This window comes from Trachurus trachurus, assembly GCF_905171665.1.
Source record: "Trachurus trachurus genome assembly, chromosome: 5".
Lineage (NCBI taxonomy): Eukaryota > Metazoa > Chordata > Actinopteri > Carangiformes > Carangidae > Trachurus > Trachurus trachurus.
In genome coordinates this window covers 11,036,480-11,088,573 of record NC_139896.1, presented here as the reverse complement: position 1 = coordinate 11,088,573, position 52,094 = coordinate 11,036,480, and the positions used below count along the sequence as shown (strand labels likewise).

At 41.2% G+C, this 52,094-nt stretch overlaps 2 protein-coding genes across 2 annotated transcripts; both read right to left on the bottom strand.

Annotated features, from left to right (window-relative positions):
• Window positions 1-16,824: 16,824 nt before the first annotated feature.
• Window positions 16,825-35,143, bottom strand: LOC310985965 (monocarboxylate transporter 2-like). Its single transcript, XM_083971650.1, has 5 exons — window positions 35,093-35,143; window positions 34,041-34,264; window positions 28,267-28,410; window positions 24,726-25,541; window positions 16,825-19,523 (listed from the first exon to the last, which is right to left on the bottom strand). The coding sequence occupies exons 2-5, from the start codon at window positions 34,255-34,257 to the stop codon at window positions 19,243-19,245; spliced, it is 1,458 nt and encodes a 485-aa protein (XP_083827776.1). The 5' UTR covers window positions 34,258-34,264; window positions 35,093-35,143; the 3' UTR covers window positions 16,825-19,242.
• Window positions 35,144-35,458: 315 nt separating this feature from the next.
• kbtbd8 (kelch repeat and BTB (POZ) domain containing 8) lies at window positions 35,459-42,003 on the bottom strand. Its single transcript, XM_083972800.1, has 5 exons — window positions 41,979-42,003; window positions 40,284-40,491; window positions 39,780-40,086; window positions 38,769-39,588; window positions 35,459-38,591 (listed from the first exon to the last, which is right to left on the bottom strand). Exons 1-5 carry the CDS (start codon window positions 41,992-41,994, stop codon window positions 38,128-38,130), a joined length of 1,815 nt encoding a protein of 604 aa, XP_083828926.1. The 5' UTR covers window positions 41,995-42,003; the 3' UTR covers window positions 35,459-38,127.
• Between the last annotated feature and the right edge of the window lie 10,091 nt (window positions 42,004-52,094).

The following is a 52,094-nucleotide window of genomic DNA, read 5'->3' as shown; positions in this document are numbered from 1 at the left end:
GCCAAGATTTTGCTTCCATGTTGAATAAAATTAAAGGTGACGGTCACTGCAGAAGAGAATTTGAAAACCTGTTATTAACAGACAGTCTCTTTAAAATGTTGGCTTTGTTATTCAAATACGGACTGGCTCTAGAAGCATTTAATATGCGTTGTTCTTAAAACAAAACTACCTTCATACGCACCCACACATTAAATGACAGAGCATGTCCTGCTTCCCCTATCTGCTGCCAACTGTTCCAACTTCATTCCAACTACATATTCATACTTTACATTCACTGAATGAATATTTCAATCTTTACCATTTCTGTCTAATTATGGTGTTTTAAATTTTGAGAAACCAGATGTAAACTGACAAAACGCAACAAATTCAGAAAGCGTCTTTATTGATTTGACAACACAGTGTGCAGCAACACAACAAAAGTGTTTCCAAGGGACAATGGAAAGACTTTGCTCTGTTGCGAGCATTTGGAGCATATGTGTTGCCAATTCACTTAGTTTTTTTTCCTGAATTTTTTTGTCTGTTTGCATGTGTTGTCTTAGGCTGCAGTTCTTTAAGCTCTCAGTAAATTACAAGTTCTTCATCTTCCAGAGTTCATAGATCAACATTGACAACATTTCTGTTCCTCTATAGTTTGATCCATTACTGCAACTTCAGTGAGTGGATGTCCATAAGCCCCAGTCCCACCACAGAGTTAGACAGCTGTTGGATGCAACACTCAAAGGGAAAAGGTGCTTGAACATGTTGTTCACAACAGGCTCACGTCCACTGCTGACAAAGGGAGAAAGTGAGAATCCAATTGGCGAGATGTGATTATAACGACAAGACATGTCAGGAACTTTGAGCAGAGGTAGTATTAGGTGTGTTTCTCCCCTCTGGACCAAATACCACCAGCACAACTCCCCCTTCGCTGCATGCTGCATGCTGCATGTTGGTCCTGCTTGCTGCTGCCAGTGGGTAGCAGGTGATCACATGACCTGTCCAGCAGCTTTATGAATTATGCAGCCTGAACAAACAGACAAGCCACTGGGTCACTCGAGGAGAAGGACGTGTTTTTTTTTTTGTTTTTTTTTCCCCTCAGTCCTGCAGATTTTCATTCTAACCTTTGGAAAGATAGGCTCTAGACTGGAAGGATGAAAGAATGAAAGGTGGAGAAGAGGAATAACAGAGTGACAAGATATCAGCTGGCTGTCCACTGCTGAGGCCCATAGAGACATGAAGCTGCCCCAAGTCTTCCTTTTCTTCTACCTCCATGCACACTCACACCGTGCCCCCAACCCCGATCACCTCCCGGCGGCCCAGCAGGGGTGAGCTCAGATCACTGTGACAGGACAGCAGGAGCCCCGAGGTGGGGGGTCAGAGGGACAACAAAGGTTAGTGAATGGTGGGGCATGATGAAAGCGTGCGTGTATGTACTGTATGTGTGTGTGTGTGTGTGTGTGTGTGTGTGTATGTGGACTGAGCGTGGTGTGAAGCTGCTGCGTCCATTTACAGTGGCCAGGCCTCAAGATCAAGCCAAGGGCGCTCCAGCCAGCCACTCCTCTAGCCAGCGTTGTCTCTTGTGGCTCAGTGTGTGTGTGTGTGTGTGTGTGTGTGTGTGTGTGTGTGAGTGGGGGGTGGTGGTGGTGGTGGGGAGGGAAGGGGGTCACCACACATGGTTCTGTCTCTGTATCTGTGTGTATCTAATGATGTGTGTGTGACTCACCTATGACTAGCTCTGCTTGCTCGGAGGCAGCTCTTTGTCTTTGTGCTGACAGGGTGAAGATGATCGAACGCTCTGCTCCTCCAGTTTTACGCCATAGAGACACAGAGGGCTTTACACAGGCTTTACACAGAGCTAGGAACTATGTGCTGAAACCACTCTGTGTTTTCACATTTCATCTTTTTTTTTTTTTTTTTTTTTAAATACTATGCAAATAGGAAAATGTAGAAAATATTCCGACTGTCCAACAGGGGATTTGCAAATAAATGTCCTGTCTGTTTGAATGATGCTCTTAGCTCAGAGGGAGTTTTATTACCTTATATAACGTTACACTTCCACGGCTTTCATTCATTGACCAGACCTCTGAGAAATGTAAGATATCTATGTCTGTGAGAGTTCATCCTTCAGCTCTTTATCCACCTTTTCTTTGGCTGAGATAAAACTGAATGGTACAAGCTCCAGTGTAGGATATGCCATGAATGCGTGATTGTTAGCTGCACTGATGTCGACAAAACTGTGATGTGTTGAAAAAATATACTTGATTTAAGATGAGTAAGTGTTTTTAACGGTGCAAAGAGAAAATGTTCATCGTGTGATTTGTCTTAATGAAGAAAATTACTGCTAAGGCTTAGCGTGTTATGTTTGAACAGTGACTGCACACAGAAACAAAGATTAATTAGGTACAATAAACAAATAAAAGAGAAGAAGGGAAAACAGCAGTAAAAAGGCAGCCTTGTGCATTGATCTTTAGAGTTGTTTTATTTGCAATTATTAGACTAATGATCCTACATACCTTTGTCAAACCATTCAAACCTCATTCCCTCATTCTCCAAGAGCTGTCTGCAGCGGTGGAAAGCAACACCAATGTTAAATCCTGTCTCTATCATAACTTTCCTTCTACTGAGGGAGTAGTGACTCACTGAAGCCTTTAATCTGCCCTGAGGACGTAGCGCTGCTCAGAGGCCGTACTGTAACCTCTTGTCTTGTACATATACAACGATGACCAAAGATCTTGTCAAACGTCAATCATCACCACCTGCTCCCGGCAAGAAATCACATTCAGCAGCAGAGAAAACTTCCAAGTAGCATTTTTTAAAGATTAGATTAAACTATAAATCTACAACTGAACAAAATTAGTCATCAACAATCTCAGACAGAATTTGATGATGAATACATTTAGTTGTGAGCATTTGCTATGTTTTTTTCACAATCCATGACAGTGAACTGAGCATCTTTGGCTTTTAGACTGTTGAAAAACAATTCCAGTATGTCACATCAGGCTTTAAGGAAACTGTGACAGGGATTTCTTTCTGTGATGTTTCAGAGCTCAACCAATTAATCAGTGAATTGGAGCGATAATACAATTTTACAATGATGGAGTGAAATGTTACACTTTTGTTATTCTCTGCAGATGCAGGAGATGATGACACGCATCAGACTGCAGTTTTTATTCTCCTCTCATGTAATATCATTTTCTGAGACTGCTGATACCGTAATGTTGACAAGTGTGTGCTGAAATATGGAGTTTGGCTTTTGTCCCTGGAGAGTGTGTGTTGTTGGAATGATTAGTAAAGCATGTAACCAGCCTGTATCTTGTTGAGCCAGACAGACAGGGAACATATGTATGTGAGCCAGGCCTTGTAATCAACACATGGGCTGTGAAGCTGCTGCTGCTACAACCGGCGAATGAAGGCACATCTCTCCATGGTTCAAGGAAAATAAGGTAAACCGTGCCACGAGTGTGTCGAAATTACACACACGTGCGCAAACAAGCTCGGATACAGAAGCCAAGAAGCAATAAAAAGCAGGTTCATGGTTCTTTCTTCACTGAAAGAGATAAACAAAATCAGATTTACAGTGTGTGAACAGATGGGATTATCCATTCAGGTTTTCCAGCTCCACACACTTGCATTTACAAACAAATCCACACTCTTTCTCATTTGAATACTACTGACCTAAACAGCCTTATGAAGCTGACAGGGGCTATTTAATTTAATCTGCGGCTCCATTTTCTCACTCTCTCCCTCCGGTGAGCCTCCGGTGTGAGAGATGTGATCAGTATTCATCTCTGGTTGTCAGTAAACTGGGAGCGGTGTGGCAGTGACCCTCTGGGTGCACACAGACCCCACTGCCTGCTCACCGCGCCTGCCGTCACTCCCGTCCCGCCCAGGGCTGCCTGTAATTAAGAGCCGCACTCTGGAGGAGCGTGTGCGCGTGTGCATCCACCAGTGGAGCCATGCAATGAGTGAGTGACTATTATCCCTGAAAATACACTGGAAAATCTTCTTTCTTTTTTCATTATAGAGCCATATCCCATTCCTTTGTGACATGGAGCCACGGTGTTGTTTTATAACGTATCAACAAGCCACACCATTGCACTGAGTGATATGATGAACACAGGCAGTGGAGTTTATTTTGAGTCAATCTCACACACACACACACACACACACACACACACACACACACACACACACACACACACACACCATCACAACTGGCTGGGTGTCAGTAGGAATAACCCTCATCACACAGAAACCCTTCATACCACCTCTACAGTACAAAGCCCCTCTGGCCAGGTCAAAGATATTCAAAAACCAGCTGACATTAACATGATGAACAGGCAGTGAAGGACTTACTCCAACAACATGTTCATGACATGTCCAGTCATACTGTTCTGAGGACCCCCCCCCCACACACACACACACACTGGGTGTGTGTGCATTTCTGTAACTGCTTTCTCATGAAAGACAATTTTCTGCTGCCTTGTGATGGACACACAGTTTTGTTTTTTCTACATCTTGACTCTGAGGAGGCTCCAGTGCCTGTGCAGGGGGTCTCTTCATGTGGTGAATTGGCAAGATAAGAGTATGGAGATCAACCAAGGTGTAATACAGTTGACTAAACATAATCCATCCCTCACCACAACCGGGCCTTTTATTCTGTAGTGGTTGAAATTTAACAACCATCACCAGTAGAATTAACCACATCAAAGTTACCAGACGCAGGTTGTGGTGGAGGTTTGAGAATTGTTATCAATTCATTGACTTCTTCATTGAACATCATCCAAGGAGTTTTAGCTTCCTCCCTCCAACTAATATCAACACATTATCTCCACAATATTGGTGTGTTAATCATTCACAACTGAAAATAGTATGCAGCACGTTCATTATCTAATCCTGTTTAATCCCATTTGCTAAAAACCACAGTGTCCTGCTGTTTTAGGAAATCATTTATGATTAATTAAAATTGGAACTATGCACAGCATTTTGTTTGTTTGTTAAAATGTATTGAGAGATGGATTCATTCTTGGATTGTTTTTTTTTTCAAGAAAAATGCAGCATATGCCATCCTTATCCTTTTAATAATGGCCAATACTATAACAACTGCTCACTAACAATCCTCTATGTCACAATCACAGAGATGAATAGAGCCATAATACCAGAACAATGGTCATATAAGACTTAAGTGCTCTGTTATAATGCAATTTAGCACCGTTAACACGCTGTGAGAGTAAATGAATACTCACCATGCTTACTATGCATGTTCTTAATATATCAGCTGAAGTAAATTAAGGTTCGATGGGTGTCAGAGGTGAGCTGAGAGCACCTCATGCCCCCCACTCCCCACCCCCATCTTCCCTTTGCATTTTCCTTCCCCGTCTCTTGACTCCACTTCCCCGGTGTGGATGTCAGGTGAGGTGAGAGAGGAAGATGATGGGCTTCACTTCCTGCAAACACTCTCATCAGTGTGTTGCATCGATTGCATTAGTATCTCCTCCGCGATCAATGACTCTCAGTGCCGTCCTGGCCTGTGCTCAACATGCAGGATATTTCACCTTACATCATCACATCATCACGTCTCCCCGGACTCTTTTCTGTCTCGCTGCCGTTTAGTCTCCGTCATTAAGGTGATGTTTTTCTCTCCCTTTAACTGATAAGGAATGCACAGACTATCTGGCATTTATAAAGACAACAACACAAGCTGTTGTTTTGATTATTTAAAAAATCTGTTGTGTTATATATATACAGTATTTGCATTTTTGGGGCCTTTTTCCTGTTTGTCTTGATGCCTAAGTTACATATCTGCATAGCGCAATAATTTGACCCCCGCCTGCAGGATGAGCTCTCGTTCTCTGATGCGCTCTCCATCTCTGTGACAGGGAGGCAGGTGTTAGATGAAACAGAGAAGATGAGCTCAGTGGAAAGACCCATTAGACGCCAGCAGCAGGGGCTCAATTGAACAAATAGAAACACTGCTGTCATCTGGGTTTTCTGTAGCCAACTGAATGCAACACTATCAAAAGGATAAATAGGAACATGCAAACATGTACAGGTGCGGGAAAGGGGATTCATATCAATATAATTAGCCTGGCTCGGCTGCAAGAATCACAGAATTAAAATTGTACATTGTAATGCAAAACCTACACCGTGTGTGAGGTTTTATTTAGATTTTAAGTGGCAAAACCAACAGTTTTTCTTTTTTTCGCTCCAAAACTTGAGAGGATTCTACACCCTAATTGTTTTTTTTTTCTTACACCAAATGTATTGTATCTGCCCTGTTATCCATCAGTTGGCTTCAGCTTTATTGTTTCACCTGTGAAATCACTGACCACAACAATCTCTACCTGCAGGTTATTGTAAATCATTTTTATCCTGACCTCCTTTTGCTCTCTATCTCTAGCACCAGCACAATAGTTACTGGACCGTACCGTATGCCTCCTCCTTCTCCTCCTCCTCCTTCTTCATCTGTCGACTTACTGTCACTGTCCTGCTCACCTTCTGGTGCTGGCATGTGTGCTGGAACCCTCAGAGCGACCCCTCCCTCCTCCCCCCTACCCCACCTAACTCCTGCAAATTTATTAATATGATTTACATAAAGTTAAAGTTCTCCCAGCAGCCAAGGAGGCCGCTCTAAAATAAGCTGTGGCGGTGACAGAGCCAATGTGTTATGTGTGTCGTAGGCCTGGGGGGCTCTGGGGGCTGCTGAGGGAACATTGTGGAGGGTCCCTGGGGGCCCGCTGGCCTGGAAATGACATGGAGTGAGGGAAGAGCCCCCATACCCTAGAATCAGTCATCTCATCTGCAGGGGGGAGAGGGGGAAGGACAAAGACGCATCACCCCACTGCCGGGCACACACACAAACACACACACACATGCACACTCCTACACATTCACCATGGGAAATGCATGCATGCCATTTCTCTTCCACACACAGGCAAATATAATATTTTATGTCTGATTTTTAAATATGGCTTTAGAGAAGGATTATGCCGGGGATGATGCAGGCCGATTATGGTTTCAGGACATTAGGGACACTTGATCTCTTCAGCGGTGCCCGGTACAGGAATGTGTTTATTCATACAGCACACAAGCACAGATTTAAAAACAGATGTCAAAATTTCAGCTTTTTTAAAGGGGTTGTTCACCTATAAAAAAAACAAACAATAAAAAAAAACATGTAAATGTACTGACATGTTTTTTTCCACTCACTCTCACAGTGTTTGGTCATACACCCAGCTTTGGGTTTTAGCGTTGACAGTGAAGTGAAAAAAAAAAAAAGCTAATCAAAATTCAAATCAAAATTTCTCCGGCTGCTACATGTTTGAGTTACAGGGATCATAATCATGTTTCAGCTACGGCCGTGTTCAGGCCCCTGACACGGGATTGCAACAAAATCAATGGTTAACATGGCCCGATAATCACCACATCTACCCATGATGGGCTGGAAATAGCTGTGTGTGGTGTAGCTTACCTACCACAAGGTCAATATCTGCCCTCACCTGATGACAGCCGCCTGATCTCAAACTACACTGACAGCTTTTTGATGGGATGATTTTTGAGAAACCACCATTCCTGCCCTGGAGGTTTGGGCCAATAGCACACGGGAAATACAATCCAGTGTCAAATGGGACAGAGAAGGTTTTTAAAAAAAACAAAAAAAAAACAACCTAAATCCCCCTTGAGGGACACACAACACTTCAGGCCATGTGAAGGGAGCTGAAACATGTGAAAATCAAGAGCTGTGAAAAGCATTTTATGACAACCTGAACCTACCGTAAAGAGAGAGGATTTTTTTTTTCTGAGGAGAAATAAGTATGACTGCTAGAAATAACTCCGTGGCCTGTGTTACTCCTCGCCATTACCAGGCACAGCTGTGAAATTACCCCAGTGTGTTTTCTCCGAGGTGCATGACGACGAAAGGCAAAATGTCAACACCTCGTTTTCCCTGCAAATATTTAAGAAAACTGTGACTAAGGGAGAAGTCCTCCGAGAGAGAGAAAGAAACACAGAGAGGGGAGGGAATTAGCTGAAACATTCATGTAACATTTTCCCTGATGCTTCATCTTAATTACCGCCGTGCAAGCCATGCAAATCCGATTGGCCGTTTATGCCAGGAAATTCATAACCACAGTGAGATATTAATTACTCCGGTAGGATTCGTGCTATATTTGATATGCACAAGGCATCGTGGCCATTACCAGCCTTGTGTTTCAGCCTCAGCCCTGCGTGTCAGCGGTAATCAAATCTAAACGTTGACAACAACACATTCACCAATCAATAGGAGATGGGAAGGATCCTTTGATGGTGGAATTTTAATCTCTTTTCTCTCATGTGTGTGTCTTAATCTGTGTCAATATCCTGTTAGCATCTCTCACACACCACTCTATTAATTTCTCGCCAAGATGCTCATTGGGTTTCCTCATTTAAAGCACGTCTTTAATGTTGCATTGTTCGCAAAAGCCATTAGATTAAGTGGAGTCAAATGCAATTACAGCGCACGATTGCTCGGTGAGATCAACTATGTGCCGATTTTAAAGGGAGGGAGAGCATGTATGCCATATTGCATAATGTTCCCAGTACTCCTGAAGCAACCCCAAAGGGTCAGATGAATGCAAAAAGTGAAGTAGAGAAAATAGAATAAGACAGTCAAGAGAAGAAAAAAAAAGGATGGATGGATGGATGGATGACAGACAGAGGAAACCAACCGGCCTTTAACTTCATCAATGGAGCAACACTGACCTCTGCTGGCAAATACACCTTTCTTGTCAGAGTTTGTTCCACACTTAAACTCCCCACCAGTGGCTTTAAAATTGCTTCTTTAAATCATTCGCCGTATGCGTGAGAGGGAACATAGATCAAGCTGAGGAGGAGAAATAATAAGAGAAAAAAAACACAAAGCACTGTGCCAATTACTGGCTCAGGTTCTACATTGCTCTTATAAAAATCTAATCAATCACCCGCAGCAATGTGGGCCACCCACAATGTAGTCCACACAGTTTAACACCCCACAGCTACAGCCACAGAGAAAGGTCACATGGGGGAAAAGGTAAAAGTGCACTGTTGTTCATAAAGTAGCTACAGTGCATACCTTTTAGTGAACTTGGAAACTAAAGCTACATAGAGAAAAGCACAGAAGATGACAGACAATGATGAGAAATGATTTTCCATTTTTTTTTTCTTTTTTAAATCAGACCCTCTGGCATGGCTCCATTCTCCTCTAACAGCTTCAGTTGATTTTCAGCCGGGCACTGAGCATGCCACCTCAAGCTGATAGCAGTTGGAGAGGAGAGGGGATGGAGAGGAGGGTTTCCCCCAGGGGTCCTCGCAAGCCCAGACGTGCTCATTAATATCTCCAGCTATGCACGGTGCCACGGACAACAGAGAGCAAGTGAGACGAGCCAAAACGTGGCGAAACATAAACATCCACGCAAAGTTATGAAGTCATGACGTATACCTTTATTTATATGGACCACTTACTCATATAAGTGCTTAAATGTGCACATAAATACACGTACCCTCACTTTAATTATTGTCCATGTTTGTTCAACAGCACACATGGGAGAAAAAAAACAAAACATCCAGCTCATGTGTAAACAGCTTTTTTAAAATCATACACCTCTCTCTTTCTCCCTCTGAGTGTGTGCGTCTGTGTGCGCGAGTGTGTGTTCCTGTCTCGCAGCATGATGTACTGGCATGCACGATGTAGCTGCGTAGCCATTCACAGGGCTGGCATGTGTTAATGGCCCTGGCACCCCACGCCCACGGTAAAGTGATACATCCAACTGGCTCAGAGGTGCACACACAGTCAGGACTGAACAGATGCCACTCATTTGTGCTGGCCAAAGTGACCAAGCAATCAGCTGGCTAAGCACCTAAAAAAATCTCAGCAAGCTAGAAACGGGAGGAATGAACGCTCCACTGGGTGACAGCACAGCGTGGAGCCTCGCCACAGTGGCCGCCTTTCTCTCTCTCTCTCTCTCTCCTACTTTCTCTTTGTCCTTTTCTTGTTCTTGCCAGTTTTGGGGCTGAACCTTACTTAGCTGATATTTTTGCTGACCCTCACTCAGTCTCTTCATCTTTTTTTCACTTGTTCCCTCCATCTCTGTTCCATATCCCCCTCCTCTCCTCTCATTCTCCCTTTCCCTTTGTCTCATTTTTAAACCACACAAAACTCATTCAATACTTTTATATTTCTGTCCTGCCATCTCTTTGCTGGGCATGTGCTGGTGTGTTGGTGTGTGTACATGCCTGCCTCTGTGTATATGTGTGTGTGTGTGTGTGTGGCTCCATGCACTCTATGAAATATTGAGGTAATAAAAAGCTCCTCCACAGGGATGCCTGTGGCCCACTAATTAAACGCCTCCTATGCGACCTTATTGCAGGAGCCAGTTGCCATAGAAGCCAACTACATCTTCTGGGCCCTGCGTCAAACTGCGTCTCCCATCTCTGAATCACGGGAAAGAGAGGGAGAGAAGTTGCAAGGTCATTACCTCAGAAAACCAAATTACATTGTACACACAGTAATCTGCTTGCATAGAATGGAGGTATTGACTTGCAAGACACAGGCTTATTTTCACAGCTCCATAAAAACATTTAGGCTGACAGCTGTAGAACAATTTACTCATGATTTGTCCATTTACACAGCACAATATTCACACAGGGGGGGGGGGTGTTTCAGTTCTTCCCTCAGTTTAATCAAAAGAAGAAAACAAACTTCTGTGCAGATATTTACCACTGTACAGCGTATGTATGTCATTAATGAGATTACATTAACCTCAAGGACAGTACCTGGAAAGAAAATCCAGCTCCAAGATGAAAAAAAAAATGGTTTCACAAGTCTGGAACCAACCATGTAATAATAGCTATGACGATGGTGGGAGCAGAAGCTTTCTGAGAGCACGGCTGTCACGACACCTCGACATTAGACTACATCATCACAAAATAAAAAAAAAGGAACAGTAGAAAAAAGAAAACTGGTGTAAAGATAAAAAGAGAAAGATCAAGATCAGGAATCATGCACAGACATTTGGAAATAGACAACCCCAAAAAAAAACACACACTAAAGAATATCATTTTCACAGATGTGTGGGAAATATACCCTGAGTTCTTTAATGAGTGAATAAAGCAGGGACTGGTTGGTGGTGTCTCCAATGGCCCGAAGAGACTATTTCTACAGCAATTAGCACGTTCTCCTTCTATTTGTGTTCTTTTGCTCCCACAGTCAACAGACATGCACCTTTGGCTCTAGGTGTGTCTGTATTTGTCTGTCTTTGTGTGTGAGAGGTGTACAGGGTGTTTTCCAGTCTACGTCTGAGAAAATTAAGGAAATTAGCTGTTCCACAGAAGAAAGGATTTAAATCCAAAAAGTAAAATAGCAAATACTGAGTTCATTTAATCTGCAACAAAGACTGAGTTATCACCAAATGTTTCTGTAATTGCAAGCATTGGTGTGAACATGCTCTTCTACCAGCATACATGTAAAGCCAACAATGTTTGTGTGTGTGTGTGTGTGTGTGTGTGTATGTGTGTGTGTGTGTGTGTGTGTGTGTCTTATGTTAGGGTCAGGCCTGTTGAATGAAGGTGTCCTCTGATTCGGTCCGTTGTGGGGCCGGGGTCAGCGCGGCAGACGACTCAGCACCTGTCACCGGCGGAGTCCTTCTCATCAGTCACAACCTCCATATGCTGCCCATTAAAATCAGACATGTGGGCACCGGGCTGGCAAAGTCCACACACCTAGTGACCCCCTCCACATCTGTTGACAAAGCCTTAAACACATGCAGCACAGAGAGCGGGGGAGGAGGCGAGGCGGCAGGGGAAGGAGAGCAAACAGAAACAGCAGCTACATTTATAAGCTGAGAATTCACTTTACTGGTTATTAAACTAAAATGAATCTTGTTTTACTGTCATCACTCAGACACAACATGCTGCAATGTAAAACATTAAGACATGGAAAAGGTTGGCAGAGAACTTTTTTGTTGAGAGATTTTTCCCTTTTCACCTTTAAAACAGAAAGATGCTGTTAGTCAATATTTTTTTTCTCTATTCTTAGAGTCAACAAATCAAATGAAACAACCAGAACACAACTTCCTGACTTTCCTCAGTCTGCAGCACTCAATCTATTCAAGCCTACTGAAGACATCATTCTTTCTTCTTTTATATTGAAAAGACAACAACAGTTTTTTAATTTCCACAGCTGGGCGTTGCAGTTTTCAACAAACATTTATGGAGCAAGAGTAAATAGATTATTACCTTGGCACTACAGTGGATAAATATGTGCTAGTGAGTATTTCTGCTGTATGGGATCAACATGTTTGTCATTATGAAGGACCATATCACACAGTGCAACAGTGTGTCTCAATGGTGTGTTTTTATTTTGTTAGCAGAGGTCTTGGGCAGCAAGAAACAACCAAGAAAACTATGAAATAGCACCACAGAAATATTTCCACCAACACAATGGAGGTAATTGGTGTATTGATCGTGATGCTCGCGGCACTAAAACATTTCATCTAAAAAAATGCAACAGGTGTGTGTGTGTGTGTTCCTTACACCTCACACTGAACAGGGGGACTAGTGCTTCTGCAGTTACAGTACAGTTTTCAATAGACAGTAGTGCATTCTCCTGAGGTTCACACTTTTTGAATTGTGCCCCCTTTTTTTGAACACTTTCAAAACACATTGTTTTTGGTTCCCTATATTTTTTGTGCTGGTGGATGTTCAAAAATGTTTATAATGTTTTAGGTTTAAACTGGTTATTGAACATTTTCAAGAGACTTATCTGGACATGTGCTCTTATTTCTTTGCTGTTGTGACACTTACGCAGCTCCTTGTGATCAGTGTTATACTTTCAACAAAACACACTGTTTTTTTCAAGGATGATTCAGAGTCATGGTAACACTGTCTCTCGAAAGACGTGTTCCTGGACAAATAAAGTTAAAACCATATCTGCAGGGCTCAGCACACCACGAAGCAGAGAGAGAAAAACCTCTCCATTGTAATTTTGAGTGATCCAACCCTTTAGCTACTTTATCCAAAGCAACAACACGAATACTCAGTTGTAGTGAATAAAAGATTCATGTAAGTAGTTTAACCTGAATTAGACCTTTACTGCAAAATGGCCACTAGCCACTAGAGCGAGGCCATGCATGTAAGTATAGCCTAAGAGAGAAAGAGCAAGATGAAATGAGGGAGTTTAAAGTGGAAGAGAAATTCTCTCTTCATACCAATGACACTGCTGGAATTTGGTCCACAAGGTAAGTGCGCATGCATGTGTATTGGGGGTGCACGTCAGTGTGTGAATGTGCACAATTGTGGGCATATTTCTAGATAAGGCTAATGTGCCGGTGTGTTTTGTGTATGTGTGTGAATCCAAGGGAGAGTGCACGAGTGCTTGAGTGACTGTGTAAAAGAAATGCAGAGGGCATTCTCTTCAAACGGACGGTATTCAAAGAGCAGGGAGTTTCAAAAGGAGACAGCACTGAGGGCAGTCGGGTTTGAACTGTGTTTGTGCAAAGCAGGCAGCCTTTTAAGAAAAAGAGGGAAAGAAAAAAAAGGAATTCCTGAAGTGCATTTGCGAGTTTTCTTGGAGAAGGAGGAGGAGGAGGAGAGAATATTAGGAGAAGTGAAGAGAAAGTGGTGGAGCAAAACAGACAGGGAGAAAGAGAGTTTTATCAACCAATCAGAGAGCAATAAGAGAGGAGGGTGGCGAAAGAAAGAAAGACAAGGAGAGAGAGGGAGAGAGAAAGAGCAGGACACATCGAGCAAGAACATTGGCCCTGGGCGCTGCTACGTGCTGTGCCTCCTTTCTCCCCTTTCTTCAGGAGAGTCAGAGAGAGGGAAAGAAAATGAGAGGAGACGAAAAAGAACAAAAACCCACTTTCCACCTGTACCTATGGGAGCGCAGAAGCTGACGGTGCCCCATATACCTGCACCAGGCTGACCCCTGTGCTGCAGGAGTGATGGCTAGTGAATTACCATGTCAGTGGCCTGGTGCCCCATCATGCCAGCTCCCTCACACACACATAATAAACACACTCCATCACTCGTTCGGCTCAACCACACCGCCCAAAGAGAGCATATTAATTATAGATGTACGTTAAATTACTTTCATTACCTCCCCTGCTCAGTGGACAGAACAGAGACAGGGATGATGGATGGAAAGGAGTTCACTATACCTCCCTAAGTAGTAAACGCCCCCGCTCTTACTTTCTCTAACCGTTTGCCCGATCTTTCTGTCTTCATTTTGCACCAATTCCCTCCACATTTTGTGCTTCTCTGTCTCCATTCGGTTTCTTCTATCCCCATGCAAACGTTCCTCCTGTCCTCGCATGATCCCAGCATGAACACTGAAACAAACAAGTGACTGTTTTTTCCTGCTGTGACAAAGACCAAACAGTGGGAGAGAAGTGGGTTGGTGGTGTTACGATAATACACTCCAGATACAGTTCAAGAAATTCCTCATCTGTTGGTGTGACATACCCACCATAGGGCAGATCAAGATGCTTCTACAAAGGCCACAAGATTTTCAAAGTTATTCAGGACCTGGCCGTGAATTGTATTCCCTCCCTGAGCAGTGTGAGGGCTGACAGGGGAGACAAGGCAGATTAGGCTAAAGCATAAAGAGGAGCAACAGTCAGCCTCACTTACCACAGACTGTATTTTCAGTCATCACCTTTGTATATTCATTCATGTAGATTTAATGCTTTATATTCAAAATGAAATCGGAAAATCAAGGGCACGGTGAATCCTCCCACAGTTCACCTCTAACAGTTTAGAGAAGAGAATTCTGAATAATCCACTATTTCATCAGACCCCGCTGGGTCTCGCCTTGTAAGGATCCCTTGAGGGCACATGGGTTAATTAGTTGTGAATGAATGAATGAATAAATGAAAATGCTTAGGTACAAAGTTTTGAGGTCTGTCCCATCAATTATGTCATGGGAAACAAATGTCACTGTGTAGGAGGAAACATGCAATGACATTTCCAGTGGCGTTAAATGAAACCTTCAATGTAAGCCCTCTTTGATGAGCACATGTTATTAATACTGAGTCTCCAAAGGGAATCATATAACACCTGACATCTAAAAGTTTTAATGAAGGTATGCTTCATGTGGAAATAGCACACCTCTGTAGTGTTGTTTCGCATTATCCCCGAGTGTACTCCCCGAGCAAATAACAAAGCAACACATCTCTTGTTCAAATCTAAAGGCCACTGTGTGATGCTGTGTGTGTGTCTGTGTGTACACTCGTTGCTTCACTGTGTTCTGTAAGTTTGATCTCACTCTGGCGACGGAAGCATTACATCGGTAGCCTGTGCTAGCTCAACACCCTGGTCCTACCTAATCTCTGCTGCTCTGAAACATCCCATTCAATTTCTTCTGCTGATAGATGCCAGTGCTCTTTGAGCCCTCTGGGAGCACATTCTTTCCCTCCCGCTTGTCTCACAGTCTTTGCTTGTGTAAGACCACTCCAGATTCATCAGGTCAGCCCCCTATTGTAAACAACCGAGCTCTGATTCGCGTAGATCCAAAGGTCAGGAGAGGGGCTGATAATCAACATCCAGACACCAGACTAGTCTAGTCCGCGTGGGTAGATGCTGATGAACACAAAATCGCACCATGTTTGACGAGGGAAACACACACAGCCTGTTTTCATGAAGACTGATACTCAATTACAATCATGCACTCCCAAGTCGGCTACTTGTTTAACAGGACCTGACAGTTAACTGACAGCTGTCCATTAGAGTTAGCCCGTGGTGATACATTCTAATTGTAATCCTCATTAAGAGATGAGTAAAACACATGCGCTCTATCACAGCTACTTACTTTTTTTTTTTTTTTTTTTTTTTTAAATATACAGACACCGACAGCAGCCTGTGTGCTACAAGCTACTTTGCAATTAAATTGAATTTTGCAGCAGTATCAGTATCAGCAGCACACCTTTGAACTGAGCAACCATTTTTAGCAAGGCACTGAAACCAAAACAACTTTGAAGGCCAAAAAAGGAAGAGAGTTTCTCTGCTGTGGAAGCTCGTATTAACCTTAGTGGAAAAACATCACATAATATCACAGTAAACACAAAAATACCAGATTTCAAAGTACCTCAAGGCATTCTTAATTTTTTTTCTGTGCTTTAGTGTTTTCCAGCTAGCTTTGCCTTGTAACCCAACCACCTCCAAGACCCTCTGGAGACCCAGAAGTCTTTTTTACCATTGAGAATGGAGGACACCAGTCATGAGGCTCCGCAGGAACACACATTACGGGAAGGGCGGCCAGTAGCGGAGGGTCAGCGGGCCAGAGGGGAACAGGAGGTGAGAAGAAATATAATAATGATAAACAGATTCCCTGCCGCAGCGCCCATCGCCCCGTCTCTGGGGTAACTTTCCACCTTGTCACATCCAAAGACCTTGCATAATACTCCGCTAAGGGACAGGAGATAGCAAAAAAAAAAAGTGTGTATATGTGTGTTCGCACGTGCATTTCTAATTTATTGGCCCACTGATTTGCTGATGTGTGTGAGGCTGCATGCAGCTCAGGGCACTCGCCTGGAACATTCGGGCCGTGCTTCATTAGGTGCTCACGCCCTTAAGCTGCTGACATTTCCAAACTTGTTCCCCAGTCTTCTAATTGTCGTGAAAAATTGGACACAGCCACCAACATTGAGAAGTTGCGCGGTCAGATTTTGATTTGATGGAATTTTTCTTGTGTCCGAGTGTCATTTACCTCGCCGCTTCAATGTGGAGGAAATGAGAGTGGACGGTCTATTCTCCCCATTAGTCGAACAATATCATCACGGACAGCAAAGAGATTTCACTTCATAGATGCAAGACAAAGTATCAAGTAGAACAGAATACAGTGAAATGTAAAAGGAGTTTATTATAAGGTAACAGAACAGTGTTATCCACAGTATCAATGGTACAGTAAATACAATGTGCATAAAACATGTCAAACGTTGAAGTGAAGCTACAACAATTTGACATTTAACCGTTTAGTAAACTAATTCTCACCTGGTTAAGTGTGTACCACCAACAAGGTTGAGTCTTGTGCTGCTTGTCATCCCCTCTCTGGTCTCTCTATTTCCTGTCATGCACTAATTTCTTTGTCTAATAATAAAAATAAAAATAAAAAACCCTCAGAAACACAGAAAATTCCAAAAGCTGCCACCTTCAATACAACAGTCAGATTTTGAATTATCTGTAAAGGCCGAGTCATTTAACTCAGTTGGTAGAGCAAGCGCCCCATATACAGAGGTTAATAGTTGGCCCTGTATTGAATCCCAACTCAGGCGGCCCTTTGCTGCATGTCGTTCCAGCCTCTCTCTACCTCCTATTTCCTGTCTGTCTCAACTGTGCTATCTATTAAAGGCAAAAAGCCCCCCCCAAAAAAGAGAATTATCTGTAAAGTTAAAACTTTTTGTCACTCCCTCGCACTCAACACTCACTCACATGCATAAACAAACCCAGCATCAAATCAATTAACAGTGCATGCTAATCCATTTTCACACGAATAACAAATGTCACTGCTAAATGTCAACACAAAGTTATCGTATTACTGTGGAACACACACACACCATAGTTCATCATGTTCAAATAAATATTGACAATTTTTTTAAAGACATTAGCTATAGAATAAAAGTCAAAAGAGGGTTTTGTTACTGTATGTTCATTATAGACTTCATGTATACTGAATGTACAGTAACTGGTGAGGAGATAAAGTCTCAAGTCACTGGAAATATTTCCATGTCTTAACTGGCAGCTACAATATTTTATGTATAAAACGTTTTGCCAGTTTTATAAAATTAACAGTGAAAGTGCAAAATATCTAATGCAGCCCCCTGAGGTTTCCCACATCATGACAGGAACTATTTTCACAGACAGATTAAATGAGTATGAACTGAACAGTAAGAAATGAGTGAAAGGAAAAGCAGACGTGTGCGTACATGATCATGTCAGAGACAGAAGTCAGCCTTTGCTGCATTTCACTAAATCTCAGACAATAAGACTTACTCATCTCAAACAGAGGCTGTGGCACCTCATGGTATTAGCAGTTATTCAAGGTTATTATGCAATGGAATAAAATAAAACACACACACACACAAGTAAAGTATTACAGAGGTTACTGTAAGTGACTGAACCTGGTTCAGTGTGTCATATAGGCACACTACCACCATGAACAATCTTTAGAGAGTAAACACACAAACTGACTGAGTGGGTGGATCATTAACTGAATTGAAGCTGCAATCATAACAACAATCTGTTGATCACTGTTTTCAATTAAATAAACTGTGTAGTCAATAAGACAGATAAGACAACAGAGAAAAATGCTGATATGATTTCCCTGAGACAACAACTTTTTTTTAAAAACATTTTTCCTCCAACTAACCATCTAAAATACATTTAATTTATGATGATTGAAAGCTGAGAAAAGAAGCTGATTTTTTTTATTTTTTTTTTTAAGTTTGGTATGTTTACCAAGCATGTTGCCCAATCAATCACTTTGGTCCAAACTTAATTATCAGGTGTATTGCCACATAATCATTTTCCCCAGAAGATGAATCTTACTGACATTTGTGATCCACTGGCTCTTGCTCTGGTACCACTGTTTTTGTTTCCGAGTGAACTAACTTGTCCTGTGATTGGCAATCTAACCAAGGTGTACCCTGCTTCTCCTGACTTTTCTTCTAGTGTCACCATCAGGTTCACTTTTCTGGTTCAGGGTGAAATGTTACAACGGATAGATGGACTGCCGCAACACTTAAGACGTTCATGGATAGTAAGATCGGTGAACTTTTAGCATTTCATTGAGAGCCATCACCTGGTCAGAATTTTAATTCATTGTTTCTGTATCATATCTGTACATTTTCCATCGCCCTCTGCTTTAGTTTGGTGTTGGTACCAATTAGCAAATGCTAGCATGGTAACATGCTAAACTAAGATCGTCAACACGGTAAATTGAATGGCCATTGTGAACATGTTAGTACACTGGTGTTGACAATTAGCCCAAAGCTACCTGGTGCTAAAGTACAACCTCATAGAGTCGTTAACCAGCCTGTAAAATCTTAGTCTTGTTTGCTTATTAAATTAGTCAAAAAGGTTAATTGAATATCAAAATGTTGTTTGACTGAACAAACCAAACAATGAATAAATGAGTGTTAGGGCTGGAATTAGTTATTATGTTGTCTTAACACAAACACATACACATACATAAGCCCCAAACATCCATACTAAACAGAAGAACTGTATTTAATTAAGTGTCTCTGTGTCCTCCAGTCACAGGCCTTGCTGAGCCTGGCTCTTATCTTTTGCTTCAGACTCGGTTTGTTCCACCGTTACCTCAGAAGTGTGTGTCATCTCCGCCTCTGAGCATCTTACCTGGTCCTGGTCCTCCATGGGTTTTTGGTTCTGCTGTGTTTCCTTTGCCGTCTTCTCTTTTTCCAGCATGTGGTAGTTATAGATGTTCATGACGAAGAGAAAGAGTCCACCAGCCGTGATCACTGAGCCACACATTAGGAAGAGGTACATGTAGTCACCAAAGACGTCCACCAGTAATCCTGTGTGGAGAAAGGTGGAAAAGTAAGTCTATGCGATGTCCAAAATGGAAAAAACAAACAAACCAAAACACAACTGTACTCCATAAAAAGCAAAAGCCATCTTCATTCAACAACTCAACAAGTTTGAAGCTGATGAGCAAGGCCACACTCAGATTTGACTCGAGTGTGTGTGTGTGTGTGTGTGTGTGAGAGCGAGGGAGTGAACACAGGCCAGTTTGAGAGGAGTCATGTCGGAAACGACAGAGGGCCATTACACCCTCCCTGGCTCTCACTGCATCTCTGGGAAGGCAATTTGGACGGCTGCTACCAAAACGAATCAGATGAGAGGCCCATTCTCAGAGCCATAAATATCGAGCCCAAGTCTCCAGAAAAGTGACAAATGTGGTTTAGATCAGATTTAAGCCTCAAGGTTTTCAGAGTCTTAACTGCATCCCGCCTGTAGCGCCCCCTCCTCCTCACACTTCGCCTCCAGACATGGATCGATGGCCGAGCACCATTATTTCTCTCAGTCTCAGCATGTATGACGGTCCGTCTGTCTGTCCTTCTCCGCGTATTACAACCCATCTTAATAACATTTCAGTCTGTGGAAGGACTTTTTAATATCTGTATCACTTCGAGCAAGAACAGGTATTATTTATGTATTGTAAAAGGCTTGACCATCAACAAACTCAGTAGTGTTTTTGACACCCTCTTCCAGTTTTTTTTACCTACAACCTTTCAGAAATCTTTTGGTCCTGACTGTTGGGACTGTTGCTGCATATCAACATGAGGCATCTTTATTGCAGATTGTTATAGTGCCTTATCACAACCTATTAATTTTAAAGGGCTGTTTCCTTGGTAGAGCTTCTTAAGTGCACCAATTATCATCTTGGCAACAAATAATGATGATAATGATGTTTGTGTGAATGTGTATGTGTGTGTGTGTGTGTGTGTTTGCACTTAGAGGACTTACACTAGGAGGGGTCACTTTGCATTTGGATCAGTTTCAACAATCTCAATGAAGGCTGTATCATCTGATTGATAGCACTCATCTGGTGCGTGTATGCCAATGACCATCACCCTCATTAAGACAGTCCTTGATTGGCTGAGCAGTAATTAAGTCCATCTGGCATAGTCACCTCTTTTTTAATGTATTCAGAGCTTAATTATGGCCAAGGTACAGGACTTTAATGATGAGAGTTTGAACTGAGCGTCATTAAACACCCAAAGCAAAAGGCTAATTACACCCACTTACCTCACTTTCTCCTAATTGGATTGACCCGCAGGTTTTTGGGGGAGAAGTAACAAGCAGACTAGTTACGGGGGAGACATAACGATTGTGCCCTCTGGAGGAGAATCTTAGACGTGCAGGGAGGCACTTATTTACCCTATTAAATGAGCGCCTCAGAACAGGGTCGCACCAGACAAACTGGGGGGCCTATAAATTTTCACCTCATTAAAACTCAAGTTGGAGGCAAAGGAAAAGTTTGTCAGTGAAGCGATATGCAGAGTTAATTAAGTCATGTGCATGTACACTATACCCTCTGTGTATTTGTCGAGGACACCAAACAAGCCACTGAGTGAACCCTAAAGTTGACATATTGATTTGTGCATGGACAGAGTACATAATTTACTGCAGGAGGAGGCTGCTCTACAGTATGTGCTAGGCCACTTAACAGATTTACACTGCATGTAACACCACAGCTCATCAGACATCGGTGGTGCACATTTTATTGGGGACTAATTGAAAAGCAACCAACACGTTTAACTCATGTGTCTTCAAGTTAAAAGTAATTTTTTTGGTATGTTTCAGCGACAAAATCTGAACAACACTTCAGTAAAATGACAACAGAAAAGCAGTGTCAGTTGCTTGGCAACAGAAATAAATTTAGGATTTCCAAACATGAGATGAAACGGGATGATAATAGTTTCTACAGCTGGTTAGGAATTACTTCTGTAATACTAAATTGAGAAAACAACTATCTGAGACTTAAGTGCAGTGGAGGTTTAGATAACAGCATTCCTGTCTCACATATTATTCAGGTGACGTTGTGTGTTGTGGGTGAATTTATGAAACCTACCAGCCATGGAGGTGATAAACAAAACAAGCACACAAACAAATATTGATAATGATAAACAAGTGCATCAACGCAAATTGTGACACTCTGAAAGAGCAGTCTGCTACACTTTAACAGGGAGACACATGTGGTTACCAGGGCAACTCGAGCACTAACTTGTACCAATTGTTAAAATGCATCACCTCAGGTCAAACAGCCATGACTAATGTAGCAAGAAAACAAACAAACAAAAAAACAATATGGAGTAACAACGCAGGGATTAAGAGGCTGAAGTATAAAGACAGTACAAGGACTCAGTCACCGGATGCCGAAGGGGTGAATCCAGTGTGGAGGAGCAGAACACACCACCGCTTCCAAACCTGCCGGGAGCCGGTAGTTTTCATGTACTGTAACTTCATGCATGACTGGCTGACATACCTCAACAGCCTCATAGACTCTTCAAACCTGAACTGTCACAGTGCAGTACATAGACAACCACTCAGACAGGGCAAACAAAATACAAAACCAGGTGAGGGACTGGGAGAGAACTGAAAAGTGGCGCAAGGCTGCTCCGCTGAATAAACGTCCTAATGTACTGGCTTGTTATGACCAGAGTCTGCTGTCAGTTCTCCAGCTTTTTTTCCACATTTTGTTATTTTGCTGAATTTATTTCTAGTTAATGTTATGCATTTGCTTCATTTTTATCTGAAAACTCTTGTTTTATTACATCATTATCATTATTATAATAGTTGCTGATATTTTTCAAAGTATTGACTGATGGGTTTAATAGTTTAAACTCTAAACTTAACTTGTCTATACTGTGGAGTGCAGCTTTCTCAAGTTTCTGTGCCACAACTTCACAGACAAATTCAAATGTCACTGCTAAATTGTTGACAGTGAACTGTTGCTGATTTTCATTTAAGTGTTTGGTGTGGTAATCATTGCAAAGCCTTTAAAATTCAGTTGGCTCCGAACTTTTAACATGTTTAATTGAAACAATTGACCTTTCTCCTGTAGTTTTAGCCTTTGTATCTGCTAATATCAGTTAGTATCAGCATTATTATTCAGTGGGAATACAATGAAACTCTTTGATACTGTAATTCTACTTTGTCATATGTCCAGAAAAGTTGAATGGTTGCAAATCATCAGTTAGCAGTAATTCATTCACATGCTGGATGGAAGAACTTTTTTCCTGCCCAGCTCTGTGGCAACTGTTACAGGATCTGATGCCAACAATAAGGCCTCAATTCAAAGTGCTTATTTTCTATTGATGGCAAATTGTCACTTTAAACCATTTTTCTCCAATTGCTCCCTTTTCAGAGACTGTTACTGCCATTATGTACAACGCCTCTGTTTTTACTGGATCAAGAGAAGGGCTTTATAGTGGGTTTTTCAAAAGTGCACCTGTCACGAAAATGGCAAGGAAGCAAAGAGGGTAAACAATATCCTTCTGATTACACAGTTATTTAGACCATGAAGATAGCTGTCCAACACTTCAATCTAACGCCCTATCAGAGCCAGAGAAGTGCTGGGGACATAAGTCATCAGATCAAATGGCTTTTTCTCCTATTTGATGGGCTGGTAAGCAGAAAAAAAGTGCAGTGATTCAGCTTGTAGCTTTAACCGTGACCCATTACAAAACCCCCCATTAACCACATATGTGAAAGGGTATCATTTAATGTCTGAGTTAATAATGATTCAACAAGAGCAGTCTGTGACAGCCAATGATCTCATTAAGGTGATGATGACCTCTGAAGCGCCCACAGGAGGAACTGTCTGGGATTAAGTGTGTGTTTTAGTGACACACAACACCCATGTGATCCTAACGACTCGCACGAGGGGCAGGGTGGGACAGCAGCTCTCTGATGAGTCACACCTTGCCCCAGGTGACCCCAAAGGCCCACATGATGTGTATGTTAATGACAAGGTTTCATCCCATGAAAGGGTTAAATACCTGGGAGTACCACATCAGTTTTTAGAACTGAGGAAGCATTTCATTTGAGAGGGGAAAAATCTTTAAAGAACTGCAAAAGTTCCTGTCGCCCTCAATTTTAGGACTTGAAATGTCAGACTGATGCAACAAAATTACCCAACCATCGCTAGAGCTACTAATTCTACTGAATTTGTGCAAGGAATGTACTTCCATTGTCATGGCAAAATTAAAGTTGCATTTCTATTTTGGCATCAGAATATTTTGATTCAGGTTGGATTCCCAATTGGATCGTGCTTCCACAACAACTCATTTACTGTACAGGACATATAGAATATTTTAGAGGCAATTTTTTTTGTCTCTATTGTTTTCAATATCCTGTTTCCAAGATCAATCAACATTTTGTTTTACAGACAGAAAATAAAGCCCTCTTGCTGTGTATTGTCCCTCTCACCTACTAGTTTTACATCTCCCAACACACACACAGAGGTCAGAGGTGCAGCTCCAGGCTATCACTGCCTGAACCATGTTGCAACATGAGTAAACATTTTACATGTTACCAGTTCTTATTGTCTTTTAACTAATAACTGCTCACATACACACTTCTTATGAACTCTAAATACCACTATAACAGCCTGTTTTGGACGTACAGTAGACTAATGTAGTAAATGTAAAGGATGTATGCAACCCTCAGCTTCTTAGCCTTTTGTTCTAGTCATTCAAAGCATTCCATGAAAGCCTGAGCGATGTGTACAGCGAGCTTATTTACAATCAAATAACCATAACCAATTACTATTTTTCGTGGGCCCTCATGTGCCACAAAGAACTCCTACCCACCAGTGATAATCCTGCTCTGTCTTAGCAACTGAGCTCTTATGTGACATAATGCACAGCCCATGACCGAAAAAGAGATAAACCCACAAATATGTTTAATTCAGTTTGCTGTATTGTTTGCAAAGCAGCTTGCTTCAAACTGGCTATTTATGTATGCTGCAACAATGGAACCCCCCGCCCAAGTCTGCATTTGTATGTTTGTAAGCCTACATTATTCCCTTCCCCTTGGCTCTTCAGCTGCAGAAAAGAGCAGCGTAAGGCATCTATCAACAGTCTAAAGTGAGTTAGTGAGTTGAGAGTAAATACTCAGGCCGGTGAAAGAGAGGGACAGACAGAGAGAGAGGGATATCTTTACATACAATCTGATTATTTATGCATTAAGTATACAGTGTGCACATTTACCTGCAGCAGGTGGTCCCAGAAGCATGGGGAAGCACTCGATAATGGTGACCAGTCCGACAGCGCTGGGGAATCTTTCATTTCCCATCAGATCCATCAGGCATTCAAAAATTAGGGCGAAAACCATGCCAAAACCAATGCCGAAAAAAACTGCATACACCACCAGCAAGGGATAGCTCTTCAGCAGTGGGCACAGTAAGTGGCACGTCCCGTTAAAAACCATGGCAAAGCTGAAGAAGTACTGGATTCTGGGTCTGATCCACTTGCTGCTGGCTATAAGGCCAGTGCCAGGACGAACAAACATGTCCACAAAGCCCATAATAGTGAGCAGATACGCTGCAGAGTACTCCTCTACGCCTTGACTGATAGCATAGGATGACAGGAAAACAATGGGCGCATAGGCTCCAAAAATGAACATAACATTTCCTATGAGGTAAATGACAAAGCCTCTGTCCTTGAAGAAGGACAAATCCAAGAACTTGGCGTTCTGCATACATCTGTCTTTCAGCATAGTCCTGCGCTCACTTGTTGGCTGTTCTTCCACCACCTTCAGTGGTGCACAAGACAGTGGGTTAGAAGGCACACTAACAGGTCTCATCAGGGCTCCAGCTACGCAGCAGTTTAGGATCAGACCACCAAGGATGAGCAGGCTTCCCCTCCAGCCAAACATGTCCAGTAAAAACTGGTTTAGAGGGGCCAGGAAACATAGAAACACGGGACTCCCAGCCATGGCCAGTCCATTGGCTAAAGGGCGCTTGACGAGGAAATACTTGCTGATGATGGTGAGAGAGGCATTCAGATTTAAGGCGAGTCCAAAACCTGTTTGTAGACAGATGGAAAAGTACATGGTCAGGTTTCTAAACTCTTCTTCAGCAAGAAACCCTTCTTGGACCTACAGTAAGCCCCACAGGGTGCTCGCTAAATTAAATTAAGACTGATTCTGTTTGGTCATTAAGCTTTCATCTCATTTCAGTTTTTGCTAAATCTCATCACAGAGTGCTGGATTTATTTCAGAAATAATCCCTCCATTTAAAGGACAATTCCAGGCAAATTCAACCTGGGGCTATAGTTTCCTAATATTTTAGGTCTAAAAGAAGCATTCTGAAGATTTTCTATTTAATTGCTCCTGTTTTGCAGTAGTTGTGTCTGCCCCTGCCCCGCCACAGCAGCGTATAATGGGAGCAGACCGATCTTATCTGTTTAGGCTGTTTATATCCCTCAAAACTGCATTTTTTTCCCCACTGACAGCATCAGATGGCCATTCAAACATACAAGTTTGATACCTCAAGCAAGTGGACATGTTTGTACACGGAGATGTAATACAAAGTCTCACGAAGTGTCGCGTGAGAGTCAAGTTGACAGTGTGTTTACAGGCAGAATAAACAACAGCGAGACTTACTCTTACGAAGATGTTGTGGCTCCAAGTTGATATTCCTTTGTTGATAAAAACAAATGGGAGAGCTTCAGACAACCTGTAAACATGGTTAGCCATCAACTTGACTCTCACGCGAGACTTTGCGAGTTTGCGCGAGACTTTGTATTAAATCTCCGTTTACAAACATGTCCGCTTGCTTGAAGTACACAAACCCCTCGGTGTATGTTTGAATAGCCATCGGACACTGTCTGTGTGCAGCTTTGTGGGATGTAAACAGCCTAAACAGGTAAGATCGGTCTGCTCCCATTATACTCTGCTGTAGCAATGCGGGGACAGACACAACTACTACACAACAGGAGCAATTAAAAAGAAAATCTTCAGAATCCGTCTTTTAGACCTAAAATATTAGGAAACTAATAGTCCCAGGTTGAATTTGCCCAGAATTGTCCTTGAAGTAAAAATAGATGAGTCGCACTCTCTTGACTCTTTACTCACGAAGAAGAAATATTTAAGGGTTTAGCACCAAAAACCCTTTTAGTGGCTGACTACTTTACAGCATATAACCACGACCAATTACTATTTTATGTTTGTTTAAAAGACTGAATTCACAGTTTTTTTTAACATTATCTCAGTGCCTTTTACTAATGATCAATATATAGAGTAAAATCCATTAGCACTCTCTATACAGCCAGTTAGAGACTGTCCATTGGTGGACAATGACATGGACATCAAAACTACAGCAGCTTTCACTCTTATTTCTCATTTTTCCTCTTCCCATTTTTATCTTCCACCCTTGATCATTTAAAAATCATTCCTGTATATGAAAAAAATATAGTTGGTGCTTTTATTTTCTCTTGCCTTGACTACTGCAGCTCTCCATGCAGTCAGTCGGCTTAATCTCATAGTCAGCCTGCAGCTGGTTCAACTGTGAGACTCCCCTGTAAAAAAAACCCTGTTTCGCTGCTTAACACGCAAGTGATTTTAAGATTCTTTAATTTGTTTTTAAGACACTGCCAGGACTGGCACGAGGTTGTATCTATTTTACCTATTTGTTGTACAGTCGCTTTTCTGCTCAAATAAACCAACATCCTTTGTTGCCTAAACTGTAAACCACTCTGATCTAGATCCCCCATATGCTGAATTCTGTGCCTCATACAGTATGTATCCACAACTGCTTTACTGCAATCATTAATAATGACAATAAGCCTGACCTTAACTGTCCATGTCTATTTCAAAATGACATTCCCTCCTGTAAAGGACACAAGGATAATTAGTTACTACAAGCCATAATTGCAGAGAGATTTTATGATGGTTATCTCTTTGAATATGTATGCATTTGTGTATGTATATGTGTGTATATATGTGAGCATATGCCTGTATGTCTGTTAGGTAAAACTGCCTGATGCCTGTGTGTCAGTGTGCCAGGGAACAGGGGAGCAGAGCAGGGCTCATGTATACCCTGAGGCACCACACATGGCACAGCCACTTGTTGGGCCTATTAATCCTTCACAGCAGTCCTTGGCAGGGTAATGAGCCTCACAGGGTGGCAGGGAGTCCCCATGTGACGACCATGATGGGAGCCTATGGGAGAGTACAGAGGGCCACGTAAGACCGTGCTCTCTGGGATCAGGGACAGTTCCATCTTAATTACCGTCCTGGTTCTGTTCCCCATTGGTGGTCTAACTGCACCCCAGGAGCCGAGGCAGTTGCCCTGGGCCCCTGACAAACAGAACTGCAGCCCAGTCGGGGGAAGCTGGTCTGGCAACCCAGATATTCTGACAGAATCTAAAAAGGAGGCAGACGGCCAACGTCAAGACCCCATAGGGCATTAACCAGCGCTGATGGGAATGGTAAGCAAAGAGGTAAGCATGAAATTAGCTGGCTCATTCACTTGACTGCAAACCCACAGGTACTTTCCCTTCATTTTGGGGTGTGATATCCTGGTCAACTAATTTTCCTACAGATTCCCAGGGCTGGTATCCAGTTAGTAGAACCAATCAAAAACGGTTAAGGCCTTTCGAGTCAAGTCAAGTGAAGTACATTTTTATTTACACAGCACCAAATCATAGCAGAAGTTATTTAAAGGTGCTTTTCAAACAGAGCAAGTCTAGTCTGTTCAGCACATTGTAAAAAATGACAATATTAAAAAAAGATAACCAAGCACTGTACCTCCAATGATGCCAATGAAAAAGTAGATGTAAACGATGCTGCTCCCAAAAGAGGCAACTGCCATCGACAGCCCACCCATCAGTCCACCTGTTATCACTATTGGTCGGCTTCCGAAGCGACTGACCAGGAGACTGCTCACAGGTCCTGCAAAGAATCAGACAAAGAAAAATAGTGGTTCAGAATCAACATATAATACATCTCATTATAAGCAGTTTTAGCAACTGACTTACCTTCTGCTCGTGATCACTGTTTCAGAGAACAACATGACCAGTTCCCATTCAAAACCAAGGGCAAAAGGACATCACATCAGGTAATGGAACACCTCCACACTTTTGCATTTACTGCAAAGCAACTTGGCAACTCATTATACTCTCCCCTGATAATGTAAAAATACTACACTCAGTGATCAATCAGCAATTAAACAGTCTTTTATATGCTGTCACTCTTCCCTTCATTCATAACCTTGCCTGAAAGACTGACATTGCACCACGAGTCTTTCTACAGCACACTATAATGAAAAAGTCTCCCTTCTCCCTGCTATGAAGACCAACCTTTTGAATATATAATCATTCAACTCAAATATATACAAACATGAGGAGAGGATCAATCAATCTAATATACAGGCTTCCACAATTATCGAAACCTGAACAGGCTGCTGCTTTTCGATGCAGAGGTGGGAAGGGTCTGTGTGGATGGTGATAATTAAAAACAGCCCAGTCAACAGTAAGAGGATTACATGTTTGGCAAACGCCTACTTTCTCCACGAGGATGTTTACCCAGGCGGATCAATTTCCAAGCAGGAACCTCTGGAGCTGAAAAATGTAGCCAACAAGAAAGTGCTAAAAATTGCAGTTCCTCATAAGGCCACATGAGCTGACTAAAAAACAGAGATAGATTCCCATGTTTAAATGTCCTACTTAAAATAAAACAACATGTTTACACCTTTGTATAAAAACAGTTTGGTCTGCTATATCCTATATAATATCCTATAGCTCTACAGTTTGAGTGAATGTCAGGGTATGGCCATAACACTGTATTCAATGTCATGTGTATGAAGTTAAGGCTGTGTGATGTGTATACTGTTGTGGAATTACTACAAGTGTAAAAAAAAGTTACTTAAAAAAGGTATCATAGATTTTACTTTAACTGGCTATAAGAGCTGCCTTGAAACCTATAATCTGTGTGGTGAATTACAGTGCACAGAGTGTGTGGACCTACAGTATACTACTGCAGTTTACAGTTCTGTCACGACTAAGAATGGTTAGCTGACTCTGGCTGCTGCACAGCGAACCTGGAGTTAACATCCAGAAAAAGACGGCACACTGATCTGACTGAAGAGTACGGGAGGAAAATATAGTTGTGTTGATACGTTTGTCGCACACTCATAGCTGCGATGTCAAAATTTGACATCATTTGATATGGCGGCTATGAGTGTGCGACTTAACTCTCCTTAAATCAGTTTTGCACCTGTTGTCAGCACCTCACCAACGCTGGTATGCGCTCCCTCCCTGTGCCTAGTGTTGATATGTTCACCACAGCTCCCTCATTGTTCCTTTCCGGGTCAGAGAACACAACAGTAGAGGGACTGAAGGCTGCAGCCGCTGAATTTGAGACACAGCGTCTGATATGTTTGTTCTCTGACCCGGAAAGGAACAATGCGGAAGCCGGGGTAAGTCCGAATTTTGATTTGATTTAATTGTAAAGCTAATTTTAAAATTAAAATGATGGTCAAAAGGACGTTACTTGTGACCACAGAACAATTTTAAAATGAGTCCGGAGCCCATTAATGAACATTGAAAAAAAACAATAGATTCTTGAACAAAAACGATTATAAATGTCCACACGCTGTTGTTGGGAGTATGGATGGTATGAAATGAACTGATCATAGGCAACCGGATATCTGAGGTAAACATTGATTACGACTGGAAATGCACTTTAACTTCCCAAATGCCTGTGTTTATCTTTGTCTGACAACAAATAAAGCACTGACCCAAATTAAGCCTCTGGCTCTGCATCCATTGCCAAATTTAGGCACCTCACAGTTGCTTCATGCTACTGACCCATTTAACAGCAGCACTCAAAAAATATTAATGTTCAATACTCAACCCTCCTGGCAACCCAAATGAATACACTGGTCCCAGACTCTCCATTAAGCCAGAAGGCAGCAGCTTGTCTAACAACAGCAGGACCACACGGGCCAAGGTAAAACCTTTTAGGCCACAATTAAACACAGGTTTGACCATCAACAACAGAATCTGATATAATAAGTGTATTCCATCTTGCTTTCCCTAAGGCATCTCTTCCTTGAGAATGTAAAACATGAGTGCATTGCTCCATATTCATGTTAGCTATTTACATTATGTCATCATAAACCAGTGTGTGGTTTCCCACTGGTGATCTTCTTCTTAAAACACTGGGATTCCAAGACACAAATAAAAAAAGACAAATAAAAGAGCAACATCTATGGACTAATGTCAATGCACCACCAAGTTGCTACTGAGATCTGAAAGCCATTTATAAAAGTAAACAATGTGACAGTGAACATATTTATTTCATTTTTTACCATTCTCTCTCGTTCCTTTCTAAGCTGTAAAGAACCGTCCGAACTGAACAATGTAACTACTGTACATGAAATAAAAATACCCACGCTGATATGATACAGTTAACCAGGTGCCTGCGGGGGTCAAAGATAGATCATCTCTCTCTCTGTAGTTGTGTCACAATAGGGCATCTCCAGCACTACCACCATTTCCACTTCCATTATAACTTTATCATTTGGACTCCTTGAGTCAGAGGTTTTCTGAAAAGGCTGTCATGTCTCTCCCATGGGGACCAGGCGTCAGACCCCAGTGTGTTGAACCTTCCTCTGATATATAACCCTCGTCTCTCGCCTCCACTGGGTGACATTGCTGAAGCCTTGCCAAGGACAATATGATAAAGCCCTGTGCCTGAGCCATGGTGGAGGGGAATATTTCACCAGTTAGGCCTCCCCGAGTTGAGTGCAGGTGAGTCACATTCCCTCTCGTTCTATAACCTTGAAAGAAGCTAATGAATCGTGTCAAGCCAACACAAGTTTTTTTTTTTCCATTTTGGCGTATTTTGAGACATCTAATGAGTTGTCCGAAGTACTCCAAATGCCACAGTGAAATGTGGAATGACACCAAACCTGAAGAAAAGCCATCTAAGATTTCTCAGATTGCTACACTGTTGTGAAAGCAGTGGTGGGACATGTGCATCTCATCTGACGTCCACCCAGATGCAAGTGTCTTGCAACGTATGCATGTATGCACCCATGCATCACACAAACATTTTGTTCTGCTTCTATTCTTCTGCTAATGTAGCTGCAAAAAACAAAATAAAGCACTGATCCATAAGTAGCATGCTGTATTTGAAGGGAATGGTAGAATTTTCCCATTTTATTTTTCTACAAAAAGGACTAGGCTAATGTTAATCCATTGTTTATGACCGGTGAAGATTCTGTCATTCAGCCACCAACACTACACTGTGGTTGAAACATTGGAATTGGTTAAGGCTTGTCCCATGAGATATCCAGGGGATTTCTATGGTTTCAAAAACATTTGATATCTATCAACCAGACATCATAGACAATACATATTAGAGGGGACATTGACAAGACCTAATAATGTTCAGGTTGTAGAGTGATATCAATAAAATTAGTTTGAATGGCAAAGTCTCAACTGTTTTGCCAGACAACTCTGCATTCTCCTAGGAACCCAGTACCTATTTTGTTAGCAGATAGATTTACTTTATTGACTTTATTGGCTCACAAACCTGTTTTACTAAAGCTCTAGAGCGAATCCTGAAAGAGGAGTTGTAAAACTACATTTAGGTTGTTTTTGGATCTTAAAACCAAAAAAATATATGCTCTCATGTATATAAAAATGTCACATAAAACACTGGTGGGGTGTAAAACATCCAACATTATGAGATAGTATAGTAACATTGTGTTAAGTATCCTACAAAGCTCATACACAACCCACAACAAGGGCCTGTAATTACCAGCAGGCACTGCTGGGCTAAGAAAAGTCAAAAGCCAAGAAGGTCAAGAAGAAGTAATTCATGACTTGCAACAACTGTTACCTACAGTCAGTTCTATTACAGGCCTAAGTAAAGTTGTGCACACTGATCCCCCAATGGTGAGGTTGCTTTCATATATTCTGTATAAACCTGAAAATTGAAGAGAAAGTGCTAAACTGCTGTTTAACAACTTAGATTAAACAGTGACAGTGTGGATAAGTAAATTAAAGTCAGGCGAGTAATACATGATAACAACCTTCACCTTATTAGGCAGCTCCGAGCTATTTCAGTGGGTGCAGTCAGTCATGTGAAGTCAATTTCTCAATTTTCTATCTGGTCCAAATGAGTCAACGGCACAGCCATACACAACAGTTTTTTTCTTTGTAGAAGGGACAGATGCCAGATAGTAAAAAGGATTCTCCATTTGCTGTGAAACTGGAATTAACCAACACGAATTTTGGCCGTAATGTCTATTGATGTCAACTTAATCCCTCTCACACAGATGTCAAACTCTGCAGTCTGCTCAACATCAGCTGTGGTCTTTCAGCAACTTTTAACAGAAGGTGTAAAGTGATTTAGAGGGTGTTTGATCAACAATGCTAGTTCTTGAAGGTTAGCTTGGTGTATGAAAGCCTCGAGGGAACACAACACAACACAATACAATGCAATACAACACAATACAACACAAAACAAAAGGACTAGGAGAGAGAGAAAAAAAACAGCTCAACCTGGTTTACCTGCAGGCTATCATTTGCTCGTTTATATAAAAAGTATTCTCAAGTCGTGTAAAGAGTATTGATTTAGAGGTGTTGGCTACAGAACCTGCAATGGCCTGAAGTTATCTGAATTTCAAACGGCTCTGCTGCAACTCTCAAGTTTAAGTTATTGAATTTACAGTAACTAGGTGGTTTCATTGTTGTAGCATGTCTGCTGATACCGACATAATGCAGATAAATCAGTGAATGTCAGCCATTAAGTTAATCCACTTTGATGGAATAAATAAAAATATCTGCAGTCTGGAGTCAGATCAGATCCCATCATCCAGAAATTCAGTATCTGTAACACTTGGTGTGCCATATCAACCATGAACCTGTTCTGTATAAGAAAACAACATTACTAAAAAATGATTTGTACTAGTATATTCGCATTAGGTAACAAAACACATTTTGGATTTATGGGATCATACAATGTGGCAGAAAATCAATGTATTTGGTGGTAAAATCTGTAAACAACAGTAGAACAGTGAACTTTCCTGTGATGTGAATAACAATGTGACTCTGCCTGGCTTTAAGAACCAGCTAGTCAATGTTGTATGGTGTATTGCGGTATACTTTGTTGACTAGCTACTATTTCCAGGATAAAGGATTATCTTAGACAATCACAACAGAGAAACTGAAAGACAAAAATAACTTTTAATAGTAGCCTACCAAGACCACAAATTAATTGTGGGTTAGGTTTGAGGTCCATGACAAATAGGGAACATCCACTTTAAACAATGAATTAGTTTGTTTCAATTAAAATTGCCTTGACTAAAGATATAACTAAGTAATATAGGACAAAGGCTGTTTAGATTTTTTTTTAGTTAAAAATGCCACTAAATTTGTACAAAAGGTATTAAGTGAATTTAATGTGAATGATTTGCCACTCACCTTTTGTCCACTAATCCCACTGATAATAGTATTTGTTTTTCCTAGATGGGAAAATCAATATAACAGGCACTGATTGAATCAACTCACCGCCTGCATACATGGCAGCCAGCATAATGGAGGAAATCCAAGCTGTTTCGCTGTTGGTGGCCCCCAAGTCTTCTTGGATCGGTTTGTAGAAAATAGACAGGGCTTTTGGAGTGGAATAAGCAAATCCAATGGAAATATGGGCCCCAAATACAACCATCCACCCCCAACCACCATCCAGGGGTTTGTAGCCCAAGTCCTTTGCAGTTCCAGGGGCCATGATCCTGCTGAGAGAGTGAGAGAAACAGTGTCACCAAAACAATAAAATAGATATTTCAAAAGTGCTAAATAATGTATTATACACGGTAATGTTTACACCATACAGTCTATGGTTTACACACAGAAAATATTTCTTAAGATACTGTGCACCATCTCTGAATTTCATGACAGCAAATAAGAAGCCACTTTTCAAAATAAAACTTAAATGTATCATGTCAAAATAATTGACACTTTAATAAATGGCCACTATATCATGAACATTAAGAGTTTTATTTCCAAAAGTCAGTGGCAAAAACTTATGTAGCAAGTATTTCATAACTAATGTGTGTGAAGTGTCACAAAAGCTGCTCTTTTTTTGTTTTAAAATGAAACTCTTCTTCTTCTTTGACCTACTAAACATGGGCTGGATGGTCATAAAGGAACAGTCACTTCGCCTTTAAATAATTAAGTTGACCACTTATTTTTGGCAAACACGACTGCATGTGACAGTGTCTGACAAAAACATACGGTGTGTTATTAACGCAGCACTACAACTAAAGAGTCGCGGGTTTGCTGAGCGAGTCAGGCAGAAAGCAGATGGCATCTTTAACTCTGTTCACAAGTTAAACTGCAACACTTCATTCAACCTGGAGACGTTGCAAGCCGTGTTTCCCACCCAAGATAGTGAAGAACGAGCCAACCACCGTGTCAGTGAAGAAAAAGCCTCGAGTCGGCAGCAAACACTTAGCACGTGGACGACACAAATCAAAGATAAACCTCGGTGTTAAACCCACCAAGTCTCAGCCTAAGAGAAACACGCTCAAATATATGTTTAGGAAGGTCTAAGCAGTCTTTACCTTTCACTGAGCGCCTCCACAGCCTGGTTCTCTCCACAAAGTTGAAGACCAAAGTTTCAGCCGTGCTGCTTTATTTGACGTGGTGTCACGTGGCACATCGATGTCCTGGGGGAGTTTTGTCTCGAGTCACGATCACTTTGTCCCCTTTGTATGTTGTTTAGCCTGTATGTTACACTGAGGTGATGTGAGCACAGCCTCACACTGTTACATACAAATGTCAGTGTTCTTCATCCATTACATATCTACCTGTTACATTAGACTCATATGTGTGGCAAATATAATAGCATGCATATTAAAAAACATTTTTCATATTTATAAATAAACAAACTCCACTTTTAATAGTTTTATTTTCAAATTATGTGCAATGTGAATTTCACAGTTGAGCTTAACCACCACAACAACCCGAAACCCAAAACAGACAAACCAGCAAAGTAAAAGTGAGTAAAGAAATGCATGAGGAACACAATGGAATAGCACCCATAAGCGATGCATGTAGATGACCAAAATGAATGAGCCAAGTATGGCAGCCTAAGGCCACTAACTCTTGAACACGGATAGCAGTTTCATAGCTTGTTGTGTTATATGACTGGTGTTTGAAAAATAACGTAACAATGTAGTTGCTTGATCTGTAATGCTTAGTTTTGGTGAGATGTTACAAAGAAAATACTACTGTACTACAAGGGGAAAGAAGAAAAAAAAATCAACAAAAAAAAGGTATCATTCATGTAGATAATCTTTTTTTTTCTCTCTCTCTCTCAACAGAGCAGGATTATTCTACCATAACTAAATAGGTAACTACATAAAGAAAAAGAAAACAGCCACTGGAGACAACAAAAAGAAAATCACATCTATCTTTTCAAGTTATAAAAGAAATTGAAGTTTAAAAAACTGTGCAAGTACAGCAAACCTATAGTACAGTATATTACACATAACAAAAACATTTAAATACAGTACTGTGTATCAGTAGAAATCCTGAGAGTTCTCCGTTCCTGGTTCTCAAATGGCCGTCTGTAGACATGTGGATGAAGCTCAAACCTTCTCCCCCCCTTGATGAGGGCTGCTTAGAGGGCAAAGTTCGAGCTGGATCAGTAAGAGTCAGCTCAATGTCAGTCAACAGTGAATCTTCTCTTGGAGAAGTATATTATTTCCTCAAGTCCTTACTGGATGTGACTCTTCTAGTATTAATTTCCATGTAAATCTCTTAAGATGATTGCTATATGGTTACTAAAACCTTTTTTGTAATAGAGGGGCACTCTTTATTAAGATAAAATACAAGGGAAATGTGTAGTGCAAAGATGACAGAGGAACCTGCATGAGGAAATTGACGGCACTGAAAATGTCACACTTTGACAGGGAACGCCACTCAGTGGTGGTATTACTTCTTCTATACAAGATTGTCAAAAAAAAGGAGAAAAAAAAAAAAAGCAGCACCAACAGTTTGTGTCCTCTGTGTGATGGCATGTAAAAGACGGATTCATGGCTGTTAGATGACTTAGCACACAACCCAGGCCACCCTCAACTTGTTTATAGTCTGCTTTGTTCAGGAGGGTGCTTCGTAAAGTTTGCAGTTAAGGACCACTGAAGTGGAGAGTGATTCAGTGCAACGCTGAGTAAGACTTTACAGATGCTCTTCATCAGAAGGAAAAGTTTCGTTTGATTCTGATGTCCCCTTGTTTTTTTTTTTAGCCACAGGCACATTGGCATCCCAAATGATCTGCACTAAATGACGCATCACTTCAAGCCTGCACCCATGCAACAGCCAAACAATCATTAATGGAACCTATGTGATTTTCACTAGCAGAGATACACACAAAATAATTAATGCACTTTTACTAAGGTAATATGACAATACAGCCTAATCACAGTTCCATGAGTTATTGCTACCACAAAATTCTTGTCAATGTCCAGATCAACTATAACAAGACCTCAAATGCTTTTTTTTTGGCATTTAAGCAGAAGGATCTTTCAACCTTTCTCAATGTATAATCCGATGTCGAAAAACAACCTCAACAGAGCTCAATGCTGAACTGAGCCTTTCACACAGTTGCTTAATCAACACAATGGCCTGAAATGTCCCTTTTCTCCTAGTCAAAGATTTCTGAAGTTTCTGAGGTAAGCCTGTTAGTTGGTCTGAACTTTCCACTTAGTGTTGCCACAAATTTGACTCCGTCCTTATTTCTCCAATGTGGAGAATGAGTATCCTAGCATTTCACTTAAGTTGTCTTCGCATGTGACACAAAATGGATGCCAACTCAAAAGAGTGGGAGTCGGGAGCCCCCATGCAACTGGAATCTCAAACAAAAACTTTAAAATAGCTCGGAAGCCACACATAGTGTATTGTTTGACACGCTGACGTTTGTGAGGGAAGAGAGGGCCATAAAAATATTACTCGAGCTTCAAGCTTCAAAAACACTAAGGTTATATCAATCACAAGCACACTTCAAATTAAAACATCTATAAAATAAGCTAAAGAGAGACTTGAGCACAGAATAGAAAAAAAAAAAAAAATACACACACACACAAACCTCAGAGCCAACAACCTACTAATGAGCTAAGGTACTCATCTTACCCGTATGAATATATCGTTTATATAGTTATTTATATATATTTATATATATATTTTCGCTTTGATAGCTGACGTGTAGCATCCATATCTCCAGAGGGCACTTTTATCCTGCCAATACCCTCTTTCGCATGCTTATCATTTGTAAAAATCCTAACCCATCTATGTATCTAAAAACAAAAATAGAACATGGCTCAACAACAAGCAAAAAAAAGGATAATTGCACTTATGATTCATTGTACGGTTTTGTTAAACAAGCATCAGTGTGGGTAGTTGGTGCTGTCTGGAAAAAAAATACTGCAATCTTTAAAAGCACCCCCATTTTGATCATGTTAAACCAAGGTTTGAACGACTTAAGACTTAACCAAAAATGGTCCTTATGGTGCAAACCCAAGGTAACACCAGGCACAAGGCAGGCAGGACCACACTACTCCCCTCTGCCTCAAAGATTGGGTTCACAAAATTAGCTACCTCAAAGCACTTTCTGTAGACATTGTGGGTAAAGTTTGGCCACCACACATTCAAAATGGCGACCCAAATCCCAGAGGCGGTCAGGTGTCTCGTAGACTTTGGTCCATACGTCAGCCTCGTCGTCGTACTGGTAAAGGGAGTTCTTACGGCTGGTGCGAAACACGTGCTCCTCCACCATGACCTGTGTGGCTCGTACAAACAGGTGCAGCTTGCCTTGCAGCAGCATGGCCTTGATGTACGGGCTTGTGGCTTGGTCAAAGGGAAGATCTCTCTTGCGGCTCCACGTGTTTTTCTCGATGTCGTAGACCTCCACAGTGAAGGTGCGCTGGTGGTTCCTGCAGATTCCGGCAATGTAGTAGATGCAGTTCTTATGCAAGGCAGCAAGACCCTGACTCCGAGGGACGCTCATCGGGGCTAAATGACTCCAATAATCCTTACGAGGATCAAAGCAGAAGAAATATTCACCTGTAGAAAACAAAAAAGAAACAGAGATATGATGAAATGGTTTAACACAATTTCTTTTGTACATCTCTAATATAAACATCGAGTTATGTTTCAGGCAAATAGATAAATCTTGTTTTACTGAGAAATACGACAGGACTTTAGAGGTCGCATAGTCTCACCTAATCAACATAAACTCACCTTGGAGGACATAGATTCGGTCTCTGTACTCCACAGCACTATGAAACTCCATGGCAACTGGCATAGGACTGACTGCCGTCCAACAGTTGTCCCTGGCATCATAGCACTCTACTGACTTTAATGCGTTGCGTCCATCACCTTCATAAACTCGGCCTCCCAGTGCATAAAGCTTCCCGCAGCAGTGCACGAGCCTGCAGCCTATCCTCGCTCTCAGCAGAGGTGCACGTGGAAGCCATCGATTGCCTGCATGTTCATATTGCCAGAAGTCACTTTCTGCACGGTGGTCTATGGACACCTCACTGTTGCTCGGTCGGTAACCGCCAGCGATGTAGATGTCGTTTTCCGGAGACACTAAGATACCGACCTCGCGGAGATCATTAGGTGGTTTGCAGAGCTTGAACACCCTTCCTGTGGCTGTGTCCAGGCAAGGCACCGTCTGCTTCTTCCCTGAGTGTTTGTGAGCTGCGTCAAAGCAGATGACCATCTCAGAAGCAGTCATACCCAGGCGCTGTGGGCAACCATTGGTGCCAGTGAGGCGGGCTTTGGCCTCAGCAGGGTCTTTAGACAGGGACAGGGCACAAGCGAAAGGGGCAGGTATCCGACTGAGGAAGGCTTCATCCAGCAATGGCAGACGGATGCACAGGGAAAAAACCTCAGCTAGGTGGGCCTCACGGCCAGGCAGATCATGCTCCAGCCAGCGGACAATGCTCTCGTAGACATGCTCTTCCTTCTCTACGTTGAGATCATCATTGTTCAAAATACTGACCAGCTGCTCCTTGGTCATCTGGAGGAATTCCTGCTCCCGTGACACACACAAAAACTACCACAGAAACATAGATTGGTTTTGTTTTTAGCAGCCAAACACACAGGTCACATTCAAAGCACTATTATGAGACAATAATAAAACAACTTTTGAAAAAAATGAACTAGAAAGAATAGAGTGAATTAGTAGCAGAAATAATGATTAAATCTAAAAGCAAATAACCAATCAGAAACTCATGTTCAACTGACCTTCTTGCGAATGTAGTCTTGTGAGCGTTCCCTCAGTTCCTGGTGCCCATAGGCATCAGCAAACATGTAGACCCCGATGCAGTTCTGAGGGTCGAGTCGGCTGATCATAAACTGGGCACACTGGTCCTGCAGGGCAGGGATCTGGAAAATGCTGGCTGCAGTGAAGAGGGCCTGAACATTGGACTCAGAGAGCGTGACCCTGGATGTGTAGGCATAGTCTAGGACAAGGTGCATGGATTCAGATTCCACCCCAACAATTCTGACCTCACGCTGGCTGCTCTCTGTAAGGCCACTGGTGAACATGGACCTAGCAGGGATAGTGGAGAAAATAACATGAATTACTTATCATGCTAAAACTTAACAAATAAATAAATGATCTGATTGTTTTAACATTTAGTCAGTAAATAAATCTGTATCCAAATGTACACCAAAATCAAGGTTTTAATGTTTTCTGTTACTGAATTGTTCAGATACAAACAGTTTTACATATCCTACAATCCATACCTAAAATATGGGCTGATTGCTGCAAGGACATTTCGGTGACATGAGAAACTCTTGCCATGGTCCACTTCTACGACAATGTCTGTGAGCTGTGCTTCATCATACAAGGCTTTGAGCTGCTGAAGGATGTTACAGGCATGAACAGCATCTACCCCATTATAGTTGGTGGTTGGAGGTGTCCCATTTTGAACTTGTGACAGCTTCCCTACCTCTGAACAACACAGCATGAAGAGAGAGAAAAAAAAAATATGTTAGCAAGCACATAACACAAGATCCCTGCTGGAAAAAAAAACACGATGACAGCAACTACACATTTTGTGTTACATTTATTTATTAAAAAAAAAAAAAAAAGACAGTGACAGATGGAATAAAGACAACTATTTGGAAACAATAGTGATTATCAAAGTAAAACATGAAAAGAGTAATTATGAAAACTGTTAATGAATACTGCAATTGCTGCTTTAAATGTGTGTGATTATACAGAAAAAATAGATAGCATATACTCTGGTCTCATAAATGCAAAGCTCATGGAGTTATTATCATTTACAGTATGTGTGACCCACAAATAGCCTATATTTTTCTAAGTTGTACTAATGACAATGGCCAGTGACACAACTTCTCAACCTCTTTCCTCATTGTATCCACATCTGCAAGTTTCTAACTTGTTGCCAAAGTTGTTCATGCTCTCAAAGACCGATCAAGACATACGGATAACATATGGGCCTATGAACTCGTGGGCTCAGTAGTGTTCCCCTACACTTGGGGTCTGCAAAGTAAACATGTTTCTTATCGCACGTGTAATGGCAAGTTAGACAAATGCCCCCCCTCTCCCCAACTTTACACTTCATGTAATGTTTCCTCCTCCTGGGCATATATTTTAAGCAGGAAAGAGAGAAAAAACTTTTCCAACATACACCTCGTGTTGAGTAAAGCTAACTCCTTGACAGGACAAAGACTTGCGGCGAGTGAGTAGAGAACTGTCTCGCCAGGTGGTAGCTAGCTTGCTAACATCTCACATAAACTGCCCGGTGCCTGCAGTTACTACTGAGTGGGTAAGTTAGCTAAACAGACGGCGAGCCAACTTTTAATAATACAGATTATTGATAAAGCCGGCTGTGTATTTGTTCGACTGAGTGTTTGTTTGTAACGGGAGAAAACTGCAAAGCTCGCGGTTACGTTAGCTAGTTGACATGCAAGCTTAACTTTTAGCAGACAGCTACGACACCAAGCTAATGTTAGCAAAGCTTTCTTTGACACAACATTTGTGAGATAGAAAGGACGATAAAACCCCTGAAATGTTTTCAGTCCTTACGTTTAAATCTTTAAAAAATCACAACAGTATTTAGAGCCATGTCGAGCGCATTAGTACCGACAATACTAACTATAAGTACGACTTGTCTTAACCTTTGTCTCTTGTCACAAACAAGTGTTTACACAATCAGCTGTGGGTAGCAAGCTAACCGGCCGAAAGTTAGCCAGACAGCTAACGCTAGCCGCATAGACAGGCTAACGACAACCAACACTTCTTATGAGTCGTTTAGAGGCTGAGCTCCTTCAACAAAAATGCAATGTGTCACGACTCTTTCCATTACTCTAGCGGAGTCTACTCCGCGAACATATCAACACACGAATGACAACTTTTAAAAGGCGTCATTTAAGTCTGATTAGTAGGACAAAAACAATGAAGATTTCGCTAACCTCCACTGGCAGCCATTCTCTCCAGTCTGTCTCGGGGCAGACCGAGAGAAACGTCAGTGAGTGCACAGCGGAGCCCCGGAAACAAGGGACAGCCAATCACAAGCGGACTACGGATGTGACAGCCAATCATATTCCGTTCGACTGAAATAGGGAAAAAAGTTGATGTGTGTGTGGGTAAATGATAGACAGCAACGGTATAATCAAGCAAAAAAAGAAAGTCAAGTCAGCCTCTCTAAACAGGTGGATACTGTATCTAACAGTCAAAGTGAAAGTGCACTGAGTGAACCAGTGACTTCAGCTGTTTGTTACCCTGAACATGTCGGTGGACTGAAGGCAAGCACTACTCCTACAAAGAATCTGTTTTCTTGACCCTATGCAGCCTATCCAGTCTTATAGGGGAAATGCCAAAAACAATAAACAATAGGTGGATGACACCACAAAATGTGGTTTTGATCCACTACCAGCTAGGACCAGGATCACAACTGATAATGTAAACTATTACAAATAAGAGCAGCTAATGTGCTAGACAAGAGCAATATCATGCTTGAGGGCAATGTATTATTTACTTGTACTATTTTCTAGATATATTTTTAATGAACACCAAATAATCTAAAAACATGAGGCACCCCCCCAATCTCCAGTAAAGACATATTAACATAACCGTTTCACAAGCACAACAATCAAATGTTTAAAAGCAAATGTTCTTTATGTGAACTACATAACCGATCAATGCACACATGACAACATGCAGAAATATTGCAGCTCTGTAAGTTTTCATATGCCCAGGCTGTGATAATGGAGCCATTTAAAAAATATATTAATCATATTGACAATAGCAGTAGCCTAGTCAAAACAAGATTTTGATTGTTTCTTTGGATACTTGGGCAGTCTATCTACTCCACAGTAAAGTCTATCCATTCAGTTAGTCTTCAAAATAGAAAATGAAAGCCATTTCTGTTTCACAAAGAGACGAGGTTAAAACACAATGCTTGCCAAGAATGTCCTTAAACCTTCTTCTTTTTATCTGTATACACCACAAACAACACCTGATTGTTGCGCATTATGTACTATCTCAAAGATGGCTCACAATTGGAAGTTGATTTTCCATATAATACAAGTGTATTGTCAATCACAAGAAAGACCATAATTCAAAAGTTGTAAAATGTGGCCATCTAGTATTTTTGGACAGCAGTAGTTCTGCATCTCCTCCTAAAGCTACCAGTGTTTGATACAGGCAAACATCAATTTTAGGATTATGGAGTCTGTGAATAAATATAACAAATAGCCTATGTCAAATGTGCTTCTGGATACTTGGGAGTATTGATTTGGTTTTAATGCCACATGAGAAAAAGCCTTCTGTTTCACTGCAACCTGGCTAAGAGGAAAAAACAATGGTCTTAATCCACACATCAACAGCATTATATTCCAAATCTGTTTTATTCTACAGTGGGGAAAATGACTACAGTCAGGAGAGAGGGGAGAAAACTATAAATAGCTACAGATATGCAGATATGTTGAGAAATTCTTGCTCCCCTTAGAAATGTTATAATATGATTTTTAAAGAACTGTGATATGTCTAAAAAAAAATAAAAATAAAAAGCCGAAGTAAAACTTGTATCCACATTTCACACCAAGGCCCAACATGCAATTGTGGCACCAATGTTGAATGTATTCTTGCAGTTCTTGTGACTTTTAATCTGCAAAATGACAATGGAAGAGAAATGTTGATGTGCTGTTGAGTCATCCAACCTAGCAAACTGTTCTGAAATTAGTTAGCCTAATATAACACCAACAACAATGTAACATATTTCCCCAGGTGAAGCTTCATTCTTACTTTGATTTCATTTAATCAGACTCTTGATTTACCATTCAGTGATCTAATATTGGAATTAACTTTATGGTGCAATTATTTTCTCTCAATCATTTTTTTCTGGTTCCTTGTCATTCAGTTAAATCCTGTGTTCCCTACTTTAACAAACCTTAGCAAGGTGGTGCAGAGTTGTTTATTTTCAGTAAAGGATGCACACATGGGCTGATTAAGCTTAACAAAAAAAACAACTAGTCCATCTGAGTCAAATCAAATGTCAAAATCCAATCATCACATTTATTTTGAGTCTTTGCTACACAAAAGAAAATGCTGGGGAAACAAAATCCAGTAAGCTATCCAACTGCACAATACCCAGAATATGCCATTGTGGATCAAGCTATAGCACCAATGTAGGCCACAGAGATGTGTGGATGAAATGAATGAGCTGTGATTAAGCACTGATAATGAAACCAAATGGGAATCAGCTATTAGCCTAAATGATAAAATGAACACATAAATATTTGAACGTTTGTGTGAAATTTGCAACATTGTACTTGTTACATAGTTTCTTGTTGTCGTTTATTTCAGTCAGCCACTGTAGAAATGTGTCAAATGTGCAGCTGCCAAAGTGTGGATTTGCGCTGCTGTAAGGAAAGATAAATGTTGCAAAGTTTAAAAAAAAAAGTATGGTTTAAGTTCTATATTTAATAACAAACAAAAGAAAAAAATGACTTGTCTCCGTTCTCATTTATACATTTCCTGCTCAGGTGTTCAGACTTGTGCTTTCGGATTTGACCTCTGTTATGTGAGTCCAAGCTGAAGCTGTGGGTCCTTTTTGTCAGTGAAGAGGCCTCTGATTAATCTGTCACAATGGGCTGAAATATGTCTTCCTTAAAAAGCAAAAGTCAACCAGCTACAAGTCTGAAACAGAATCTACCACAACGATTAGCTGAACAATAGCTCTTTTTTCTTTGCTTTGGCTTCTGTGCTATTTCCATGGCCTTGCCAACCAAAACTCTCTAGTAGCAGCAGATTGGACTTGTGTGGCACAGTTGGCAAGAGCACATTACTGTTGTACAGACCAGAGTTCAATACCCACCACAAGTCAGTTAATTAGATATCTCATATAAATGAAAGTGTGCTGCTGCGTTCCAAGGGCAGATTTCAAAGTGCTTTTTTTCTCCCAGGTGTATAATTTTTCAACATTAAATACATTTTCAATAGCGAGTAGCCTTATTTACACTTTACTCTTTGCTTGTTAAGTCTGTGTGTTAAAATGAAACTGGAAAATGTGTCATTAAATTGTATTTAATTGCCTGCCCTTAGGCAATTAAAGCTAGATATGTCAAATGAAATTCAAACAGTGGCATAATTGTGTGTGTCTAGTATGATTTCATTATTTTTGGTGAATTCATCAAACATCTTATCATACATCATCACATACAAACATCATATCTAGCCCATGCATGTGAGATCACATAGGATTATGTTGTCTTAAAGGTCTTGTTAAATTTTCATACACTATGTCATAATATTAAAGTTGAAGGAATTATTGTAGGTGGGTTTATTCAGCCAGGCATCCTTACCTTTACCTTGAAGGATCAGTGGAGGATTTTTGAGTGTTAGTGACAGTGACAGCAACAGTGGCTGGAAAATGCCTTTAGGTCACACTAAAATCATGAATGGTTTTTCTGACATTTTCTCAATAATTAATTTTAAATTTCCCTATGTGTTTACATTTATAGGCCTATTTAACAGAGTGATTATGAAAATGGTAATGACGCTCTTTACTGGATGTCTAAAAATGATTGCTGAGTTTCCCTCACAAATTCTGTTTAAATGCCATTCTCCTGTCTAATGGTACTGTATGAGCGCTAATCCCTGACCCTTTGTCATGTGCCACTGCAGTTTTTTGACCAGACAAATGAGCTTTTATGACAGTAGAAAAAAAGAAATGGTGATGATGACAGTGTATTATTTCTGCTAAACTGTTGAAAATATACAGTAACATTACTCAGGAAAACAAATAAGGGAGTGTTACTAAATCTTTCTGTTTCAAGGGGAAATTTGAAATTAAATATTAATCGTGGCCAAGGGAAACATGCATTTTTCATCCAACAATTAAGTCAAACTTGAATATTTAATCTAAACTCTCGATTATTATGTTGATGGCATATTTCGAGCTCCTCACACAAAAGTAATGAGGCAGTGCCCTTTGTGGTGATGGTAGATGATAAGTCATTGCAGTCCTCTGGAGTTGAATTGAGAGTTTTGCTGCCATGGGTCTTTCAACAGTCAAAAGATTTGGCACCACCTGCTACCTCATGCAGTCAAGAGAAATAGACTAATTGCTGTTTATTGAACACCGTGATTGCCACGTAATTCCCATGCATTACCATGCTGTCATTTAATCTTTATTGCTTTTAATTAGAATTCATTTATTGATGGATTTGTAGGGATAATTATAAGAGCTTTTCTGGTGATGTTGTTGTCTAGCACCACAGGCATTAACCTGCTGATGTTATTTTCACATTCTTTAATGATTACTTCATATTTGTTTCGCTCATGTCTAAAATGTAGTGTTAAATGGAGTAAATGTCTAATTATGTGTTGGGTGACATGAGGTAACACATCAGTCATCATTTTCTATTTCTTTACCTGCTTGACCTCCACTGCTTTCACCTCTTATTTATACAAAGTTCATCTGCTTTCATTGATTACACTTCAACTGACACGGCAAACCATTTCAGCTCTGACGTCTTCACCTTTGAACAAACTAACAAACTCAAACTGCTTCAGTGTTTACACTTCAGGAGATATTGTCTTTCAGTTTATACACTTGAACTGGTGCTGTCTTCTCTGTCAGGACTTCCACTTGAGCTGGCACTTGCAAACACTTCAACTTGACAATTTCATCTCCTTTCAGTCCCTAATCATGAACCCTTTAAATACTTCAAATTCATCTGAAATTCCTTGAAGTTTTTACTGCCAGTTTTACTTCTCTCAGAATTTCTTGTAGGAGAATATTGCAGGGGATATTGGCACATTTTTTGGGGGCACTACCCACACGTTTAGCTGTGTTGCTCATTCCACACATGCACAATCCTTACATGTTGTACCTCGTTGTAAAGTTGACAAATCAGGCTTTCCAATGATATAAAATATAAAATACAACACCAATTGGTATGGTTAAAAGGGAGAAATTATTGAATAAAATAACATTTCCAAACTTTTTTGAGCAGTTTATAAATAATAATATACACTCTGCAGAGATAGGCATTAGCGATCACACAGTCAACATGAGGCCAACTTTCCTAGTAGCAATAGCAGCATTTGGTGCATGCTGAGGGAGACTGCTGCAAACCCAAAGGCAGCACCATTATTGCAGTGCCATTATCAGTAGTGTGCACGCTGGAAATGCACTCTAACATTGCATAACACTGTAAAATGACAGAAGGAGAGACAAATAAAAGTACAACTGCAATCTAAGCAATCGATTTCATATTTTTTTTTCCAATTTCTTCCCATTCAGCCACAGTGTGGCCTGTGAAATTGGGCCTAGCTACTGTTGAATGAGAGCCTGAATGAGAAGGTTTCCTGGGGCTGCTCTTATTTGATGATAGCTCTGGTGTCTGTTTACCCCTCCACAAATGTCCCTTTTTGATACATTGAAACTGATCACCTGATATCTGCACTTTCTACTTTCACCCCATCTCGCAACGAATTTTCTGGTCACAGCACCATGATCGAGAGATTTATTATTATAGTGTGCATTCACAATATGATACTGCAAGACAGGCTGCAACCAATGAGACTGGAAGAGGTGTAACCCGAGAATATATAGAAATATATGGTATCATCTACTGATGCTTATGCTCAGATCCAGAGGCACAACAGCTGTTTATTGTGTTCCTCCCAAGTATATATGTCAGTATTACGTGCTAAGTGAGGTAAATATGTATACTCATGTTTTACTGTTGAGATTCTGTGGTCTATCTTCGTAAGTAATTGTCTTTGAGTGTGTTCTGCATAATATGAATAAAGAAAGGGTTTGCATTTGTTATAGGCTAAGTGTTCTCCTAAGGCCGCTCTTCAGTTGTAAGCCTGTCTCTTGTAATCTCTGGGGAGGATGAGAGGAAAACAGTGTGGGGGGTTAAATGGTGGAGTCCCAGGTTGACAACGATTGAACTGCCGAACATAGGAAGAAAGGGAGACGAGATGGGATGCATGAGGAAGAGGAGGCAGGGGGTGTAATTTTAGTTTAAATGTGTGTTTTTGTCAGAGATGGCGGTAATGGGTTATTATATGCCTCTGGGGGCCCGTGGAAGAATGCTGCAGATGTTGTGAAGAGCCACAGGCTCCCCCATCCCGCCACTCAGGAGGAGACAAATAGGAACACTATGGGAGGCTGCTGTAAATGCAGACCTGGAGCTCCTTTTCCATGTTTAAAAAGTCCCTTTCTCACTCTTTTCCTCTGAATTTCTTCCTCAGTAACCCCACCTGAGGAGCTGATAAGCAGATGGTCTGTGTTTCCCCAAAAGCACCTTAATTTCCATGCAGTCCCACCTAAGCAATGGAAACTGCTGACAAAGTTGTTTGCTAATGGTTGTTGTTTAGAGGACTCCACATTCAGAAGTTTTTGCTGGTTTCAATGATGGGCTTTTATTGTCAAAAACCCATGAGCCTTAAAGGAATAATTCAGTACTCTTCAGAAACAGATTTATTTGCTGTTTTGACAAGAATTATACTGATAGGCACCAGTCTGTTATGACCTTCAAATTTCTAGCTACTAGAAACTTCCTGGAGTCCCACACAATGTAATTTTACACTTTATTTTTTGTAATGGTTGTAGAAAACAGACAAAATGTGAGATTCGCTTGTGATATAGGCTAACAGCCTGCCAGCTATAGGTGTATTTCTTCTGGTAGCTTTTGGCAAGAAAGCCAGTAATCCCATAATGTCACAAAAGGAAACAACAAATAGCACGTACAAATGTGCTTCATTAAGACAGAGCCAGACTAGTTGGTTCCTTGCAGTCTTTAAGCTAAGCTAAAGTGCGCTAAACTATACCTAGACATAAAAGGAGCATGAATCTTTTTATCTAATTCCTGACAAGTGAGCAAGAAATTTGGTTCCCTAAAATGCCAAACTAATCCTTTAAGTGGTTTGGCTGAATTTTGTCTTATTTGCATCAAACATTATTTGTGCCAAGCTGTTGAAAGGTATGAGAACACATTTATATTTACAATTTAACACTCTAGCCAAGACACTGTCAAGACTGAGTTCATTTGAGGAAAGATAAGATTGTACAGATATCAAAGTCTGTTGGAAGCTGCCTGAATATTATCCAGTCCGTTGCAATCACAGTGGGTGGTCCTGTCATGTGGTGATATTAACCATTCATGCTTTCATAGATATGAAATGGAGGGAAAACTCACGGTTTAGCAGAGATGAACCCAAAAAGGAAATGTCCTCTTTTCTTGTGGTGACACTGTGTTGAAAATGTAACTGTGCTGATAACACCGGTTCAAAGCTCATGTGTTTTGATCTGACTGCCAAAAAGACCATAGTGAGTGGCAGCCTATGAAGCCGCGGTTCACATTTGCTGTAACTTTGGGAACAGTAGGCTGCTGCTTGGTGACCGTACATCGTCTGCCCTTCAAGTTGTAAAAGCAAACAAATAAGGCTGTGCTGCCTCCCACTGCGAGGTCGACTCATTTGTTCCACTTGTCCGGCTGATGGATTTGGTTTTATAAATTTGGCTTTTTTTAGCCTCACGCTAATTAGTTAAGGGAGAGAGAGAGAGAAAAAATGGCACCCCCACACATTCTGTTCAATTTGACTAGCCTCTTCTCTTTCTTCTTAATCATCCTTCTGTGGTCTTCTTCACAGACCTATGCATCCACAGCAGGGTTGAGCTCTCTGTTTTAGGGTGACCCAGTGAGCCAGACTGGCCGGGAGGCTCAAGGCACCCAGCAGGGAGATCTGGGGCTCTACTAGCAGAATCGGATTAGAGGACTCCCCTGGTGTGTGCTGCTATGCGCCCGTGTGCGACTGCTCTGCCTGTCATCAATACTGAGGCGGTGGCACGGGGAGATCTATCAGCAAATCCGATTGCATGCAGAGAATTCCGTGGTCCCAGCAGAAAAGGCTGGGATGGGCTTTTTCCCCCCTCTCTCCCACTTTCCTTTTACATTATTTCAGTCCCCAGGAGAGTATTCTCCATCATGTCAATGTAATGTAGCACACAGAGGCAATCATGCAGCCTCTGGCCTCAGGGCTGCCTGCTCAGAGGACAAAATGCAACTTTAGCACTTAATCATCTCACCCGTAGCTGCTGCACCAATCTATGGGAAGGTTTTCCACACAATATGAAACCAGATCATTCATGGTGGGCATGCTGTTGCATATCCCCCATGGTTTGAAGCTTTTGCCCCTCCAATACCTCCCCTCCTCCCATTTGAAGATCAGCGAATATGCTGCCTCAGACCTGTGCTTATATGTCAATTCAGCCCATGCGGAAAAAGACCTCAGTTGGGCGCGATGTTACCTGCTGACACCTGCCGAAACATTTAGATTCATGAATCCCATCTCCTCACTGAGCAGTGCACGGCAATCAGAGTCATTCTAGTGTGATCAATGCCATGCTGCTGAGGAAGACCATGCATGTCGAAGCACTCTGTTGCTGGGCTTCATTGATATTGGCATACATGCATACCAGGCATTACTGGTTTGTGTTTCCGGGCCGCAGAGTTCACATTTGATAGGAAACAGATACAATACAGTCATGAAGTGTTTGTCCAGAGAAAGTGAAAGACAGAAGAGCACTATGTGTGTACTTGCATAGAAATGAATGCAGAGGTGTGTGTATTATCAAGTGATTAATCGGCTACACACATGGCTGCAAGGGAAGACATGGGGAGAGGTCAAACAAGACTGTTCCAAATAGACCTGTCGGAATCAGCCTCAGGGAGGCCTAACTGGTTAGACAAGGGTGATACTTTTTTACCACAAGTGCCCTTGCTTTACCGTGCGTGGACTGGACAAGCCCATGTTTTATTCACTGGTCTCACTGGGTGATAAATGGGAGACCTTCTTTGCAGAAGCAGTAGAATATTCACCAGTGCTTATCTCTTTTAATCCCGTGACCGCAGGCCAAGTCACTGAATTAGTGGGCAAGGCATAACAGTTCTGCTTAAACTGCAGGGGCAAGGTTGTTTAAGCAGGAGATTTATCCAAAAGCTATTTGTTTGATAAAAAAAAAAAAAAAAACAGCAACTGGTGTTCTTGGCCAGCAGTGTTTTTAAGAGACATTTTTCAAGGGAACAAATGAAGGATCTATGAAATGAATTGCCACTGTGACTGTATGCTATATTTTTTCTGGATTTCTCTTTCTTTCTTTCTTTTTTTTTTTACACATCTGTGTATCAATTAATTAATTAATTAATTATCCTGGCCTTAATTAATGTAAAATATGAAAGTAAAGCATCCAAGCACTTGCAAGTAGATGGTTGTATTTTTAAGGTGTACCATCATATATATTTGTGTCACACACATATTGCACTGCATAAGACTGAGTTTTACAGCTGTTGACGTTCTTGCTTGTCATTTGTTTGGTGCATTAGTACAGCAGCAAAAAGGTGTGTAGGATCCACTTGTATAGAACTACAACTCCCATGTTCATGATGCTAAAGGAGAATATCACCTATTACAATGTTCTTTGCCTTGTATTCCATCAAGAAGTTGAATTGCATCAGTATTATCAGCAAAATTAATTAAGTATTAAGTATCCAAAGGTAAGGTAAAAGTGTCATGAGTGAGTTTTATATTAATTTGATTATTATTCCTTATGCATTAATAAATGGCACTTTACGATAACTTTACGTATGTCATTATGTTATAATATTATATGCAATCTGAGTATCAAAAGCAACAGTCACCAAAGCTCTGACATTAATGCAGCAGAATAAAACGCTCAAGATTGGCCTCTGCAGTGGAGCAGAGGAGTAAGTGAAATCAAATGGAAATACAAAGTACAATTTAACACTGTGCTTACAAGCACAGAACTTAGAGTAACGCACTTACTGTCGCTGCATCCCATCACACACTTTTAACACTCCCTGAGGCATAAGCCTGGTCCATAACCTTTCAATCTTAACACCAACGTAAGTGTACCTCAATCCACCTTTCTACAGCAGAAGACTACACCTCGTATTGCAGAGACAATTCTCCATTCTCCTCAGTCGTCTCCCTCCATCCTCGGCGCCGTCATACCACAGCAATTTGGAAGCAGTAGAATCCTGCAGTAC

Bases quoted from the DNA above. Each gene is read 5' to 3' on its own strand.
- LOC310985965 (XM_083971650.1), bottom strand. From the start codon at position 34,257: ATGGCCCCTGGAACTGCAAAGGACTTGGGCTACAAACCCCTGGATGGT. The intron at 25,542-28,266 runs GTACAGTGCTTG...GTCTACAAACAG, and splicing joins TTTCATTGGCATCATTGGAG to GTTTTGGACTCGCCTTAAAT. The intron at 19,524-24,725 runs GTAAATGTGCAC...TTCTCCACACAG, and splicing joins TCTGGGACCACCTGCTGCAG to GATTACTGGTGGACGTCTTT.
- kbtbd8 (XM_083972800.1), bottom strand. The intron at 40,087-40,283 runs GTATGGATTGTA...TATCCCTGCTAG, and splicing joins GCAATCAGCCCATATTTTAG to GTCCATGTTCACCAGTGGCC. The intron at 38,592-38,768 runs GTGAGTTTATGT...TGTTTTCTACAG, and splicing joins CCGAATCTATGTCCTCCAAG to GTGAATATTTCTTCTGCTTT.